This window comes from Bufo gargarizans, chromosome 5, assembly GCF_014858855.1.
Source record: "Bufo gargarizans isolate SCDJY-AF-19 chromosome 5, ASM1485885v1, whole genome shotgun sequence".
Taxonomy (NCBI): Eukaryota; Metazoa; Chordata; class Amphibia; order Anura; family Bufonidae; genus Bufo; species Bufo gargarizans.
In genome coordinates, this window is record NC_058084.1 from 309,419,909 (window position 1) to 309,491,997 (window position 72,089).

Sequence of the window (72,089 nt, forward strand, 5' to 3'; positions counted from 1 at the left end):
GGCTCTCAGGATAAAACAGCATTATACGCATAGGATCTCCTGCTATATGTCACTCAACCCCACATATCTCTCCCCACGATACTAAGTGAATTTGAACATCTAAATAACTTTAATGTTAATTATACAAAGTCTGAAATTCTCAATATCTCCATCCCTCAGACTGAATTTGCTAGACTTCTTGCCTCATTCCCGTTTAGGCACCAATCATCTTAAATTAAATACAAACCGGATTCCAAAAAAGTTGGGACACTAAACATATTGTGAATAAAACTTAATGCAATGATGTGGAGATGGCAAATGTCAATTTTTTTATTTGTAATAGAACGTAGATGACAGATCAAACGTTTAATCCGAGTAAATGTATCATTTTAAAGGAAAAATACGTTGATTCAAATTTTCACGGTGTCAACAAATCCCCAAAAAGTTGGGACAAGTAGCAATAAATTAATAAGTAGCAATTAACACTAATTAAGTCAATTGGCAACATGATTGGGTATAAAAAGAGCTTCTCAGAGTGGCAGTGTCTCTCAGAAGCCAAGATGGGTAGAGGATCACCAATTCCCACAATGTTGCGCAGAAAGATAGTGGAGCAATATCAGAAAGGTGTTACCCAGGGAAAAATTGCAAAGACTTTGCATCTATCATCATCAACTGTGCACATCATCCGAAGATTCAGAGAATCTGGAACAACCTCTGTGCGTAAGGGTCAAGGCCATAAAACCATACTGGATCTCCGGGCCCTTAAACGACACTGCACCACAAAAAGGAATGCTACTGTAAAGGAAATCACAGAATGGGCTTTAGGAATACTTCCAGAAACCATTGTCAGTGAACACAATCTTACCGTGCCATTCGCCGTTGCCAGCTGAAAACTGAAACTCTACAGTGCAAAGAAGAAGCCATTTCTAAGCAAGATCCACAAGCTCAGGCGTTTTCACTGGGCCAGGGATCATTTAAAATGGAGTGTGGCAAAATGGAAGACTGTTCTGTGGTCAGACGAGTCACGATTCAAAGTTCTTTTTGGAAATCCGGGATGCCATGTCATCCGGACCAAAGAGGACAAGGACAACCCAAGTTGTTATCAACGCTCAGTTCAGAAGCCTGCATCTCTGATGGTATGGGGTTGCATGAGTGCATGTGGCATGGGCAGCTTGCATGTCTGGAAAGGCACCATCAATGCAGAAAAATATATTCAGGTTCTAGAACAACATATGCTCCCATCCAGACATCATCTCTTTCAGGGAAGACCCTGCATTTTTCAACAAGATAATGCCAGACCACATTCTGCATCAATCACAACTTCATGGCTGCGTAGGAGAAGGATCCTGGTACTGAAATGGCCAGTCTGCAGTCCAGATCTTTCACCTATAGAGAACATTTGGCGCATCATAAAGAGGAAGGGGCAACAAAGAAGGCCCAAGACGATTGAACAGTTAGAGGCCTGTATTAGACAAGAATGGGAGAGCATTCCAATTTCTAAACTTGAGAAACTGGTCTCATCGGTCCCCAGACGTCTGTTGAGTGTTGTAAGAAGAAGGGGAGATGCCACACAGAGGTGAAAATGGCCTTGTCCCAACTTTTTGGGGATTTGTTGACACCATGAAATTCTGATTCAACATATTTTTATGTTCATTTTCTCAGTTTAAACTTTTGTTCCGTGATTTATGTTCTATTCTGAATAAAATATTAGAAGTTGGCACCTCCACATCATTGCATTCAGTTTTTATTCACGATTTGTATAGTGTCCCAACTTTTTTGGAATCCGGTTTGTATTTGGGGATACAAATTCAAGTGGACCCGGATCATTTATTTAATTTGAATTATCTTCCCTTATTGGAATGTACATTGAGAGACCTTGCTGCCTCTAACAAAAAGGGCTTGTTCTGGTTCGGTCAAGTAAATGTCCTAAAAATGGACATCCTACCCAAATTCCTATATATCTTCCAACTCCACAATTTTCCTTTTTTCAAAGATAAAAAAAACAGCAATTGCCCAATTTGTGTGGGGCTACCTCAGCCCGCGGATAGGCTTTTCTACCTTAACCAGACCTAAATCTTCCGGGTGGGTGTGCCTTCCAGATTTTAAATGATATCATATGGCGGTGGCCCTCATTAGGTTATTGGCAATACCACAGAGCCTCAAAACAGTGGGTAGAGTTGGAACAGATCTTCTATCCTCTTCCTCTTAAACATGCTCCATAGATCGCCCCAGAGGCCCGACCACATGTAGATAAACAGAATGTCTTGCTGCGACAGACTCATAGGGCTCTTTCACACGAGCGGATGCTGTGCGGGTAATCTGCTGCGTGAAAAAGTGCCAAGCCCCGCTCCGGACAGAAGAGACACGGAGCATCAACATGATTGATAATGCTCTGTGTCTCTCTGTGATCTTTACAAAATCACGGTGACAACTTTATCTCACTGTGATTTTGTAGTGAAAAGGTCACAGAGAGGCACAGAGCATTATCAATCATGTTAATGCTCCGTGTCCATGATGTCCAGAGCGGGGCTTGGCTCTCTTTCACGCAGCGGACTACCCGCACGGCATCCACTAGTGTGAAAGAGCCCTTACACTTTGTGATTCTCTGACTCAGAAAGGTCTTTGTTCCAGAAAACTCAGATTTTTCATAATCCGGCCTTCATCACCAGTTTTGGTAGAAATTCCTTGGCATATAGGTTGCGGATGATCCCCATTTCCACCATCTCCTTTTGGGGGCCTCACTGCCTTCTTTTTCTGAGATATCTATGAAACATCCTAATACACGGATTTCATGGCTGGAGTACGAACAGCTGAAGTCTTATGTCTCTTCTGGGGGGAGCTGTGCTCTTTTGGGACCTCTTTATCTGAAACCGAAAAATTGTTCTTACTATCCTCTCAGCCGACGCATTTGGTCTCTCTGCTTTATCGGAACTTAATTGCTGACTCTAATAAAGACACCCCAAGTTTTATCTCGGGGTGGGAGCAGGAATTGGGAACTTCTGGCGTAGAGTGGCTACGGAAATTGAGGGTATCATAGGCAAACGATTGCTGTTGTCTCCTGAATCCGTTTTGCTCTGGCTCCCCAACGAGTCATGGTGCCCGGGCAGGAAGGATCTCGCGACACAGTTAATCCAAGCAGCTAGATTGCTTATTCCTCTTAAATGGATGGATATCAACCCCCCGACACTGGAAATGTGGATTGATAAAGTAGACCAAATCTACAGATTGGAGAAACTTGTGAGTTGGGAACTGCGGAAACACCAGGGGTTTCTGAAGTTCTGGGCTCCCTGGAAAAAATATAGGACTCAAACCCTTCCAGCTTGATTCTATGCTCTTCAATTCCTTTTGCCGATACTTTCAGTTTTTGGTCGCTGCAGCTTGTTCATGTAAATCGGAGTCTTTAGTTCTCTTGTGTTCTATTGATGAACTCTATTAGTGGAATCAGTCACAACCTTCATCCTTTTAGTTCCACCATTACCTCACCTCCCCCCCTCCTCCCTCTCCCCTTTTTCCTGAGTGCTCCCCTCTTCACCTACCTTCCCCTTCTTTTTGACAGCAAATATCTCTGCATGTTCTTCACATTAGAGGATGATGTGCATTCCCTTATTGATATGTACTGTACAGTTACTGTTAGATGTAATGACTTACTGCATGTGTGAACCGATATGTATACCTCATACATTCAGTTTTTTATCACGCGCGTGCAAAACACATTGCACCCGCGCAATAAAAACTGAACAACGGAACGCAATCGCAGTCTAAACTGACTGCAATTGAGTACCTACTCGCGCAGGTTTGCCGCAACGCATCCGGACCTTATTCGGACACGTCTGCAAGGGGCCTAAGCCTTCTAACGTCCAAAAAATAAAATAAAATGACATTTACAAAATGATGCCAAAATAATGCAGATATATGGGAAATGTAAAGTAATAACTATTTTATTAGGCATCACGATCTGCCTTAAAAGCTGAGAAATTCAAGTTTTGAAAATTCTTCTCAGAATGGCATTGATAAGTAAAGGCGTTCCAAAATTATTACCACATGTCAGATTTGCTAAAAAATGGCCTGGGCCTTAGGCCTCTTTTACAGGACCATTTATTTTCCATTTTCCGTATATGGAACCATGAATTTCAATGGCTCCGCAAAAAAAACGGAATTTCCGTTTTTCCGTCCCGTTGAAAGATAGAACGTCCTATTATTGCCCGCAAATCACGTTCCGTGGGTCCATTCAAGTCAATGTGTCCGCAAAAAAAAACGGAACACATACGGCAATGCATCCGTATGTCTCCGTATCCGTTCCGTTTTTGCAGAACCATCCATTGAAAATGTTATGCCCAGCCCAATTTATCTATGTAATTACTGTATACTGTATATGCTATACGGGAAAACGGAACGGAAATGGAAACACAACTGAAACAAAAACGGAACAACGGATCCGTTAAAAACGGGCCGCAAAATACTGAAAAAGCCATACGGTCGTGTGAAAGAGGCCTTAAGGTGAAAAATGGCTGTGTCCTCAAGGGGTTTAAAAAATCCCTCAAATGGCTACATCGTTGGTAAATAGAAGTTATGGCTCTTGGAAGGCGACAAGGAACAATTGAAAATGTTATTTCAAAAATTGCCCAAGTCCTGAAGGGGTTAAATGTCCTTTCAGTTTATGAGCAGTGAAGGAAACTTGCTCAGCTTGTCTTGCAAAGGTATGAAGAAACTGCTTGTTTGCCAAGACAAACATTGAAACATACAGTACCATGAATTTCATGGCACTTTGCCAACAGACATAAGTACAGTATAAAAGTCAGCCCTTTCTTAATGCCTTACCAATTAACTGAGATCCAGCGAGGATACACTAAGATTTTAACTTTTCCATTAAGGTAATTTAACTTTAAAAATATATACTTCCTTCTCACTATATTACCTTTTATTTGTAACGTGGATAAAACGGGTTGATTGAATTCTTAAGAGTGGTTATAACTATTGTGCAGCAGTGTACGCAAACGTGCTCTAAACTATATAGTTAGATATGAATAAAATACGGATGTAGTAGAGTTAACACCTTCAATTGCTTTTTAAAGGCTTTTGTCTCAAGATAATGTGATGAGTTAAGAAATTTGAGTTAAGAGCTTGAGTGCTAACCCTGCTACATGTGTTTGTTACTTATTCTTTATAGAACCGGCCAAGTTGGATCTGGCTGGAAATAATCTTTTTTGCTTATTAAATAGATTTCATAGAAAGTAACCTAACCCCTAAAGGCTCATGTACACGAACGCATTTTCTTTCCGTGTCAGTTTTAATTTATTTTTTAAGACTGTATGCGGAACCATTGTTTTCAACCGGTCCACACAAAAAAAAATAATAATGCAGTTACAACATGTGCATTCCATTTCCATATGTCTGCATATCTGTTCTGCAAAAAAAATAGAACATATCCTATTATCGTCCTCATATTGGACAAAGATAGGACTGTTCTATTAGGGGCCAGCTGTTTCATTCCGCAAAATATGGAATATTTTTTGCGGACCAAAAAATACACATGGTCGTGTGCATGAGCCCTAAGAGAGGTTGGAGCAAAAAGAGCGATTGTCTTTTAGTCATTTTCTAGGCTTAATATTACCTTAGAGTGTTAACAGTAATTGAATGTGTATTTTTTAGGTCCACTTTATAGGTTGATCATGGATGCCTTCAGTAAAGCGGTTTTGAACTTCTCAATGGACCTGTTCAAAGAAATGCAGAAAACTGAACAAAACAAGAACATGTTTTGTTCACCTCTCAGCATTTTTATAGCATTGAAGATGCTCATGTCAGGAGCAGGTGGAAATACAAAGTCTCAAATAGAAAAGGTACTTTTGCTCTGCAATTATTTATTTTTAATTTATGGAATTTTCCAAATGGAGTTGCCTTCTGTCATCATTCAGATTTCACAACCTAATGTTAAAGGGTAATGTTTAGTGATGATTAGTAATGTGCCATTTTTAAAGGAAGTCTGTCAGCATTTTTAACCATGCAAAACTGAAGACAGCACTAGGTTGAGGCTGGGCAGAGCAGGACACACATACCTTTTATGAAGGTTTTATTATAAGAAATAGCATGCATGTCAACTTTATTTTGGCAGGTACTGCTCCAGCAAGTGCCCATGTGGTGGGGCTTCATTGTAAAGTGTGATCTGCATTAATTTGTTTCATAACAACTCGGAAACTGAGAAAAGGCAGGTCTGCAGACAGATAAATGTTGTTGTTTTTTTATGTTTCAGGGGATAAGAGATGATCCCAGGGGTTGTCAGCCCAAAAGCAGTGTAATGGGTAATGGATGTGGACCACTGTTCCAACTAACCAGTTTTGCTTAGGGCAAACTCTAAGTACTTTATTTTGAAAGTCCCCCTGGTATTAACCCTTTTGGTCTTCACTGCAGGGAGCCACTACGCTGCTACCTCTTCAGTTGGCAACTGATCCATGGGGGTTAGAAACACCAGAAAAAAGCATGAGGGGTCAGGCAATATTCATAGTCAGGAAACAGGCTAAAGTCAGGGCATGTGAAATACGAATGTATCCGAGAACAAAGTCCGAGGACAGAGCAGGCAGCAATGGAACAATGTGGGAGACAGACTAAGGTCAGGGCAGGCTGCAGAGAATCAGTCAGATGTCAGGCAGAAGTTTTGTATATGGCAGTCTGATCGAATATTGCACTTAACTAGAGACTAGGAGCCAAAAGATCATACACCGTCCACTGGGGAAAGTGCCTTAAAGGGATTCTGTCAACTGAATTTTAGTAACAGAGCTTTTGATATCTCCACATCAGTCTTATTGATTTGTTTTAAAATATACCAGTATTACTGCCATCTGTCTTGTCATTTTGTTTAAAAAAAAAAAATCCACTTTTATTAATACCCTAATTACCTCAGTAATGTGTCCCTCTGTCCCAGCCATCCCACTCCTAATTATTTACTCCTTTTATCGCCGATGGTGCGCTGTAATCTGGCGCATGTGCCCTGGATCCACTGGTCAGCAGCCTCAGCGAACGAAGAGTGCATGCGCCAGCTGTCTGTGCACTTCGCTTGTAGGAGCTGACCAGTGGTTCCAAGGCGCATGCGCGAGATTACAGTGAGGGATCGAATTATAGTTGACAATACCACCAAGATACAGCGTACTTATTTATCATATTTAGCTAAAGCAGGAGAATCCAGCCGGTGGAATATACCAGGACTCTAGGACTCAGTTCCCTGCAAACTCCCTAGTCAAGTGCACAGAGAGGGAGAGAGCAGAGGACCACACGGGACACCTCGTAAGTCCTTACAGCTCATTGAACATACAGATCACTGAATCTGCTACGTACAGCTGAGTACAAAATATTCGGAGCCAGACTGTACAGCCTTAACCAGCTTGGATTGGTTAATTCTAACCTAGCTGCAAAACAGCAACTTTATTTAACCCTGCTGACGGAAGTTACCTACATTGCAGACACTTATATACTGGAAGACTACTTTTTCTTCTCCAGGTGGATCACACCTCATATTAATAGGGGGACCTCCGAACTTGGACTGAGGTTATAGTTTAGTCCCACTGAGGATTTATACAGCGGGACATATCAGAGTAAATGACAGATGTTATCATATGTAAAGTTTAAATTTTAAGGCTACTTTCACACTAGCGTTTGGGGCTCCGCTTGTGAGTTCCGTTTGAAGGCTCTCACAAGTGGACCCGAATGGATCCGTCCAGCCCTAATGCATTCTGAGTGGATGCGGATCCGCTCAGAATGCATCAGTCTGGCACCGTCTGTCCTCCGCTCCGCTCAGCAGGCGAACACCCGAATGCTACATGCAGCGTTCGGGTATCCGCCTGGCCGTGCGGAGGCAAGCGGATCCGTCCAGAGTTACAATGGAAGCCAATGGGGGCGGATCCGTTCGAAGGTGACACAATATGGTGCATTTTTCAAACAGATCCGTCCCCCATTGACTTTCAATGTAAATTCTGGACGGATCCGTCTGAATACAAATTGTACTTAGACTGTTTTAGTAAAATATAATGCAGACGGTTCGGTCTGAACGGATACCATCGTTTGCATTATAGGAGCGAATCCGTCTGTACAAATACCAGTGTGAAAGTAGCCTAATGCTGCTATTTTTGAAGGACATATCTGCCCATTTTTATTGATTTCTCATCTACGTATCTCCTAGTTTATCCAATCTAGAATAAATATTTTTATGGGACCTACTAAAAGGAATGGCATAATGGAATGCCCATAGACTTTAACAGGAAAGTGGAATGCCCATAGAGAATAATGGACCAGAGTGGAATGCCGATAGAGAATAATGGAAATGTAATATTTGAATTACAGACAAAACCATTTGACATATCTAATAATTATTTAGCAGGCTTACTCTCCAAGTTCAGTGGGATTATTTAATGTTCAGATTAAGTGGAATTATCACTGTTTTCTGCAGAATGACGAGGGTGAATGACACAAAGGAATGCCCATAGACTATAATGGGAAATAAACTATGAGCTCATATGCAGGTAAATCTGTGTTATGTAGGACATTAACCTTTACCGCAAGTGTTCCCTGGGTAGAGTAGCATATTGTAAAATGAAAATGACCTTGGATTATAACCATTTTCTATAGAATGCATAGGTGAGTGACATAATGGAATGCCCATAGACTTTAACAGGAAAGTGGAATGACCATAGAGAATAATGGACCAGAGTGGAATGCCCATAGAGAATAATGGAAATGTAATATTTGAATTAGAGACACAACCATTTTACATATCTAATAATTATTTAGCAGGCTTACTCTCCAAGTTCAGTGGGATTATTTAATGTTCAGATTAAGTCGAATTATCACTGTTTTCTGCAGAATGATGAAGGGGAATGACACAAATGAATGCCCATAGACTATAATGGGAAGTAAAACGTGACTTGGTGCCTGAACTATTCAACATATCAAATAAATCTGTAGCAGGCTTACTCTTCAAGTTCAGTGGGATTATTTAAAATTGAGATTAAGTGGGATTATCGTTGGTTTCTATTAAATGCCAAGGGGAATGACACAAAGGAATGCCAATATACTATAATGGGAAGTAAACTATGAGTTAATTTGCAGGTAAATCTGTGTTATACTAATGCAGCAGTTAAATAAATAATGTCTCTCTGGGTTAATCAACATAAATCAAGATCAAGCAAATAATATAACCCTTAAAATTAATACATTTTATTTCTGTCCTTTAAAATTGGAAAGTTAGGTCAATAAACAAAAAAGACGGTAATCACTGAGGGTCCACTCAGATACAGTCCACAGTAAGCATCTTTAGAACACCAGGGGATGTAGGGAAACTGTCCCTGTTATTTCTCCCTGGTCTATTCCTCAGCCCAGAGACGACCCCCGATGGTGGGGACTCCCTGTCCTCGAACCTGGGCTATTCCAACCCTCACAAGACCCTAATGGGGTGGTGATGGAGGGTATGAATATACGTGATATCCTAAATAGGTGCTTAAAGATGGACAGATGATATACATACAAAAACAACACATACACCCTACCCTATCATATAGGGCCTATTGGTGGACTGTGTACATACTCCTAGTGCTGAGGTCATAAAGCTACCTAGGTACACAGTACACCATTAGATATAAATCATTGAAAATACCCCAACTCGTCTCCCCCACTTTATGGGATCATCAGGGGGTCAGTAGAATTTGGGTGACGGATATCAGTATGGATAGTGAGATATCCGTAGTTATATAAATGATACCCAGAAGATAGAGAATGGGACCATTTGTCAGTGGCTGGAGGGGATCTCAATCACTCGGACTCAGTGCAGACAGTTTAGTAAGACACCAGGACCATTGTATAGCTTAGCTGGAGTTCATTGCAGGCATCTGTGGAAGAAAGAGATACATGGTAGAGGACAAAACGTATCCTACAATTGCCCAAAGCAATAGAAATGAACTCACAGTCTCTGTACATTCACTTTAAACATCATAGGTCCAGTGGTTAATGAATTCCTTCAATGAGCATAGATGACCCATACTGCAAAGAACAGATGCTAATGATCAACACTTGCGGTCAAGTTAGTAAAGACAAAGGGAAAAGAATTCCCCAACTTACAGTCAGGATCTGATCGTCCCAAACTCCTCATTCAGTCCATGTCTGTGTTCACCAGGTGCCCACTATTCATACAGTATGCTCACCACATTCAAAATTGCCACCATGCATCGATGAGACGCGACTACGTCACTTCCGCGATTCCGTCACTTCCAGTCGTCAGATGTATTCATTTCTGGCCGGTGGAACGCAGCTCAGCGCTCAGTTCAGAGCGCTCAGTTCCGGTCACATGCTTCCGCACTATGTAGTGCTCTCCATCCGCAATGTTCGCCAGACTCCTATATAAGCCAAACCTATAGGGACCCAGAATATATAGAGGCCAATGTCTGATCGCAATTAACCCAACAGGGTAAGACACATAGATACCCATTTAGAGCATCAAAGAATGATTACATATCTATGGGTGAAGAAATACATGGTGGGGAGGAGACAAAAATATATTAATCAAAAGTGGTGAATGAAACCTTCACCAAAAACCATCAAACAGCCTAGAAAATATATATAGATGATATTTATATTATCCAACGAAAACATCATATTCATTGGTTCAAATGATATTCAAATTCAGATGCTTCCCGCATCTGGGCAGTTAAAGGATTTATTCAAAATTACATCGGGCCTGGCAGTACATGACAAAGGACATTCCAGAAAAAAGGCACCAATTTATACAACAGTGGCAATTAAAAGGAAACAAGAAAACGTCAATCTCTCATGATCCCGAGGGGGGACTGGGACCGGAACCGATGTATCCATTCAGATTCCTTCTGAAGGATCTTCCTGTCCCAGTCCACCCCCTACCCCCCCCCGGGGGGAGGGCGGCACCAGCTCCAGAATAGAAAACCTCAAGCATCTCGGGTCCCCCCATTGACATGTAATGCCACTGGTGTGACATTCTTTTTAACTACATCATTAATATGTTCACAGATCCTTCTCCTAACCTCACTCACTGTTTTCCCTATATAGTCCATTGGACACGTACACTGGCAGATGTAGATTGCACCTTTACACCTTTACTTCTACAGTTTACAAAGTCTCTGACCTGAAAGGTCTGTTTGGTTACAGAACAGGTAATGGCCTTGGAGGTTGAAATGTATTATTCACACGCCTTACACGAACCACATTTAAAGACACCTATAGGTTTACGGTCAAGCTATGTGCTCGTTTTTGCTGGAGGTGTAAAATGGCTATGGACTAGACTGTCCTTTATACTCTTTCCGCGGCGTTAAGTGACAGTAGGGTAATCAGTAAGAATATTGGACAGATCAGAGTCCATACGCAATATATGCCAATATCTTTTCAAAACAGTCCTTACTTGATGATTGGCTGCATCGAAGGTAGCGATGATCCGCAGGGGTTGATTTTTATCTACAGCCCTGGGTCTCGGGACCAGGAGGTCAGCCCGATTTTATTGTTGGGCATTCTTAAAGGCCTCCTTCAAAACAGTCTGTGGATACCCCCTACCCCTAAATCTGTCTTGTAGTCTCCTAGCTTCACTAAAGGAGGATTCACCCTCTGAACAGTCCCTCCTCACTCTGAGGTATTGACCCCTCAGTATACCACGTTTAAGGGGGATCGGGTGGTGACTATTCCAGTGAAGCAGTGAGTTTGTGGCAGTGGCCTTCCTATATATGTCTGTCATTACTCTGTCATCCTCCTTAGTCATCCGTACATCCAGGAAGGTAATTGTCTTAGGGTCTAGTTCATATGTAAACCGGAGGCCAATCTTATTATTGTTAAGCTCAACAATGAACCTTTTGAGATCCCCTGGCCCACCCTTCCAGACCAGAAATATGTTGTCAATGTAGCGTGTCCAAAATATGATGTTATCAGCACCCTAGATGGGTCAATCAGGGAACACACACGTATCCTCCCACCAGCCCAGGAAGAGGTTGGCATAGGTAAAGGCACAGGGGCTCCCCATTGCTGTCCCCCTGAGCTGGTGGTAGAATCGTGCGTTAAAGAGAAAAAAGTTATGTGAACTCCAATAATTGCATGGGCATTCCTTTGGGTCATTACAATTGGCATTTCATATAAACCAACGATAATTCCACTTAATCTCAATTTTAAATAATCCCACTGAACTTGAAGAGTAAGCCTGCTACAAATTTATTTGATATGTTGAATGGTTCAGGCACCAAGTCACGTTTTACTTCCCATTATAGTCTATGGGCATTCCTTTGTGTCATTCCCCTTTGTCATTCTGCAGAAAACAGTGATAATTCCACTTAATCTGAACATTAAATAATCCCACTGAATTTGGAGAGTAAGCCTGCTAAATAATTATTAGATATGTCAAATGGTTTTGTCTCTAATTCAAATATTACATTTCCATTATTCTCTATGGGCATTCCACTTTCCTGTTAAAGTCTATGGGCATTCCATTATGTCACTCACCTTTGCATTCTATAGAAAACGGTTATAATCCAAAGTAATTTTCATTTTACAATATGCTACTCTACCCAGGGAACACTTGCGGAAAAGGTTAATGTCCTACATAACACAGATTTACCTGCAAATGAGCTCATAGTTTATTTCCTATTATAGTCTATGGACATTCCTTTGTGTCATTCACCCTCGTCATTCTGCAGAAAACAGTGATAATTCCACTTAATCTGAACATTAAATAATCCCACTGAACTTGGAGAGTAAGCCTGCTAAATAATTATTAGATATGTCAAATGGTTTTGTCTGAAATTCAAATATTACATTTCCATTATTCTCTATGGGCATTCCACTTTCCTGTTAAAGTCTATGGGCATTCCATTATGTCACTCACCTTTGCATTCTATCGAAAACGGTTATAATCCAAAGTAATTTTCATTTTACAATATTCTACTCTACCCAGGGAACACTTGCGGAAAAGGTTAATGTCCTACATAACACAGATTTACCTGCAAATGAGCTCATAGTTTATTTCCTATTATAGTCTATGGGCATTCCTTTGTGTCATTCACCCTCGTCATTCTGCAGAAAACAGTAATAATTCCACTTAATCTGAACATTAAATAATCCCACTGAACTTGGAGAGTAAGCCTGCTAAATAATTATTAGATATGTCAAATGGTTTTGTCTGTAATTCAAATATTCCATTTCCATTATTCTCTATGGGCATTCCACTCTGGTCCATTATTCTCTATGGTCATTCCACTTTCCTGTTAAAGTCTATGGGCATTCCATTATGTCACTCACCTTTGCATTCTATAGAAAATGGTTATAATCCAAAGTAATTTTCATTTTACAATATGCTACTCTACCCAGGGAACACTTGCGGAAAAGGTTAATGTCCTACATAACACAGATTTACCTGCAAATGAGCTCATAGTTTATTTCCTATAATAGTCTATAGGCATTCCTTTGTGTCATTCACCCTCGTCATTTTGCAGAAAACTGTGATAATTCCACTTAATCTGAACATTAAATAATCCCACTGAACTTGGAGAGTAAGCCTGCTAAATAATTATAAGATATGTCAAATGGTTTTGTCTGTAATTCAAATATTACATTTCCATTACTCTCTATGGGCATTCCACTCTGGTCCATTATTCTCTATGGGCATTCCACTTTCCTGTTAAAGTCTATGGGCATTCCACTCTGTCATTCCATTTAGTAGGTCCCTATTTTTATGTTTACTTTGCTTTATTATTTTTCAAGCATATTTTCCTTGAGCAATGTTTGCTCCATATTCAGAAAGCAAAATACAATCATAGGATCACGCAGGATCCAAGCATATTGTGAAAAACAATGGGGTACAATTAAATAAAAGGGGTACAAAATACAACAAAATTGAAGGCAAAGTTCCTAGTAGGTCCCTATTTTTATGCTGTCATTGGTTATTACTTTTATTTTGCAGTCTATTAGTTGCCAGATATAAAAGTGCCCCACACCGCCTATTTAATACATATGCCCTTTATTTCGGTACTGGGGGTACCGCGGGGTGTGCACCTGACCATTTTCTGATATTTTGGTCTAGCCACTTACTATTACGGAGCTAATTAGCATATTAATGAAATCGATTTTTTAACAAAATGACAAGACAGATGGCAGTAATACTGGTTCCTTTTATAACAAATCGAGGAGACTGATGTTGTGATGTCAAAATGCAGCACGCAGGGACCGCAGGGGGAATAACTTGTGAGGTGATGGTGTACTGAGGAATAATAACAGTTAGTTCTTTACTCTCCGGGGGCACACTCTATTACAGGGGACACCGGCCAGGTGGTGATCGAGGTGCCCTTGACGGTGATTGAATTTTCTGGGTGCTTGTGCGGCTGGGCCCCTCAATTAGGTAATGTTGTGACGCAAGCACCTTGGTGGTGCAAAATGATGAGAGTGGTTGTAGTATGGAGATGGAAGAATGAGACGGGGTTCGAATCCAACTAAGAACTTTACTGAACACAGGATCTTGACAGCAATTTACATCCAGATATAAACAGTCTCTCATGTATATGGAACTTGATTGTTGTAAATCCAGGTAACAGGCTCTATATCTCAGGCTATGATAGGAGGTTGTGTACTCACTGGTATTTAGCTCTATGCCTTGTTCTAATCTCAGTAACGGTGGTTCAGGTCCTTATCTTCTACCTACAAGTGCTACAACAGATGGCCTGTCTGTCCTTGAAGTAACGGTGAGGCTGCCGGAAGCTAATAAATCCTTCACCTTGATACAAAGACGCCTAAAGCCTAGAATAACGGCTATTGTCCTGAGATGAAAGGAGGGAGTCCTCTCCTTCCCCCTGCTCCTCACTCCAGCTACTCCCACTCCACACCACCAACTAGGCCTGAACTGTGGTATATATATATATATATATATATATATATATACACTATGGTGCTATCCCCATCTAGTGGTGGAATATGAGTAGTGCATCTAACAGCCTGTTAGGCTACTTAGCTAAGTTAGAATTACGGGGCCAAAACTGTCCAAATAACTCAAGTGTGAACTCAGCCTTACAGGTTAGTGTTAGCGCCAGGTATAAAGAACCGTGTAGAGGCCAAGATCCTATTATAACGTGAAAGAGCACACTCCTTTTACACCAATTTACTGATTCCACATAGATTTCCATTAAACGCTTATACAAGTAAAGCCCCCCGACAGAGTGGAGTGGGTGTCAGCAGTAAGTTTTTGTTGATGTCACTGATTATTTTGCCCTCATCTGTCAGAACAATAACCCCAAAAAAACGGATCCTGTCTGTGGCGCTTCCGCCTTCACTTGGTCAGCATTTGATCAGTAATCAATCAGTATTGCTAAAGCCCAAAAAAACAGGAGTGGATCCAAAACAGGGATGACTTGTGAATGGAATATTTGCATGTCTTCTGTGTTTTGTACCCACTCCTGGTTTTGGCTACCAAATCATAAGCCAATTCTGATGCAAAATAGGGACCATGTCATGCAGGCCTTACAGCTGTTACATAGACAGGATCTGTTGTGCATCTCATTTTTCCTTCCTTCTGACAGATCAGAAGAAGGGTCAAATAAATGATGATGTCAGCCAGGCCAAAAAGGGAAAATAGTGGTCGAGTCATGAAGTGGGGAGGGTGGGAAGCAACATGAGGTGACCACAGAGTGGCCCAATGACAGAGTCTGGAGATGGCAGCAGCATCAGACGGAGGCCACAGAGTTGCACAGTGACAGTGTGGAGGTGGCAGCAGCATCAGGAGGCCACAGAGTGGCACACTGACAGTGTGGAGGTGGTGGCAGCAGAAGAATCAGGAGGAGGTGACAAGGTGGCACAATGACAGTGTGAAGGTGGCAGCACCAGCATGAGGAGACCACAGAGTGGCACAATGACAGAGTGTAGAGGTTGTGGCAGTAGCAGCATCAGGAGTTGGCCACAGGGTTGCACAATGACAGTGTGGAGGTAGCAGCAGCAGCATGAGGAGATCACAGAGTGGCACAATGACAGAGTGTGGAGGTGGCGGTAGTAGCATCAGGATGAGGCCACAGGGTGGCACAATGACAGTGTGGAGGTGGAAGCAGCAGCATCAGGAGGCTACAGAGTGGCAAGGTGACATAGTTTGAGGTAGCATCAGTATCAGGAGACCACAGAGTGGCAAGCTGACATAGTATGAAGGTGGCAGCAGCATCAGGAGACCACAGAGTGGCAAGGTGACATAGTGTGGAGGTGGCAGCAGCATCAGGAGACCACAGAGTGACCCGGTGACAGAGTGGGGAGGTGGGTGGCAATACCAGTACCAGCTGAAGATGGTGGGTAAAAGAAGGAGCACTTGGCGTCAGATGTGTGGCATCAGGTAGGTGGCAGCATCAGAATAGTAGCTGAGGCAGGTAACCAGAAGAAATCAGTCTCTTTTGTCAAAGTGTTGGTGTGGCACCATGGATGATCTAGTCTGATGCATCAGGCATTGGTGGGTGGAAATCCTGGCTGATCCACGCCTGCTTCATCTTGACAAAGGTCAGTTTCTCCACATTTTAGGTTGACAGGCGAGTTCTTCTTGGTTTAACTATTGCCTCGCCACACTAAACACCCGCTCTGATGCAACACTACTGGCTGGGAAGGACAGCTTCTCCAGGGCAAACTCGGACAGTTGCGGCCACAAATCCAGTTTGGCTGCCCAGTAATCCAGCAGATCTTCAATGTGGGGTGGCAGGGTACTGTCCAAGTATGGATGCTGGTGAGTAGTTTCTTCATTAGGCGGGTGAAGAAAGCTGCTCATCAGCGACTCTAGACTCAAGTTGCTGCTGATGGAGCTGGAACTGCTCCTACCCCCCACCCTGCTACAGCAACCATGGCAGAGGAACGTGAGTGCAGGGGGCCCACCCGGTCAGACTTGCGAAAGGATGGCGCAGAAAGGCAGCGGCCAACTGACTACATAGGAATTCTCTATAGTAGTTCAGTTTGTCCTCCCTCTCAGCGAGTGTAAAAAAGGCCCCCATTTTGGACCAGTAGCAAGGGTCCAACAAGGTGGAGAGACAGAAGTTATCCCTCTGTCGAATGGTGACAATTCGGCTGTCACTATGCAAGCAAGTGAGCATACATCGGGCCATTTGTGCAAGTGACTCAGAGGAACTCCCTGCCTCCATCTCCACTGCATACAAGCATGGTGTGTCTGGGTCCTCTGCCTCGTCTCCCTTATTGCCCTGCATCTCCTCTGGCTGCTCCTGCTCCTCCTCTCCTGTCACCTATGTAGAAAAACCACCCATTTCGCTACACATTGCTTGTGCTCCAATGTCCTCCTCCTCCTCCAGTTAGCCCCAACAGGCCTCATGTGTAATGACCGGCGTCACGCAAAGGGAGGGAAAAGGGAAGGCCCTGCTCAAGGGAGAGGGAAAGGTGGTGACCCCTGACTCACCTTGCGGCTGGCACCTGACTGCCCTGACGTCCCTAGACGGGTTCCTCACCCGTATGCCGATCACGTGCCTAAACCCTGGCTTTCCCTAAGATGAGCCCTAGGTAGTGAACGGGCCGGCGGGATCACTAGTCCGCCCCACTGACACTAAGAGGAAAACACCAAGGAGAGGACAGACAATACAGACAAAACATATAATCCCAGGTGGGCGACAACAGCAGACAACAAAAGCCCAACAGGGATCCGGAGGGTAACGCTCTGGAACAACAACCAGGGAACGCAGCAACACAGCTCCAGTGGGTCAATATAGAAGTCCAGGCAGGAAGCTCTATATCTGGCAACCAGAGAAGTGGGAGAGGGGAATATAAGGAGGTTGGGAGTGCTGGACAAGGAACAGCCGAGGAGAAGGAGCTACGGATCCTTGAGTGAGCCAAAAAGGGTTGCAAAGCAAACCTAGAAAGCTACCATAAAGAAACAGCCCTACCTTTCTACATAGAGCGCGCAGCCATCCGCTGTGACTTCCTGACCCCGGGTATAACGGAGTCAGGCGTGGTTCTTGACAGCCTCGTGACATCATGTGGCCATGAGATCTAGGCGCCACGTCTCCAGTCTCCTGACCAGCCAGATTTACCAGCATCTGTTCCAGGACATGAAGCAGTGGAATGTCATTGTTCATCCCGTAGTCCTGGCGACTGACAAATAACGTGGCCTCCTCAAAGGGCCTGAGCACACGGCAGGTGGTATGAGCTGCCACTGGCTAACATCGAAGTTACACAGGGGACTACTGTCCGCTTGGATCATCAAGAAATTGTTTATGGCCTTTCTTTGTTCTTATAGGCGGTCCAACATATGGAGGTGGAATTCCAACAGGGGGAAACGTCGCATATCAGTCTATGATGGGGGATACCGTTCTGCCGCTGCAGCTCAAGGAGGGTGTGCTTTGCGGTGTACGAGTGGCTGAAGTGCATGCAAAGTTTCCTGGCCATTTTTAGGATGTCTTGCAGATGGCTGGAAGACTTCAGGAACCGCTTGACAACCAGATTGAACACGTGTGCCATGCAGGGCGCATGGCCTAGCCCTCCTTGGAGCAGCGCTGACACCATGTTCTTCCTGTTGTCGTTCACTATGGTTCCGATTTTGAGTTGTTGAGGACTCGATTTCTTGAAGAAGGACGCAGAGCAGTTCCTCCCCTGTGTGACTCCGTTAGCCCAGGCAAACGAGGTGCAGAACAGCATGACACAGCCGTGCCCTACACATGTTGTATGCTGGAGGGGCACTGTGAATTGTCCCTGCAGTGGAGCATCACCTGGCCAAGTTGCAGGTTTGGATGTGCAGGAACCACATTTACTCAGTGGGCCGTAAAGGACATGTATTCTCCCTGACCGTAGTTACAGCTCCACAAATCGGCACTGCCGTGCACTTTGGCAGACAACGACAGGCTCAAGGTCTGGCCCACCTTCTGTTCTACATACGTGTGCAGGGCTGGTACTGCCTTTTTGACAAATAAATGACAGCTTGGGACTCTCCACCTTGGCTCTGGACAAACCATCAGTTCTCTGAAAAGGCAGAGTCCACCACTTGGAAAGGGAAGGACTGCAGCACCAGCAACTTGGCCAGGAACGCATTCAGTTTCTGGGCCGTTGGATGAGTGCACGCATACTGTTGTCTCTTGGCAATCACTTTGGTGATCAATTGCTGACAAAATGACTGACAAGGAGGAGGAGCAGGAGCATCAGGATCAGCAGATGATGGGAAGGGTGGACAGCTCCCTTCGGCTGAGGTGGTGGAGCCTTGAATGCCTGAAATCGGGTGCATGCCACTGGGTGATGCAGCAGTTGCTGCGGCAGGCTGGACCAACACATTGGAGCCACGGTTCTCCTAGGCCACTTTATGGTGACGATGCATATGTTGATGCAGGCCTGTGGTGCCAACATTGGCACCCTGGCCACGCTACACCTTCTGCCCACAGATTCTACAAATGGCCATGTTCACTTCCCCCAGCGGCGTAACAAAAAAATGCCACACCGCCGAGTAGGTGATTTTACCTTCAACACTCCTCACAGACTGACTGCTACTTCTGTGAACCCCTGCACCACTGCTCTGCGGTCAGGTAGGCTCCTGCGAAGTGTGTGGTCTACCCCAGGCACGTTTGGCTCCTGACCTCCCACTGCTGCCACCCTGCTGACTCCCGGCCACGCTAGCAACTTGCCTCACTGGCAAGCTGCCACCCTCTTCTCCCGATGATGATGAAGCCCCTAATTCAACCGTCTTCCAAGTGTGATCAGCTACATCATCGAGTACTGTCGGCACCTCACTGATATCCTCTTCAACGGTCTCTGGCTCTGGAGCCTGCTCAGGAGCCAGCTCCCATTCCACTCTCCTCATCACTACTTGTCCGCCTACCGGTGGAAGCAGTCGATGTCTCCTCCACATTTTGGCTGGCCAGTAGCTGCTGACTATCCTCTAGTAGCTCGTCCTCGCTGTATAGTGGAGCTGAGCCCACAGCATTTAATACTTGTCTGGATGAGGGAACAGAAAAGGACAGAGGCAAATTGAGGACAGGTGAGGGCACAGGGCCTGCTCCTGAGCCATGTCAACTAAGGGTTGTGTATGATGAACCCATCGACTCTTGGCTGGGGGTATCTGATGTCACTTGGTACAAAGTGGATGACCGAGTCAACCATTCAAGAACCGCTGGGTAGGCTGGTCAAGACACGACCTCTAGATGACACCGGGAGCTCAGGCCTCTCACTGCGACTCCTGCTGCCACGCCCCCTTACTCTGCTGCGACCTGTGTCTGCGCCAGAAACATTTAGGCCTCTGCCACTCTGCCACTCTCCTTGGCACTTCTCTGTCTGACATACTGTTAGATCAAATAAATAAGTAAAAAGGAAATTAAAACACCTAAAAAAAGTCTGTAATTTTCTTACTTCACCACACAATGGCTAATAGGCCATTCCCCCCCCCCCCCCCCCCCCCAATACATGCCAAAGAAGTCTTTAGAATATATAACTGCACTGCTGAATGGCAAATAATAAATATTTTTTTTGCCACTAATACACGCCAAAAAGGGCTTTAGAACATAAAACTAGTGATGAATGAACATCGGCCAGGACGTTTCCCGAATGCGAACACGTGTTCGCAATCAATTGTTCGCGAACCGCACATTCGATGCGGGCAACCGCACATTCGAGGCGGGCCCTATTCACTTTAGTGGCAGACGACCCTTAAAAACCTTCAGGTCATATTTGCAGCCACCAAATAATTTCTAGAACTGCACTAATAGTCTTACAACATGGACAGTGACACACCAGAGGGGGATCAATGGCAAAAATTCCCACTAAAAATATGTATTTTAATCAGGGGGGATTTTTATGCATCTTAAATGGAAATTTTTTATTTTAGGCCACCTGAGTACGGGCCCCAAAAATTAGGCATTCACCTGACAGAAAAGAACAAGTGATTTTGTGGCTGGAGGTATATCAGTCTACTTTCACACTCAAGTTTTGGCTTTCTGTTTGTGAGATCCGTTCAGGCCTTTTACAAACGGTCCAAAATGGATCAGTTTGCATTCTAATGCATTCTGAATGGAAAAAGATTACCTCATAATGCATCAGTTTGCATCAGTTCAAACTCCATTCTGCTTTGGAGATGGACACCAAAAGGCTGCTTCACCCAGTGGGCAGTAAATGTTATGTACCTTCCATGCCCATGTTTGCAAGACCAAGTGTCTGTGGTCAGATGTATCTTGGCACCGACACTGTGTGCCAGAGATATATTCAATTGCCGCTGAACGTGGCCATATACGTAGCTCTGTGATGCCCTTCTGGGAGAAATATTTCCTTCCAGGGACCTTCCATTGCAGTGTGCCAATGGCCACAAATTTTATAAAGGCCTCCAAGTCCACCAGTTTATATGGAAGTAGTTGGCGGGCTAGCAGTTCCGACAAGCCAGAGGTCAGCCATTGGGCAGGAGGGTTATCCGGCGTCATCAACTTTTCACGCTCGAACATTTGGGCCACGGAAGCCTGCCTTCTGCCAGATGAACGCGATGACGGCACGGTGGAAGGTGGAGGACAAATGGGAGGAGAGAGAAGAAGGAGACGAGGCAGGACATGGAGCGCTGGGAGTGTGGCTTTGTGGGTTCTGACGGTGTTGCTCCCACTGGGCTCAGTGATGGGAGGGCAGGTGCCTTCTTAAGGCGTCGTCCCTAGGTGTTGGGCTTACTGCGACTTATGCATTGACAGCACAGGCTGCAGATGGCAACACTATTGTCAGCAGCTGACATGTTAAGAAAACCCCACACTGCGGAGCCATGTACCAGCGTCCTGGGAGCACAAGATGTGACCGTGCATGGTGGACGGCTTCATCCAGATACATTTGCAGTCTGCTTTTTGCCTCTTGTGCACTGCAAGTTTTGCCTGCTTCTCCTCCTTCTCCTCCCTATCTGCTGCTCCGTCTCTCCCTCTGAACTTCCCTCTTCTTCCTCTCTTGTGGGCACCCACGTGATGTCCATCGACACATCATCATCGTCACCTTCACCACCACTGACATTAGAGATCTCTGAGTAGGCAGCAACAGCGGGGTCCACCCTCCATGGGCTGATCTGGGTTCTGTTTGAATTTAAGGATACAATAAGTGTCAGTGGCTCACCTGCATGTACTGCCGTGAGATGGTGCTCACTCCAAGGGCAACACTCCAAGCCCGTAAAATGTATAGAACAAATAAAAATGAAAAATTGGAGGGCACTCAATTATCAGGAAGTCAAATAGAGATTTTGCATATTTATACAACTTTGTTTATTAGAATAAAAAACCATATTTATTAGCATAAAAATAATAATAAAAAATAATAAAAAAAAGAATGGGAAGAACTATGTGGTCTTTATAAAACACTAAACTGTGGTCTCAATAGTACGTATACCTTAATTCAGGGAGATCCTTCTGTGGATCCCTGTGTAGATGGTCCACGCGGATATCAGTGCTCCCCCCTTGATATGGGGTGGGATCGTAATTCTACAATGAGCACTATCTCCACCTGGAGCATCACCCCAGTGATAATCGCAGAGGATAATTGGATTGCAATAAATTAACACTAGTATACAATATAACACAAATGAAAATAAACAAAAAATATGAAAATAAGAATACAATAATATGATAATAATAGTAATTTGCAGAATAAAGAATGCAGCAGAATAAAAATCAAATGTCTATTCAGGATTCCTCCAAATTATCATGTGGATGACAAGTCCCACTGCAATGCGATATAAAAATTCTCCAAAATGTAAATACAATTAAAAATAGAATTAAAAATGGAATCCTCCAAAAATGCAGTACATTAGTCCCCTTCAATGAGGGTAGATTAATACCTCTTAATCCACTATATTTTCAGGGATATGCATGTACTGTCCAGACCTCTCTTGCGGTCTCTGTGTGTTGCCGCAGTTAAATTCTGTAATTAAAATATAACTGCACTGCTGAACGGCAAATAAGCCCGTATTTTTTCCACTTATGCAAGCCATAAAAGGCTTTGGAACGTATAACTGCACCGCTGAACGGCAAATAGATATTTTTTGCCACTAATACACGCCAAAAAGGGCTTTAGAACATATAACTGCACCACTGAACGGCAAATAGATTTTTTGCCTTTAATACACGGCAAAAAGAGCTTTAGAACATATAACTGCACTGCTGAACGGCAAATAGACACTTATTTTTTTCCACTTATACACGCCACAAAAGGTTTTAGAACATACAGTATATCTGCACTGCTGAACAGCAAATATAGGTGAAACTCTAAAAATGTGAATATCGTGCAAAGTTCATTTATTTCAGTAATGCAACTTAAAAGGTGAAACTAATATATGATATAGACTCATTACATGCAAAGCGAGATATTTCAAGCCTTTATTTGTTATCATTTGGATGATTATGGCTTATAGCTTATGAAACCCTAAAGTCACAATTTTGAGGTACCCTTTGCTCAGGGGGTATGGATTAATTAGCTGACTAGAGTGTGACACTTTGAGCCTAGAATATTGAACCTTTTCACAAAATTCTAATTTTAAGCTGCATTAATGCAATTCCTTTTAATTTGCATTACTGAAATAAATGGACCTTTGCACGATATTCAAATTTTTTGAGTTTCACTTATACATATTCTTTTGCCACTAATACATGCCAAAAAGGGCTTTAGAACATATAACTAATACCGCTGAACATCAAATACTTTTTTTGTGCCACTAATACACGCCAAAAAGGCTTTAGAACATATAACTGCACCGCTGAATGGCAAATATATATATTTTTTTGCCAATAATACACGCCAAAAAGGGCTTTAGAACATATAACTGCATCTCTGAACGGCCATTATACAGCTCTGTAATTCCAGAAATCTGTTCCTGTTATTGGGGTGCAAGTGCTGTTTGATACAGCCATTAACAGGGTTTATTACAAGGAAATAGTTCTACGTCTTAGGGTACTTTCACATTAGCAGCAGGGGATTCCGGCAGGCTATTCCGGCGGGTGAACAGCCTATAGGATCCGTCCTGCTGCTAGTTCACGTGTGCCTCCGGACTGCAGCTCCGTCCCCATTGACTATAATGGGGGGCGAAGTTCCAGCGGCAGCACGGCTGCGCATGGCGAGAGGCAGCCGGACTAAAAGTACGACATGCAGTACTTTTAGTCCAGCTGCCTCTCGCTGTGCGCTTCTGTGCTGCCGCTGGAACTCCTCCCCCGTCCCCATTATAGTCAATAGGGACGGAGCGGCAGTCCGGAGTCACACGTGAACTAGCAGCAGGACGGATCCGATAGGCTGTTCACCCGCCGGAACAGCCTGCCGGAATCCCCTGCCGCTAATGTGAAAGTACCCTAAGACGTAGAAATATTTCCTTGTAATAAACGCTGTTAATGGCTGTAACAAACAGCAATTGCACCCCAATAACAGGAACGTTTTTCTGGAATTACAGAGCTGTATAATGGCAATTTGGATCTTCAGTCAGTGCAGCAAGGTGTAATAGGATTGTTCCTATTACCCAGGCTGTAAACTCCCCTACTGTACCCTGTTCTGCTTCAATACTGTGGAATGATTCCTCGCTATCCTTTCCCTGAACTGTTATACAGCAAAATAAAAGTTTTAAAGTCTTTCCTAGCACTTTCCCTAGCGCCTTCTGACGTCTCTCCCTGCACTAAGTACACTGGAAAATGACCGAATCCAAGAAGGCTGAGGCTATTTATAGGGCTGTGACATCACAGGGCTGGCTAATTGCTCATTGGCTGCATGCATGGAATTGTGGGTGATCCCTCGTTTCCACAGTTCCTTGCTCCATGGCCTAACACATGCAGCAGCCATTTTAGGAAAAATATGTGATTCGTTACCAGGAAGCATGTGGAAATTTGGTGCAAATCAAATTCCACTTTGTAAACCTCGATTCACTCATCTATAGCAACAATGTACTAGCAGTGGAATCCACCTTACCAGTTCAGACGTTCCCATATTTTCCTAGGCGGCAGATGTGCCAAATTTATTCAGGGCACCTGATTAAATATCCCTGAGTATGCCCGCCAGCGTGTATCAGCCAATAAATGGCCTGGTGGGTGCGGTCTGGTGGCTATATGTAAATTTGTCATGCGCCCTAGCCTCTGCAGTGATGGCTAACCTCTGGCACTCCAGCTGTGGTGAAACTACGACTCCCAGCATGCTCTACTCATTTCTATGCAGTTCTGAGAACATCCAAGCAAGTGTGCATCTTAGGAATTGTAGTTTTACCACAGCTGGAGAGCCAGAGGTTAACAATTTGGAAAACAGTTTGCTGCTCACTGAGCAAGCACTCTATGGGGAAGTTGAGGGGGAGGGTGAAAGCGAGGAGGCTGAAGAAAGTTAGGTAGCTAGCTGAATAACAGTTAGAAAGCGGGGTAGAGGGAATAGTGCCAGGGAGGCTAGCCCTGATCTGTCACACCCCAACAAGTTTGAACGTTTGGCAGATGAGGGGGATGTCGGTTCAGGGACAGCACTGCTGCAGCCGGACACTTCCTCTGCCAGTCAGGGGAATGTCAGCTCCAGTAAGCAGGGGACCAGGAGATCAGGGCAGCCCAGACAGGTGCTGGTAGTGGGAGACTCTATTATTAGGGGTACAGAAAGGGCAATCTGCCACAAAGACCGTGATTGCCGAACAGTGTGTTGTCTTCCTGGCGCTAGAGTTCGACACATCGCGGATTGGGTTGACAGATTACTGGGAGGGGCTGGAGAAGACCCAGTGGTCCTGGTCCATATTGGAACCAATGACAAAGTTAGAGGAAGGTGGAGAGTCCTTAAAAATTATTTTAGGGATTTAGGTCAAAAGCTTAGGGCAAGGACCTCAAAGGTAGTGTTTTCCCAAATACCACAAGCCACACAAGAAAGGCAGTGGGAGATTAGGGAGGTTAACAAGTGACTCAAGAACTGGTGTAGGAAGGAGGGGTTTGGGTTCCTGGAGAACTGGGCCGACTTCTCTGTCAGCTACATGCTCTATCGTAGGGATGGGCTGCACCTCAATGGGGAAGGGGCAGCTGTGTTGGGGGGAAAGATGGCTAGAAGGTTGGAGGAGTGTTTAAACTAGGGATTTGGGGGAGGGTAATTGCGTTATAGGATGGGAAGATAGTGCAGATAGAGACCAGGGGCAAGGTAGTGGGACTGGGGGAGGAATAGAAGGAGGGACTAGAACAGTTCAGAAGGAAAGGTGCAGGGTAAAAATATACATAAACCTCTTAATTGGATGTATACTAATGCCAGAAGCCTGACTAATAAAACTGGTGAAGTGGAATTAGTGATGTGTGAGGAGGACTATGACATAGTGGGAATAACTGAGACATGGCTGGATGATAGCTATGACTGGGAAGTTAATGTACAAGGTTACAGTCTGTTTAGAAAGGATTATCAAAACCAGAGAGGGGGAGGGGTCTGCCTTTATGTAAAGACCTGTCTAAAGCCCACAGTCCGAGAAGATATAAGTGAGGGACATGAACATGTGGAGTCAGTGTGGGTAGAAATACATGGAGGCAAAAATAACAATAAATTACTAATAGGATTTTTTTATAAACCACCTAGTCCAGAGTCCACAGAAAATCTGCTACTAAACGAGATAGACAAGGCAGCAAATCATAATGAGGTGGTTATTATGGGGGACTTCAACTACCCAGATATAGACTGGGAAACTGAAAGCTGTACATCTCATAAAGGAAACAGGTTCTTGGCAATAACCAAAGACAATTACCTTTCCCAACTAGAGGGACGGCCATACTGGACTTAGTATTAACCAATAGACCTGACAGAACAACAGACGTGCAGGTTGGGGGACACCTGGGAAATAGTGACCATAAAGTAATATGTTCCAATTATCCTTCAAATGAGCGTTTCTACAGGGAAGAATAAAAATACCAAACTTCAAAAAAGCAAACTTTAGCCAACTAAGAGAGGCCATAGGCCTAACTAAGAGAGGCCATAGGCCTAAGTAACTGGGACAAAGGCCTCCAAAAAAAAAATACAGACATAAAATTGGATATTTTTAAAAGCATCCTAAAATCTAATTGTGAGCGGTACATACTTTATGGGAATAAGAGGTTAAGGAACAAGAAGAAACCAATGTGGATAAATGGAACTGTAAAGATGGCAATAAATGACAAAAAGAAAGCATTTAAATCACTAAAACAGGAGGGTAGCGAAGAAGCACTAAAAAACTATAAGGAAAAAAATAGAATATGTAAAAAAACTAATAAAAGCCATCAAACTAGAGACCGAGAGATTAATTGCCAAAGAGAGCAAAACTAACCCTAAAATGTTCTTCAATTATATAAATGGTAAAAGGTATAAATCTGAAGGTGTCGGCCCTATACAGAGCAATGAGGGGGGAGTTGCAGAGAGCGATGAGGAGAAAGCAAAGCTGTTAAAAAAAAAAATCTCCACTGTATTCACTGAGGAAAATAAACTGTCAGATGAAATGCAGAATGTAAAATTAAATTCCCCATTAAAAGTGCCCTGTCTGACCCAGGAAGAAGTACAACAGCCACTTAAAAAGATTAAAATAGACAAATCGCCAGGACCGGATGGTATACACCCCCGTATCCTAAGGGAATTAAGTAATGTCATAGCCAGACCCTTATTTCTGATATTTAAAGACTCTATACTGACAGGGAGTGTTCCACAGGATTGGCGCATAGCAAATGTGGTGCCAATATTCAAAAAGGGTGCAAAAACAGACCCCGGAAACTATAGCATGGTAAGTTTAACATCTGTTGTGGGTAAACTGTTTTAAGGTTTTCTAAGAGATGCTATCTTGGAGGATCTCAATGAAAATAAGCATCATATCAGCATGGCTTCATGAGGGATCGGTCATGTCAAACTAATTTAATTAGTTTCTATGAGGAGGTAAGTTCTAGACTTGACAGCGGCAAATCAATGGATGTCTTATATCTGCACTTCTCCAAAGCATTTTACACTGTACCACATAAAAGGTTAGTATATAAAATGAGAATGCTCGGACTGGGAGAAAACGTCTGTATGTGGGTAAGTAACTGGCTCAATGATAGAAAACAGAGGGAGGTTATTAACGGTACACACTCAGATTGGGTCACTGTCACTAGCGGAGTACCTCAGGGGTCAGTAATGGGCCCTATTCTCTTCAATATATTTATTAATGATCTTGTTGAAGGCTTGCACAGTAAAATATCAAGATATTATGCAGATTACACTAAACTGTGTAAAGTAATTAACACTGAAGAGGACACTATACAGCTACAGATGGATCTGAATAGTTTAGAGGCTTGGGCAGAGAAGTGGCAGATGAGATTTAACACTGACAAATGTAAGGTTATGCACATGGGAAGGAATAATGCAAGTTACCAGTACATACTAAATGGTAAAACACTCGGTAACACTGACATGGAAAAGGATCTAGGAATTTTAATAAACAGCAAACTAAGCTGTAAAAACCAGTGTCAGGCAGCTGCTTCCAAGGCCAATAAGATAATGGGTAGTATCAAAAGGGGCATAGATGCCCGTGATGAGAACATAGTCCTACCACTTTACAGATCACTAGTCAGACCACTCACGGAGTACTGTGTAAAGTTCTGGGCTCCTGTGAACAAGGCAGACATAGCAGAGCTGGAGAGGGTTCAGAGGAGGGCAATTAAAGTAATAAGTGGAATGGGGCAACTACAGTACCCTGAAAGATTATCAACATTAGGGTTATTCACTTTAGAAAAAAGACAACTGAGGGGAGATCTAATTACTATGTATAAATACATCAGGGGGAAGTACAGAGATCTCTCCCATCATCTATTTATCCCCAGGACTGTGACTGTGACGAGGGGACATGCTCTGCGTCTGGAGGAAAGAAGGTTTGTACACAAACATAGAAAAGGATTCTTTACGGTAAGAGCAGTGAGACTATGGAACTCTCTGCCTGAGGAGGTGGTGATGGTGAGTACAATAAAAGAATTCAAGAGGGGCCTGGATAAATTTCTGGAGTGTAATAATATTACAGGATATAGCTACTAGAGAGGGGTTGCTGATCCAGGGAGTTATTCTGATTGCCTGGTTGGAGTCGGGAAGGAATTTCCCCCCCTTAAGTGGGAAAAATTGGCTTCTACCTCACAGTTTTTTTTTTTTTTTTTTTTTTTGCCTTCCTCTGGATCAACTTTAAGGATAACAGGCTGAACTGGATGGACAAATGTCTTTTTTTGGCCTTATATACTATGTTACTATGTAAATTCTTCACCATTTTCTATATTTCATAAAGACTTTATTAGAAGGTGCCATATAATCATTCTACAAACACATAGGTTAACAGTAACTAGGAAGTGGCCAGCTACAGATCTTAAATTCTTAATTTTCCTGACATTATTGGGGCTTTCCCTTAAGCTTCAAACCTCATCTGACCTCATCCTATCGATTAAGCTGTAACCTTATTTAGTCAGTCTTTTTGTCTAATTTCAGATCTACACTCAACAAGGAAATCGGCCTAAAACCCTTTACTGCAGTGTGGTCTTTTGCATGTTTAGGAATGCCTGTTATAACAACTTCCCTAAACATCCTTACACATTATCTTGCCTCCTATAATATGTCAAATAGCTACTATAAAAATAACCTAAGTAGACTACACAAATACATAGTAGGAATTTCAGATAATAAGCTTGTCCATGCCGTTTTTAAGGTTACCAAACTCACAGGACTATTGTATCATATATATATATACTGTATAAATACACTACGTGCAGAATTATTAGGCAAATGAGTATTTTGACCACATCATCCTCTTTATGCATGTTGTCTTACTCCAAGCTGTATAGGCTCGAAAGCCTACTACCAATTAAGCATATTAGGTGATGTGCATCTCTGTAATGAGAAGGGGTGTGGTCTAATGACATCAACACCCTATATCAGGTGTGCATAATTATTAGGCAACTTCCTTTCCTTTGGCAAAATGGGTCAAAAGAAGGACTTGACAGGCTCAGAAAAGTCAAAAATAGTGAGATATCTTGCAGAGGGATGCAGCACTCTTAAAATTGCAAAGCTTCTGAAGCGTGATCATCGAACAATCAAGCGTTTCATTCAAAATAGTCAACAGGGTCGCAAGAAGCGTGTGGAAAAACCAAGGCGCAAAATAACTGCCCATGAACTGAGAAAAGTCAAGCGTGCAGCTGCCAAGATGCCACTTGCCACCAGTTTGGCCATATTTCAGAGCTGCAACATCACTGGAGTGCCCAAAAGCACAAGGTGTGCAATACTCAGAGACATGGCCAAGGTAAGAAAGGCTGAAAGACGACCACCACTGAACAAGACACACAAGCTGAAACGTCAAGACTGGGCCAAGAAATATCTCAAGACTGATTTTTCTAAGGTTTTATGGACTGATGAAATAAGAGTGAGTCTTGATGGGCCAGATGGCTGGATTGGTAAAGGGCAGAGAGCTCCAGTCCGACTCAGACGCCAGCAAGGTGGAGGTGGAGTACTGGTTTGGGCTGGTATCATCAAAGATGAGCTTGTGGGGCCTTTTTGGGTTGAGGATGGAGTCAAGCTCAACTCCCAGTCCTACTGCCAGTTTCTGGAAGACACCTTCTTCAAGCAGTGGTACAGGATAAAGGCTGCAAGGTAAGAAAAACATGATTTTCATGCAGGACAATGCTCCATCACACGCGTCCAAGTACTCCACAACGTGGCTGGCAAGAAAGGGTATAAAAGAAGAAAATCTAATGACATGGCCTCCTTGTTCACCTGATCTGAACCCCATTGAGAACCTGTGGTCCATCATCAAATGTGAGATTTACAAGGAGGGAAAACAGTACACCTCTCTGAACAGTGTCTGGGAGGCTGTGGTTGCTGCTGCACGCAATGTTGATGGTGAACAGATCAAAACACTGACAGAATCCATGGATGGCAGGCTTTTGAGTGTCCTTGCAAAGAAAGGTGGCTATATTGGTCACTGATTTGTTTTTGTTTTGTTTTTGAATGTCAGAAATGTATATTTGTGAATGTTGAGATATTATATTGGTTTCACTGGTAAAAATAAATAATTGAAATGGGTATATATTTGTTTTTTGTTAAGTTGCCTAATAATTATGTACAGTAATAGTCACCTGCACACACAGATATCCCCCTAAAATAGCTAAAACTAAAAACAAACTAAAAACTACTTCCAAAAATATTCAGCTTTGATATTAATGAGTTTTTTGGGTTCATTGAGAACATGGTTGTTGATCAATAATAAAATTAATCCTCAAAAATACAACTTGCCTAATAATTCTGCACTCCCTGTATATATATATATATATATATATATATATACACAAAACAATTATTCATGTCTTTTCCATTCCAGGTTCTTCATGCTTCGGAAGAAGGTTCAAGTTCAAAAAGTTCAAAACAGGTACAAATTCATCTTACATCACCATGTCATGCAATTAAAGTGGTTGTGCAGTGCTACTATATTGATGACCTATTCTCACTAAGTGTTAACAGTGCCCCCAATAGTAATAATGCCATAGTGCCTATACTAGTAATCATGTTCCCATAGTCCCCTAGTAGTAATAAAGCCCACTATAATGCCCCCCCCCCCCCCCCGTAGTAATAATAACCCTTATAATGTGTGCCACTCCCTTGCAATGTGTGGCAGTACAAAAATACCCCTTATAATGTATGCTAGTACAAAAATGCCCCTTCTGTGTGCCAGTACAAAAATGGCCCTTATGTGCTAGTACATAAACCACCCCTTTTAGTGTCCCCAGTAGAACCAATGTCCTCATAGTGCCCTGCTTATAATGTGTGCCAGTCTTGCCTCTATGTGGCTGTCAGAATGCGGTGCAGACACAGGCATTTTCCTATCTGTGTCCTAAACTGCATACTGCCTGGCTCATGCGGCTATGTTATCATTGTGCGATACAGTTGAGTATGGAAGAGGAAGCCTTATACAATTGAAGAGCTCATTGCCCACGGCCCTGCATTGTTGGCAGGGTGCGCTTGACTAGCAGAATAAAATGTGGTTCACCTCATGGTACAGATACAGATTTTTTTATATGTCTCGTGGTTGCCATTCCATCCAAGACTATTCCTCATCTTGGAACCAGGAATTAGCACTAGGGCAAAATACACACAAGTGGTCTCCAGGACTCACTGTTTCTAGATTTGGTCTCCAAAATCAGAATTAATTAACTGCTCAGTCCAGTTCGCCATATTTGTCATGTATGGTATATTTTAAAGTAAATATAAAATGATTGTGCTCAGATTTTTTTTTTCTTTTAACATACATAAAAAGTAATGCAGAGTGCTTTCTTTCTCATGACTTTTATCACTTCTACGATATAATGATGTATACATCTGAAAATACTTTACCCATTATCTAAATATCACTTATAGTGTGAAGAAGCACAACAATCAAGTATTGAAGAACTTTTGAGTATCCAGACAGGCAAAAATGACAAATTATCGATTGCAAATGGAGCATTTATAAAACAATTATTTCCACTTGAAGAAGTAAGTTGCAAAATTAAAGTTATTGTTTAATATTGTTCTCTAATTTTATTAGCACATATGTACAGTATAATATGTGTTGTGCAGTTCCTCATGTAAGATGAATGGATTAATAATGGTATTGCCATTTACCATCTAAACCAATACTAATGTATCTTCACCTAAAATCTGTTTAAAAAACGAACGCAAAATGACACAACTAGGGTTCTTAACTTTTTTTGACTTACTCATGCCCAAGGTGCATTGTTTTGTGGCAAAATTGCACCACAATTCTGAAATACAATTCTCTCTCAAACCAATCCATCCAATAATTGGTACAGGATTAGATAAAAGTGTCTATCCATGCACCAGATTTATCATCCAGACACTGTGATAGTGCAACGGGCGCCTCGCTCTAGTGCCCTCTCTGTAATGCAACCAATAAAGGTTAGACCAATAAAGACAGTAGCAGGGTGCAGAAGTGGTAACACCACTCTGGGGTGTTACACTCCCTCTTGCTTAAAACCAAGACGCCCTCGGCTTGTGCTTAGGATGTGCTCTAAGTGTAACCAAGGAAGGTTGGAGTGCTGCTTTAGACTATAGACTATTATGTCATACATATACTAACATAGAGACGGCTACCACTAGGTTTCTGCCCGTATGTGTAGAGTGTCTATTCACAGGTCGCCCTCTCGGTATAACCAGTGAACCAAAAAAGTCTGCACTAAGCGTTCAAATACTCCACACAGGACTGGGCCAGAGTCGTATATGGAGCGTGGAGGTGTCATGTACTATAATACCTACACAATACTATGAGACGTCCGCAAATAGAAGGGTGGCTTCGTCCTCTATTCCGTTCCTAGCACCAAGGTCTATAAAAAGCTTTTCACACGGTCACCTTGATGACTAAACAGGTAGCTAAACATACATAACCATAAAGCTGCGCACTAAGCCTTAGGACACACCAAAGTAGGAGGAGGAGCGGGTTCTCTCCAAGAATTCCCACAAAGGTTAATCCCTCTAAACACACATTTTAGCAGTGGGGTTACCCTTGACGGTGTTAGATCTGCTTGGTTACATAACCCGTCGTCCTCAGAGGCAGTCCATATGAGCTAAAGTAATGATGCTAACTATCTGGCCAACAAGCTTAAGTCCAAAGTCGATTTAAAAGTGCATACTTGGTCACATTGCGGTACCTGTAAAATAATACATGCAATTGGCAAAATACTTTAACATTGCATAACCTGTAAAAAATGTTGTGCAAAAAGACAGTGCAAATATATAAGGCAATAGCATAGTGCAAATAAATTCACATGAAAGTCTTTTTCTTCAATGCTGGCGGATCAAGTACACCAAACTGGAACAAGCTTTGCAAAAGTCCTTTGTAATCCATAGGAAATACAGTGGGATGAGAAAGTTTGGGCAACCTTGTTAATTGTCATGATTTTCCTGTATAAATCGTTGGTTGTTACGATAAAAAATGTCAGTTAAATATATCATATAGGAGACACACACAGTGATATTTGAGAAGTGAAATGAAGTTTATTGGATTTACAGAAAGTGTGCTATAATTGTTTAAACAAAATTAGGCAGGTGCATAAATTTGGGCACTGTTGTCCTTTTATTGATTCCAAAACCTTTAGAACTAATTATTGGAACTCAAATTGGCTTGGTAAGCTCAGTGACCCCTGACCTACGTACACAGGCGAATCCAATTATGAGAAAGAGTATTTAAGAGGGTCAATTGTAAGTTTCCCTCCTCTTTTAATTTTCTCTGAAGAGTAGCAACATGGGGGTCTCAAAACAACTCTCAAATGACCTGAAGACAAAGATTGTTCACCATCATGGTTTAGGGGAAGGATACAGAAAGCTGTCTCAGAGATTTCAGCTGTCTGTTTCCACAGTTAGGAACATATTGAGGAAATGGAAGACCACAGGCTCAGTTCAAGTTAAGGCTCGAAGTGGCAGACCAAGAAAAATCTCGGATAGACAGAAGCGACGAATGGTGAGAACAGTCAGAGTCACAGACCAGCACCAAAGACCTACAACATCATCTTGCTGCAGATGGAGTCACTGTGCATCGTTCAACCATTCGGTGCACTTTACACAAGGAAATTCTGTATGCGAGAGTGATGCAGAGGAAGCCTTTTCTCCGCCCACAGCACAAAAAGTGCCACTTGAGGTGGGCTAAAGCACATTTGGACAAGCCAGCTTCATTTTGCAAAGAGGTGCTGTGGACTGATGAAACAAAAATTTAGTTATTTGGCCATAACAAGGGGCGTTATGCATGGAGGAAAAAGAACACAGCATTCCAAGAAAAACACCTGCTGCCTACAGTAAAATATGGTGGTTCCATCATGCTGTGGGGCTGTGTGGCCAGTGCAGGGACTGGGAATCTTGTCAAGGTTGAGGGACGCATGGATTCCACTCAGTATCAGCAGATTCTGGAGACCAATGTCCAGGAATCAGTGACAAAGCTGAAGCTGCATCGGGGCTGGATCTTTCAACAAGACAACGACCCTAAACACTGCTTAAAATCCACTAAGGCATTTATGCAGAGGAACAAGTACAATGTTCTGGAATGGCCATCTCAGTCCCCAGACCTGAATATAATTGAAAATCTGTGGTGTGACTTGAATGAACTAAAGATGTTTTGTAAAGAGGAATGGTCCAAAATACCTTCAACCAGAATCCAGACTCTCATTAGAACCTAAATAATGGAAGTGGGGCACACTCTAAAAGTATAGGGATCTTTATTAACACAATAGATGACAATACAATAAGATATTAGCAAGTGTAATAAAATATCAGCAATATAATAAAATATCGGTAAGTATAAAATTGAATGAATGTCGACAAATCAAAGAAAAAATAGAACGCAGCAGGTATGATAATGCTGACAATAAGATAGATTCTAAATTATGACTGACCATAAAACGAAACATATAAATATACTACTAAGACACTATGTTCGGTGTGTACATGGATCCCAATATAGACTTGAAACAAATGTCCGATCAAACAGTGTAAAATAAATCGCTGGTTGTGCTTGATATAATGTTCCATACAAAGTTTATATGGGAGTATGAATCATCTTCTCCTGCAAACAATCCTTATTCGCCTATGTTGGCAGTGATCAAAAGCGTATGTAGCCTGAAATTTTGATTATACAGTAGTCAGGCTATCCATGCGCACAGCGGCGTCCCGCTGTATTTAATGTGCAGAGCGATCGCTTATCGAAGATATGTAGAGGCTAACCCGAGGTTCTCTTGATGCTGGATGGTGAGCTCTCGACTCGGCATGTCTGTCTTAACTCCGGTCTCAAGAGCTGATGCCCAGATTCGAATTTTGGCGCCAGTGAACTTTGTTTGCTGCACGTGGTATGACAATAGCAGTAGTATGGCAGTAATTCACTTCGGCAATTCGCTGGTTAAAGTAGCAGTTATCCAGACTTCCTCGGTCTTGTAAGGTCTCTCTACTTCATAGGGGGATGGATACCAGACGCGTTTCGGGGATTTACAAAAAAGACCCCTTCCTCAGTGGTTAGTTTCCCCCTACTCGTATCCCACTTTTATAGTGGATAAGGTATATCAAAAGCAATGGTTCGGAATCCAGGATTTTTTCGGATTGGGATCCATGCATTCTGTTTCTGGCTTTGAACATGTATTCAAGTAATATTCTTATTGTCAACTTATCTCATCATGGCAATATAGCAACGGCTTGCATAAGTGGTTAAAATGTACTACTTTAAAAAGACAAGTTCCGAATACATAGATGTATAAAATATAAATATATAAAAATATATATATATGGATATAAAGAGGAAATATATATCAGAAGTCAATAAAAGAGCATCTATTTTCAGCACCGATACGAGGGCATCAGGAGGTAGATAGCAGATTTCTCCTGGTACGGGTTTACTAAAACTATTCAATATTTTCATTTTTTCTACTGCTATTGTCATACCACGTGCAGCAAACAAAGTTCACTGGCGCCAAAATTCGAATCTGGGCATCAGCTCTTGAGACCGGAGTTAAGACAGACATGCCGAGTCGAGAGCTCACCATCCAGCATCAAGAGAACCTCGGGTTAGCCTCTACATATCTTCGATAAGCGATCGCTCTGCACATTAAATACAGCGGGACGCCGCTGTGCGCATGGATAGCCTGACTACTGTATAATCAAAATTTCAGGCTGCATACGCTTTTGATCACTGCCAACATAGGCGAATAAGGATTGTTTGCAGGAGAAGATGATTCATACTCCCATATAAACTTTGTATGGAACATTATATCAAGCACAACCAGCGATTTATTTTACACTGTTTGATCGGACATTTGTTTCAAGTCTATATTGGGATCCATGTACACACCGAACATAGTGTCTTAGTAGTATATTTATATGTTTCGTTTTATGGTCAGTCATAATTTAGAATCTATCTTATTGTCAGCATTATCATACCTGCTGCGTTCTATTTTTTCTTTGATTTGTCGACATTCATTCAATTTTATACTTACCGATATTTTATTATATTGCTGATATTTTATTACACTTGCTAATATCTTATTGTATTGTCATCTATTGTGTTAATAAAGATCCCTATACTTTTAGAGTGTGCCCCACTTCCATTATTTATATTCCTTATTACCTTCAGACTGGGTGTTGTCTGTTTAGTGGGTGCACCTCTGTGCGGTTCTCCACCCCATTTTAGTGCGACATTACGTGTTTTATTAATTCTCATTAGAACCTACAGTAAGCGTTTAGAGGCTGTAATTTCTGCAAAAGGAGGATCTACTAAATATTGATTTCATTTCTTTTTTGTGGTGCCCAAATGTATGCACCTGCCTAATTTTGTTTAAACAATTATAACACACTTTCTGTAAATCCAATAAACTTTATTTCACTTCTCAAATATCACTGTGTGATATATTTGACTGACATTTTTTATCGTAACAACCAACAATTTATACAGGAAACTTTCGCATCCCACTGTAGTAATGTCAATATTTATAATCCATATGAGATACTAATGTCATTTGTAATCCACATGAAGTATAGGATAAAATAGCAGCAATGGCAAATGAGAACCCTTTTTGCAAAAGGTGGCTCCCACTTAGTCTGAGAAGGGGGGAAAAAAGGAAATTGGCGCAGACGTGCGCAACTGGGAGGTATTATCTGTAGATGGGGGAGGCCCTGACAAACCATGCTCCTCTGGGGGAGACTCAACCTACGCTGGGCAACAGAACATAAAAACAGGCCAACTCGCTCTCTCTTGTCATAAGCAGTCCATGTTGAGGCTCCAGTAGTTCAATGGAGGGTTACCAGAAGGGCTATAAGTCTCTACCTGGATCCAATACTTGACCGTGCAAAAGTCCTTCTTTAAGCTGCGAGACATCCTCATTGCTGTCACTGCCAGCTCTTGTGCTCTCCAGTAAAAGCTTCATCTGTGATCTCCTGGTGGCCTTCTGTGGCATAATGTTTAATTGGAGGATCACCCTCTTCAGGAGGATCCTCTGCAAGCCTTGGCTTTTTCCTTGTAGGTGACAGATTCTCCGGACAGCAATAAAGGATAGACCTTTGGTCTTTCATAGCAAGAAGCTCTGCATTTGGTGGTGGTTCTGGAATGCATGGAGAAGTATCAGTGGACTTTTCACTGGTGAATAGATCACTTTCAGTGATTGGAGGATCTGGTAGTGTCATACCAGGTTCTCTATCTTCAGCAGGCAGCTAAAAGGAAGTCTTGGAGGCTTCATGCAATTCTCTGAGTGAATGAGGTTCTCCTGATTAATGTAGAAGCCAAGGTTCTCCAAAGTAGTAAGGCATAGTAAGAGGCATGATGTAGGTGGCTGCAGCTGCTGCTGGTGGATAAGTGCAGTCCAAGTGGGTGCCATCTTCGCTGTCAGACATGGCCTTTGATACCCTATACAAGACTAGAGGGGTCAATGTAAGCTTGATTGCAATTTAAGTGCACGTTTCTATGGGCAACAGCGGCAGAATTGGTGTGTGGCTTCTTTAAGAGTCACTGCAACTGCTCCTGATGAAGGGGACCCACTAAGAGGCCCCGAAACGCGTTGGAGCTGCTCACTCCCCCAACCCTGGCTTTTGGAATAAAAGAATAAAAGAAAGAACAAGGACTCCTGAGTGATCTTTGTTTGTTTCTGAGACTCTACTGGCGATCCAGGCGCAGGAGGTGTGATGTGGGTGTCTTGAGTTTTATCCCACATTACCCTCCTGGGTGAAGTATGTCACTGAGATTTTGATTTTATATCTTGATTTTATATTTGCGATTTTATTTGCAATTTATATTTGCAATTTACCATTGCATTTACTATTTGTCTACCATATATTAACTGATCCTAATAACAACAACCCCTGCGGAGTGTGCAAGTACTGCCACTCCACTTACACTCACCTAAAGAATTATTAGGAACACCTCTTCTATTTCTCATTAATGCGATTATCTACTCAACCAATCACATGGCAGTTGCTTCAATGCATGTAGGGTTGTGGTCCTGGTCAAGACAATATCCTGAACTCCAAACTGAATGTCAGAATGGGAAAGAAAGGTGATTTAAGCAATTTTGAGCGTGGCATGGTTGTTGGTGCCAGATAGGCCGGTCTGAGTATTTCACAATCTGCTCAGTTACTGGGATTTTCACGCACAACCATTTCTAGGGTTTACAAAGAATGGTGTGAAAAGGGAAAAACGTCCAGTATTCGTCAGTCCTGTTTGGCGAAAATGCCTTGTTGATGCTAGAGGTCAGAGGAGAATGGGCTGACTGATTCAAGCTGATAGAAGAGCAACGTTGACTGAAATAACCACTCGTTACAACCGAGGTATGCAGCAAAGCATTTGTGAAGCCACAACACGCACAACCTTGAGGTGGATGGGCTACAACAGCAGAAGACCCCACTGGGTACCACTCATTTCCACTACAAATAGGAAAAAGAGGCTACAATTTGCACGAGCTCACTAAAATTGGACTGTTGAAGACTGGAAAAATGTTGCCTGGTCTGATGAGTCTCGATTTCTGTTGAGACATTGAAATGGTAGAGTCCGAATTTGGCGTAAACAGAATGAGAACATGTATCCATCATGCCTTGTTACCACTGTGCAGGCTGGTGGTGGTGGTGTAATGGTATGGGGGATGTTTTCTGGGCACACTTTAGGCCCTTAGTGCCAATTGGCCATCATTTAAATACCACAGGCTACCTGAGCATTGTTTCTGACCATGTCCACCCCTTCATGACCACCATGTATCAATCCTCTGATGGCTACTTCCAGCAGGATAATGCACCATGTCACAAAGCTCGAATCATTTCAAATTGGTTTCTTGAACATGACAATAAGTTCACTGTACTAAAATGGCCCCCACAGTCACCATATCTCAACCCAATAGAGCATGTTTGGGATGTGGTGGAACGGGAGCTTCGTGCCCTGGATGTGCATCCCTCAAATCTCCGTCAACTGCAAGATGCTATCCTATCAATATGGGCCAACATTTCTAAAGAATGCTATCAGCACCTTGTTGAATCAATGCCACGTAGAATTAAGGCAGTTCTGAAGGAAAAAGGGGGTCCAATATTAGTATGGTGTTCCTAATAATTCTTTAGGTGAGTGTATTTATACCTAACAACATAAGCTGCTACCTCTGGGTTATATACCACCACAATCCTAGATACTAGGGATTCTGGCGCCTCTCTGTGGTCCTTTTTAGCGTCCCCGCGCTACCCCACCTGCTGGTGAACCAGGCACATTACATGAAATAAACAGTTGCAAACAAAATAGGAATGCACATTGTGGAGGACCTGGAATAAATACACAAGATGACATTCAGATTAGACCAATAAAGAAAGTAGCAGGATGCAGAAGTGGTAACACCACTCTGGGGGGTTACAATAGATCTGGTATAGTTCTAGACAGCATGTCTAAATTTACATCTATATGATTAGTACATCTGGGCCATTGGGTAGTTATCCTCCCCAAATGCCAGTTTCATGGCTTAAAAAAGTCGCAAACTCTGGTTTGTGATATTTCTTTTTACCGGTACTGTGACTAAATTTATATGTAGTTGGCGTTTCTACATCAGCACTTTCTGAAAAGGGTGTGTGATGTGTGTGGGTTCATCAGCCCCTGCACATTTATCATCATTAACCCCACTTTTTGGGTTAAATGATGACTAAAATATACGTTTACTATGAGCTGGATTTCAATCTAGGAACACAGACTGCCAGAGGATGCACTTAAATGTATGATGAGGAATGCCACCATCATAAACAAGAGCCCCCTTGCAGCACAAGGCATAGAAAATGCCGGACTTTATAAATCTCCACCATTCTGTCTTCCCACTCATTCTAATGCAGTCTAATCCGTGCTGACAGTGTAAGAGTTTGAAGGGAAAACACCGAATTGGTAATGTCGAGGTAAATTCCAGGAAGAAATATAGTGAAACTTCACAATGCAGAGTTCTAATTAAAGGTGCTCTTTTATAGTTATTTTAGGCAAAATAAAAACATTTACTAAAACTGGTAGGAGAGCTGGCAGGTTGTCTTCAATGAGTAAACACAGCCTTACCACAGACTTACACATTAGTATAATTTGCCTTGTACTGTTTGTTAACTATTTCTGATTGAAATTCTTTATTTCAGAAATTTTTACAAATTTTAAAAAAATGCTACAGGGCAGAGGTCAATAGTGTGGACTTCAAGACTAATCCAGAAGCAGAAAGACAAAAAATAAACGAATGGGTAGAAAGCAAAACCGAACGTAAGTAATGTTTACCACTTACCTTATATTGTGCACAGCTGCACTGTTCTATAACTTTCATGGACCGTTCTTTCTTAAAGGGGTTGGACACTTTCTGGTTAATGTTGACCAATGTGTATGTAAGATGATTATATGACACTAACTAATATAGCCTTTGGTGATTTTCTGTGACGAGTGCTATATTTCATAGGTCCCCTTGTTGCGCAAATCTTCTGTGCTATCCACACAGGAGATCTGTCCATAAGATGGCTGCTGGTGGAGGGTCATGTGACCAGGTAAAAATAACTTCAGACACATCACTCAGCCTTCTCCAATCTCCACTCAAATACATCACATCCGCCATCTGCACTTGAAATATGGAGAGTTTAGTGAAGGTGTAGAGTATTTTAATAGAGGAGACTGAGTGATTTGCTTGGGCACATCACCCTCTATCTGCAGCCATTTTATGGGCAGGACCGCTGTGTGGACAGCACAAAGGACTTGGCCAACAAGTGAAAATACCTTATGAAATATAGAAAATGGTGCAGAATATAAACAAATACTATATTAGTAAATGCCATATAGATATCTTACAAACACATCGATCAACAGTAGCCAGAAAGTGGCCAACCCTTTTAACGTTTGTAGTATTGCAGAGAAAGCCATGTTTACTATATACTAGAGATGGGCAAACCTTTTGAGATTAAGTTTGTTTCAGGTTCACCAAATTTTTTGAAAAAGTTTGTCTCAGACCCGAATTGATTCTACCTGAACCAAAATTGCTCCGATTGCCCTGAAAATTTGTAAATAACACCCTCTAGTCTTCTAGGACTAATAACTTCTAGGAATAGATGTTATCCCTTTTCATTCATTTTTTATAAATTTTTGCTTTTTCTCGCCCTCCCTCCCTAAGCTCTTGAATAGTGATGGCCTTGCGGTTCGCCCGGCGGTCGGTTTGCGGTGAACTTTGCTCATTCACGATTCGCCAAACATGCAAACATATGGCGATATTCTTTTACATTGTGAAGAACTTTGACCCATGACACATCCATCAGGTGGTACAGGACAGCCAATTGAGACGTTTCAGCACATGAAAATACCCCCTACCTTATAAATAGACCCGATCTGGCCGCTATTTCACATTCAGTCTTCTGTTAGTGTAGGGAAAGGCTGCTGTGTGGAGCAAGGACAGACTGTTAGGGACAAAAACACTATCAAATAGGTCCACAAAAGTCAGTTTAAGGACTGGTATAGGTGTGCTATTGATAGGTGTGCAGTACAGAGGGGTGTAATACACTTATAATATACTTTCTAATATAGAAAGCATATTATAGTGGTTTTGTATTGTGCAGCAGTGGGGAATGGTTCTGCAGCGATACTGCAGCAACACAGAGTGACAAATGCAATTAGAAAAAATAATTATAACTGGTGTGATATACCAGTTGCCCCCCAAAAAAACTGATTGAAGCAGGGTGTTATATACCAATAATATACTTTCTATATAGTGCATTTGGGTACTGCAGCATTTGTTTGTGGTTTTGCTGCGTTGCCTCTGCTACACACAGTGACAAACGGTATTGGAAAAAATAATTATAACTGGTGTGATATACCAGTCGCCCTCCAAAAAAACTGATAGAAGCTGGGTGTTATATACCAATAATATAGTTTCTTTATAGTGCATTTGGGTACTGCAGCATTTGTTTGCGGTTTTGCTGCGTTCCCTCTGCTACACATAGTGACAAACGGTATTGGAAGAAATAATTATAACTGGTGTGCACATGCGCGTACGCGAAAATTCTATTGACGATATTTTGCATTGAAAAAATTTGAATAATACACCTGGTATGCCACTGTCCATGTTGTGGGACTATTTGTACACTTCTAGTAATTATTTCTTTGCTGCAAATATGAGCTGAAGGTTTTTCAGGTTCGCCTACTATTAAAATGAATGGGACCCGCCACGAACTTGCGGTTCGCGAACATTTGATCGTGTTCGCGAACCGTCCCGGCAGATGTTCGTCCATCACTACTCTTGAACGCAAAGGCATCAATAGCAAATGATGTCAGACTAACACCCCCATATATAGCTATGGGTAGACGCATGTTTGATGGCGTTAATGAACACCAGGGGTCATTTACATGCCAGTCTTAATAACCCATATAGTTGGCGGTGGATCTGCAGACCTCTACATAACTTCAGCGTATCCAGTGCCAGTCTAAGTGTAAGCCAGGTTCTTTGCTGGATTACATTTAGACCATTTTTTACGCCTAAACCAGGTGTAGAAAATGATGAATGAGATGGGCCCGCTGGCCTGTCCCCTTCCGCACTCACACCTCGCCCACTTGGGATCCCCTGGCGTGAGTGGGGAAGTAACCTTTGACCCGTAATATGTGTCAGAAATACGTCTAATATAGGCTTATTTCCGTATAGTAAATGACCCCTAGCATATTTAAAAACACACCACTCCATTGCATGTGTTATTCTTTTTCATATTCCAAAGCTTCCAAAAATGGGCAGAAGGTATTTAAACACACACAGTGTTATGGGAAATAAAACTGTGTCTTGCTTGGGGACCATGCATTCATAAATTATCCCTTCATTATGGTAGATGCCTGCCCATATAACAAGCACAAGTGTTACTTGTCAAAAGAAAGACCTGCTTGTTGGGACAAGGCCTCCAAAACTTATGCATTAACAGAGGCAGAATGCTTGTCCGTATTTCTACACGCACAAGTGATAATTGACAAAATAAACTCTCCTCAATGAGAGTTTCTGCTTATGGGTGCCCAACAGCTACATGGCAGACAGCAAGATGCATTATCTGTTCTTCTTCCACCATCATCTCTTGCTTCATCTGCTCTAAGATAAATATGAGGAGGGTGAGATAAATTATACTGCAGTATTCCCTACTTCCGCAATCCAAAGACAATTTCAAGGAGCAGCCCACATTCTCTGCCACGTGAGAGTACAAAGCAGGGGTGGCTTTATTTAAGAAATAATTACGGCTAGGTATCTTCCAATGAGGCTGAGCACACGCCCTGAAAGTAGCAGACTCTACTAAATGTTACAGCAGCAACTGCACCGCCAACATGGCCAAGTGGAAATTAAGCTTGCGCACCATCAGATTGCTGGGCATGTAAAATTGTTTCCTGGCCACGCATTCCGTTATCGATGGCTGACAATGGAGCTGAGGAGGAAGAGGAGTCTGAGCAGTAACTGATGATGACAATGACCAGGACACCACACTGCATGTGGATGCTGACTGGTCGGGAGAAGGGAAAAAACTCTTGTTGTGTTAGCTGGCAGCCATCTCTGTTTTCCCACTGGATCGGGTGATGCCGCTTCATGTGGTTCCTATGTTTGTGTATGACTGCCCAAGGCTTATTTTGCAGATCTTGCACAGGGCATTGCTGTTGCCTTACAGCAGCGAGGAGAAAAAATGCAGACGAGAGATAATAATGAAGAACCAGAGGCAGCCAAGCTTGGCTTAACTCTGGCACTTTTTGAGACTGCTGCACCCACAGTATCAGCGGCATCACTTTGCTCTTTAATGCTGACACTGCCATTACCCTCCTCATCAGATGTTACCTCCTCCTCAGCACCCTGAACCAGCCTGTTACTGGGAAAAAAGAAGAAGCCCCACTAGGAAGGGTCAGTGAAGACAGGAAGGACAGCACTGAAAAGCTTCTCTGGGGCTTCAAGGAGGAGGAGCAGAAGGAATGCTGTGACCCCTGGCTCCAAGGCATGGTGTCGGACTCAGAAGTGACCTCCACGTCATCCTGCTGTGACTGAGAGGAAGAGTGAGCCATCCAATCTATAATCTCATCCTCCTTCTTCTAAATGATAATGTTGCACCTTTCCAAAGCCAGGGAGAACTGTGGCTTATTACTACTACTGCATGGATAGCTGATGCTGCTACTACCCACATTCTGACTCTGGGAGGACAAGACCTGGGTCTTTCATTTTGAACCCTTCCATTTTACAGACATATTATTATGAGGCCTAATGTAAACTCACAATTTTCATAAATGAAAAGTCACCAGTTTGGTAAATAGACCGGTTATAGCAAAATAGCAAATTAGTTTTCTTTAGCTTAAAGACAGAGATGCAATTAAATGTCCCTCCCCTGTCCTTCTACAAACTTTGATGCTGCTATTATTTACTGTGAGAAAAATGCAGTATTGGCACTGGTAAGATTTGTCTACTATAAAATTTGCATTTGATAATGCAGTTTCTAAAAAGACTTTTCTCTAATGTAAAACACACATTTTTAATCTGTAATGCCCTTATCACTGCCTCCAACAACACCAATATAACCATGCAAGAAAGGCTGGTGTAAGATTGTATATTGTTATTTCTGTGTCACAACACTAAGGGGTTCATTTATTAACTGATATACGCCAGCTTTTTTGTCTATATCTGTCACAGATTGCAATGCAAAAGTTATTTGTGCCGCAATCTGTGACTTTTTCCTGGTCATGCCAGGTCTAAAAAAAGGAGTGTGGCATGGGCGGGCCATCTGGCCCTTCTCATTTACCAGTTTCTATGACTGTTTTAGGCATAGGAAATGTTCTAACTCTATGCCAGCAAGGAAGCTAACGTTGATTTAGACCGGTGGTGGATGCACCAAAGTTATGTAGAGGCCGGCTCAACATAGACTGATATGCTCACTCTGCACAGGCAGCTCCTGCCTGCTGCAGCCCCTGATTGGCTCAGAGGTGACAAAAGCCTCAGCAGCCAATCAGGACAAACCCCCCCCCCCCCCACTTCCTCCCAAGGTCATATGAGCATCCCTATTCTTCCTCCCTTGTGTTTTTTCCTGCTGACATATGCAGTAAAATGGTGCTGCATGCCATTTCACTGGATTGATCCAAAATGAACCTGAAAAGATTTGGGTTCTTTTGGTAGATACATTTTTGTGAAATTCGTAACAAACCCAGTTCGTTAACAATTGATTTGCTCATACTTACTATATACTTTTTATACCTTTTATCTAAATCACTCTTAAAGGGTTTCTATCATTAGAAATTCTGTTATGCAGCCTACGTCACAGTGAGGAAGCCGGCACCAGGAGCGTGTTCTTTACTCACTGCGCCTGCGCCGAATCCAGAAGTGGATGGCGCAGGCACGGGATTTCTTCAGCAATCCAGCTAACTCGGACGTCACTCAAGAGCGGGACGGGCTAAACAGAGGACCTGTGTGGGATAAATGGTTAGTGGACCGAGCCTCTAGGTGCTGAATCAACGCCCTCATAGCACCTAGAGGCTCATTTGCATATTTTAAAAGTGTGTTTTTTAGGAGAACGGCAGCAGAACAAAAGTATAAAGAACACTGATATGTTCTGCTGACATTAGCACATCGCTAATGTCAGTGAGCTACATAACAGGATTTCTGATGATAGAAACCCTTTAAATAATGCTGGTGTTCTTGTAAATCAATATAGCCATGATCACAGAAGTATAAGAAAACGTATACTTATCTATATAAAAGTATAGATGAATCGAAGTTCCATAAAGTTTTAACTAAAAGATCAGGTCCAAAGAAGGTTAAGGCCAAGATGTTCCTTTATAGTGATGGACGAACATCGGCCGGGATGTTTCGCGAACGCATGTTCGCGATCAAATGTTCGCTAACCGTGCGTTCCCGGCAGGCCCCATTCAATTTATTGGCAGGTGAACCTGAAAAACCTTTAGGTCATATTTGCAGCCATTAAATACTTACTAGAAGTGCACAAATGATTAATTCGGCATTGCGACTTCCTCATCTATCAGCTCCTGCATCTCGATGGCTTGATCAATGACACGACACAATGCACGCTCCAGAAAGAAGGCATAAGGTACAATGTCACTGATGATGCCCTGGCTGCGACTGACCAGTTTGGTGATCTCATCAAATAGCCGCAGAAGTCTGCATGCGTCGTGCAAAAAACCAAAACCAGACTCCCCAGAACCTGTCCTGCTTCAGAGTTCGTACAGGTAGTCGTTAACGGCACGTTGCTGCTGGAGCAGCCTATCAAGCATATACAAGGTGGAGTTCCAGTGCATCGGGCTTTCACAAATCAGACGTCTGATGGGCAGGTGGTGTCGCCACTGAATGTCAGCAAGGCGAGCCATGGCCGTGTAAGATCTTCTAAAATGGCCAACGATTTTAATGGCCTAACGCAAGACGTCTTGGACCCCAGGGTATTTGGGAACGAATCGCTGCACGACTAAGTTCAGGACATGTGCCATGCACGGCACGTGTGTCATTTTGCCCTGTTTCAGCACACTCAGCAGAATGGCACAGTTGTTGCACACTACTTTACCAACTGTCAAATTGAGCGGGGTTAGCCACTGATCGGCCTGTGACCGCAGAGCTGAGTGTGGCACTTGGCTTCCATGCACAACAGCCGCAGCACAGCATGGCAACATCTCACCTGGCACGTCGAATGGTTTCTGGGGTTTTTGGGGGTGCAGTGGAATAGGTGGTAGCAGTAGAAAAGGAGGCGTAAGCCGAGGAGGAGACTGAGGATGGAGTAGGAGGAGAAGAGGCAGGCCTGCATGCAATCCACACCAAATCCACACGGGTGCCACGGGTTACATGCTTGACGGCCATCAGAAGGTCTACCCAGTGGGCAGTAAAAGTTATGTACCTTCCCTGCCTGTGTTTGCTAGACCACGGGTCTGTGGTCAGATGTATCTTGGCACTAACACTGTGTACCAGAGATATATTCAATTGCCGCTGAAAGTGGCCATATACAGTGCTGCCCATAATTATTCATACCCCTGGCAAATTTTGACTTAAAGTTACTTTTATTCAACCAGCAAGTAATGTTTTGACGGGAAATTACATTACAATAGGTGTCTCCCAAAAGATAATAAGATGATGTACAAGAGGGATTATTGTGGGAAAGAAAAAAATTCTTAGCTTTTATTTACATTTGAGCAAAAAGTGTCCTGTCCAAAATTATTCATACCCGTCTCAATAATCAATAGAAAAGCCTTTATTGGCTATTACAGCAATCAAATGCTTCATTAATTGCAGACCAGCTTTTTGCATGTCTCCACAGGTATTTTTGCCCATTCATGTTTAGCAATGAGCTCCAAATCTTTCAGGTTGGAGGGTCTTCCAGAGGTTAAAGGGGAATCCATTAACTGGGTTTCGTACAGAATACAATGCACTTTTGATTTAAGGAAAAAATCTGAGTATACTTGATGATAAAACATTTACCTTTTTAAGTGCAGACACCTTGGTTACCCCTATCATCCACGCTCTTCCTAAAATGCACAAGAAAATCATTCCCCCACCACTTAGACCCATAGTATCCGGTATAGGATCGCTTCTTGAGAGGATAGGTGCATGGTTGGATGGCATATTACAACCTCTTGTGAAAATGCTGCCTGGGTATCTAAAAGATACCACTGATGTCCTTAATGCAATGTCACATAGGAGATGGGATAAACAATACATGTGGCTTACTATGGATGTTATCACTTTATATTCCTCCATACCTCATGACATAGCGTTGCAATCCCTTGAGTACCATCTACACAGATATAGTAGTCAATCGCCAGATTCAATAGACTACATATTAGACATCACTCAATTTCTCCTAACACATAACTATTTCAGTTTTGACCAGGTGTTCTTTTTGCAAATCCGTGAAGTTTCTATGGGGGCCAAATTTTCTCCTTCTTTGGCTAACCTGACGATGGGTTACTGGGAGGAACGTTGTTTGTTTTCCAATACGAATACTTTTTGCTTTGACATCGTCTGGTATTGCAGATACATCGATGATCTGCTCCTTATATGGAGCGGCGATGTGTCTGCCATAACGGACTTTGTCGAGTATTTAAATACCAATTCATACAACCTACGTTTCACCCACTCCATAGATTCTCATAGCATTTCCTTCCTAGATTTGACTCTCATAGGCATTTCTGATAAATTTGTATATACAGAAACGTATCACAAAGAGATCACAGGTAACACTATTTTGCAAGCAAGCAAACCATACCATTAAAGCCATCCCAGTAGGTGAATTCATCAGAGCTAAAAGAAATTGTAGTACCCAAGTGGGTTTTGATAAAGAAGCAGATTATATTTGGAACAGGTTGAAATAAAGAGGTTACCCTAGTTGGATGCTAAAAAGAGCCAAAAATATAGCTGCCAATTAAAAATAGAGATGAATTACTTTCTAAACCAGGTAAATATGCACATAAAGCTACAACCAGACGTTCCAAACCCACCATGGTACTTACATACAGTCGACAATTCAGCTCCATTAAACAGGCGGTTTACAAATGCCTCCCTATCCTATATGAGGATAGTATCTTGTATGATACACTCAAGGATGGGTGCAGAATTGTCCCCCGACGGTCCTGCACATTGGCTAACATGCTGTCTCCCTCATTTTTCACTAAAACTGATTTTATCACAAGCTCCTGTCTAAAATATCAGGGCTTCACTAAATGTGGAAGACATCCATGTAAGACCTGCAATTTTGTACACTGCACTACTACGTTTGAAAATGCAACACATATGGAAAATTTTAACATGAAAAGTTACATTCATTGCAATTCAACTGGTGTAATTTATATCATCAAATGCATATGTTGTGATCTTCGTTATGTAGGCCTTACTACTAGACAACTAAAAACACAAATACGAGAACATCTCAATTATGTGGCCAATCCCCAAGCTTTGGGGATTTCTAGCGCAGCGAAACATTTGATCAATATGCATAATAGAAGTGTCAGCTACTAACGGATATTTGCTATTGAGAAAGTAACTCTTCCCTTTAGAGGTGGTAATCTGAAGAAATAAATCCTCCTAAGGGAGGCTTATTGGATCTTCAGGTTAGGTACAAGGTACCCTGCAGGTCTCAATCTTAAAAAATAATTAATGCTGTTATATCACTAATGGCCAATTTCTCCCTTAGATTTATTATTTATGATAGTATTGTCATTCAGAGTCAGGAGCAGTTTTAACATCCACACCTATTTCACACTCGTAATACAGACATCCAATTTTGGTATTGGTGACTTTTCACACCTAGCGGTTTTTCAGCAGGTACCAATGTTGCAGGATTTTGTTAGGAGTTGTGCTCTGACATGGTTTTATGTATCCACTTTTTATGTCCCATGTATCACTTGGCATTCCTAATACCACACTAGCAGCGGTGGTCTGTCTTTTTATGGTTTTGTAGTATATGTTTTGTCATGTTTAAAGGTGTTGGATTTGATGCGTGGCAACCCAGGGGTTAAGTGGCTGTGTATTCAGCAGTTTTCCTTCCCTCCCCCACCCCTTTCCCACCACTCCTCCCCCTGCTGATCGTACCTACTTAACCTCAGGTGCTGGGTCCACATCACTAGGTTATGATTAAGAACTTCCAAGTTTGAAACATGTTAACCTGTGGTGGAGGGTGGTGAAGATTGAAGCATGTACTGTTATGCCGAATCTACAATAAAGATGACTAATACTGACGGATGCTGGAGATTTTTCCTTTATTTCTCTTCTTGCCATCACCCTGATCTTTAGCTCCCTCCACAGATTCCCACTCCAAAATGTTAATGTTGTTGTCTGCTAAACATTTCTTCACCACTTTTGCTGTGTGTTTTAGGTCATTGTCAATCTTAAATGTCCACTGGTGCCCAAGGCCAAGTTTCACTGCAGATTGCCTGAGGTTGTCATTGAGAATCCTCATGTATTGTTCTTTTTTCATGGTGCCGTTTACTGTGATTTGGTTCCCTGGTCCATTGACTAAAAAACACCCCTAAAGCATTAGGTTCCCACCACCAGGGGGATGGTGTTCTTTGGGTTGAAGGCTTCTCCTTTTTTACGCCAAATGAAGGAAACATCATTGTGACCAAACAATTCAATTTTTGTTTCATCTGACCATAACACAGAAGACCAGAAGTCTTCTTCTTTGTCCAGATGAGCTTTTGCAAAGGCCAAGCAAGCTTTTGTGTGCCTTATCTGGAAAAGTGGCATCTTTCTTGGTCTGCATAGTGCAGTGTCCATTAGATTGTTTGCCTTGAGACATTGCCACCAATTGCCTTCAGCAGAGCCCAGATTCACCAGGATGGCCTTGGTGGTGATCCTTGGATTCTTTTTCACATCTCTAACTATCCTCCTGGCCAGCACAAGTCTCACTTTTGGCTTCCGACCACGTCCTCTGAGATTTTCCACAGTGCGGAACATCTTGTTTTTTTGCTCAAATGTAAATAAAAGCTGAGAAATGTTTTTTTTCCCACAATAATGCCTCTTGTACATCGTCTTATTATCTTTTGGGAGACACCTTTCATTTCCCGGCAAAAAATTACTTGCTGGTTAAATAAAAGTAACTTTAAGTCAAAATTTGCCTGGGGTATGAATAATTATGGGCAGCACTGCAGCTCCGGGATGCCTTTCAAGGACCTTCCATTTCGGTGTGCCAATGGCCACAAATTTTCTAAAGGCCTCCAAGTCCACCAGTTTATATGGTAGTAGTTTGTGGGCTTGCAGTTCCGACAAGCCAGCAGTCAGCCGTTGGGCAAGAGGTTTATCCGGCACCATCAACTTTTTACGCTCGAACATTTGGGCCACGGAAGCCTGCCTTCTGCCAGATGAAGGTGACAACGGCACGGTGTAAGGTGGAGTGGAGGACAAATGGGAGGAGAAGGAGAAGAGGCAGGATGTGGAGTGCCAGGAGTGTGGATTTATGGATTCTGATGGCGTTGCTCCAACTGGGCTCGGTGATGGGAGTCCAGGGGCCTTCTTAAGGCGGTCGTCCCTAGGCGAGTGTTGGGCTTACCGCAACTTATGTGTTGACAGCACAGGCTGCAGATGGCAACACTATTGTCAGCAGCTGACACGTTAAGAAAAGCCCACACTGCGGAGACATGTGCCGGCATCCTGGGAGTGCAAGACCGTGCATGGTGGAGGGCTCGCTACAATAGCAATCTGCTTTTTGCCTCCTGTGCACTGCGAGATCTGCTGCTTCTCCTCCCTATCTGCTGCTCCGTCTCTCCCTCTGAACTCCCCTCCTCTTCCTCTCTTGTGGACACCCACGTGACATCCATCGACACGTCATCATCATCACCTTCACCACCACTGACATTAGAGATCTCTGAGTAGACAGCAACAGCGGGGACCACCCTCCTTGGGCTGATCTGGGTTCTGTTGTCAAACCACTGGGTGGTGGCCGTTGGTAACTCCTCTTCCTCATCTGATGCCAAGAATAGCTGTGCATTAGTAAGGTCTGGGAATGGATGGGAAAAAAATTCCTCTGACTCAAGTGGAGGGGCTATGGCGGTGGTGGTGGTAATGGTGTCTTTGGGGTTCACACAGCAGAGAGTGAGGAGGGTGAAAATACAGAGGAGGAGGAGGGTGCAGAAGCGGAAGGGTGAGTGAGCCACTCAACCAACTCCGGTGTGTCCTTTGACATAATCACATGCACCTTCTCCAACTTTGCACTTAGGTCAACTGGTCTAGTGCACCTACCCGACCCCTACCACCCCTGCAGAATGGCCTGCCTCTTCCTCTGCCTGTTATTTTTAAAATGACCCTGGGCCAAAGTCCCTAGAGAAGAGCAGTATTTGTGGAAGCAGGTATATCGCAGGCCTCAATCAGTATTTGGTGGAAGCCGGTATCTCGCACTCTCAATTAGTATTTTGTGGAAGCAGGTATATAGAACCCCTTAATCAGTATTTTGTAGAAGCAGGCATATCTCACCCCTCAATAAGTATTTTGTGGAAAACATTTATATAGAACCCCTGAATCAATATTTGGTGTAAGCCGGTCTATCACAGGCCTCAATTAATATTTGGTAGAAGCAGGTATATCGCACCCCTCAATCAGTATTTTGTGGAAGCCGATGTATCGTGGGCCTCAATCAATATTTGGTGGAAGCATGTATATTGCATTCCTCAATCAGTATTTTGTGGAAGCAGGTATATTGCATCCCTCAATTAGTATTTTGTGGAAGCAGGTATATAAAACACCTTAATCAATATTTTGTAGAAGCAGGTATATCACACCCCTCAATCAGTATTTTGTGAAAGCAAGTATATCGCACCCGTCAATCAGTATTTTGTGGAAGCAGCTATATAAAACCCCTTAATCAATATTTTGTAGAAGCAGGTATATCACACCCCTCAATCAGTGTTTTGTAGAATCAGTTATATCGCACTGCTTAATCTGAATTTTGTGGAAACGGGAATATAGAATACCCGAATCAATATTTGGTGGAAGTGGGTATATCACACCCCTTACTCAGAATTTTGTGGAAGCAGGTATATCGCACCCCTCAATCAGTTTATTTGGGGGGCAATAGGTATATCACACCTGTTGCAACTAATTGTTTCAATAACGCTTCTCCCTCTATATACCTGCGGTATCGCAGCAGAACCGCACACAACTGCTGCAAATACAAATGCACTATAATATACTTTCTATGTTAGAAAGTATATTATAGATATATCACACCCCTCAATCATTTTTTTTTGGGGGGGCAACAGGTATATCACACCAGTTGCAACTAATTATTACAATATTTTGTAGAAGCAGGTATATCACACCCCTCAATCAGTATTTTGTGGAAGCAGGTATATCACACCCCCCAATCAGTATTTTGTAGAGGGAGTCATATAGAACCCCTTAGTCAGTATTTTGCAGAAGCAGGTATATCGCACCCCATAATCAGTATTTTGTGGAAGCAGGTATATAGAACCCTTTAATCAGTATTTTGTAGAAGCAGGTATATAGAACCTCTGAATCAATATTTGGTGGAAGCAGGTATATTGCAGGCCTCAATCAATATTTGGTGGAAGCAGGTATATCGCACCCCTCAATCAGTATTTTGTAGAATCAGTTATATCTCACCCCTTAATCAGAATTTTGTGAAAATAGGAATATAGAACCCTGAATCAATATTTGGTGGAAGAAGGTATATCACACCCCTCACTCAGTATTTTGTGGAAGCAGGTATATCGCATTTTGGGGGTAATAGGCATATCAGACCTGTTCCAACTAGTTATTCCATTAACGCTTGTCCCTATATACCTGCGATATCGCAGCAGAACCGCACACAACTGCTGCACAATAGAAATGCACTATAATATACTTTCTATGTTAGAAAGTATATTATAGGTATATCACACCCCTTAATAATTTTTGGGCGGGGAGCAACAGGTATATCACACCAGTTGCAATTAGTTATTCCAGTAGCGTTTGTCCCTCTATATAGCCTACGGTATCGAAGCAGAACCGCACACAACTGCTGCACAATACAAATGCACTATAATATACTTTCTATGTTAGAAAGTATATTATAAGTATATCGTACCCCTCAATATATAACACCTATCGATAGCACACCTATACCAGTCCTTAAAAGAACTTTTGTGGCCGTATTAGCTAGCGTTTGGTGTCCCTAACAGTCTGTCCCTGCTCCACAAAGCAACCTCTCCCTACACTGGCAAAACACAGAATGTAAAATGGCTTCTGTTATAGGGTGGGGGATGTCTATGTGCTGAAACATTTTTAATTGGCTGTCCTGTCCTACCTGATGGATGTGTCATGGGTCAAAGTTCAGCACAATGCAAAAGAATATGGCGAATGTGAACATCGCCATATGTTCGCATGTTCGGCGAATCACAAACGAGCAAAGTTTGTTGTGAAACCACAGCCGGGCGAACCGCAAGGCCATCTTTATTCCTTCAATGCATAAAGCCTTGAATGGATGAGCTGGGCTGAAACTGATTGCAAATAAGAACTTATCATACCTCAATTGTCAGTTTTTGCTAATATATGTTTCCTTCTGTGTCTGTTTTGTCATGCCAGGTAAAATAAGGGAACTGTTTGCTCAAGGATCAGTTAATAATTCATCAGTTTTGGTCTTGGTAAATGCAGTTTACTTTAAGGGAACATGGGCAAACAAGTTTGATGAAAAAAATACAAAAGAAGGAACATTCCACATGAATAAGGTAGATCTTCTAGATCATCTATATATGTATGTATTAAAAAAAGGTTGGCATATCTCATACATTGATGGCATATCATTAGGATATGCCACTAATATCAGATAAGCGTGGGTCTTACCTCTGGAACCAGTTCACTTCTATGGGAGTTATGAAAATTGCTGGCTTGGCTATTTCCATCAGTCCCACAGAAGTGAATAGAGAGGTGGCCGTGCATGCATGGCGTGCTCTCCATTCACTTCTATGAATGGCTATTTTTGGACATCTGATAAAAGTTAACATAGGGTGGCTACGCTTGCACAGTTTGTGCTTAATAACTTTGGGGGCCCTGTTCTACAGATAGGTATGGGTCCTAGATGTGGGACCTGCACCTATTTGACACTGGTGGCATATCTTAGCAATACGCCACCAATGTATGAAAAAGGCCAACCCATTTAAATAAAAATAGTAATTTTCCAGCTCAGTTCAGAGATGTCACTTGTAGGTTTTTCAACATGTTACTCCCAGCTTGACATTGAATGTGTATCCACATGGACTCATATGTATGTACAAAAGGCTATCCCCCTGACCCGCCTTGTACAACTTCCTAATCTAGACAGAGAAATGATTTGAGACAGGAGCGATAAGCATCTAGAATTCACCTGAATCCACATAAATCCACCTAGCCATGCTCCACTGTCCCAGTGTCCTAGTGTAAATCTGGCTGAAAGAAGTAAAATCTGGCTATAACATCAAAGGGCCTATCTGATGGGCAAAGAAATGGTGTTTGCTGTAGTTTCACTGTCTCCAAATTGAAGTAACCTACATTGTGCTGACTACGTCTGTGAAGATGTATCTAGCTTCAGTAACAAAAACAACTGCCCTTTATTAGATACTGTAGTGAAGGGGCCATGGCGCTCCAGTAAACACAAACACCCCTTCTTCTCTGATAATCAATAGGGTTAGACCCCCAGAGAGCACACAGTGATATAACAAAGCTAATTGTCTCAAAACAATTTGATATATTTTATACGCACATTAAAGCGTATATTTGGTTCTGGGGTACACAAGCTTCTATATTAGGCAGTCTTCAATTTCATTATATATTTTGAGCAAATTGATAGTAGTTTTGAATTTCCTTGGGTTGCCAGATATACCGTAGTTCAGCTCTAGTCATGAGGACTACAAATCCAAATAAATCTACTATGTGCTAAATTTCTTTGCATGGAAATGGCATCAATCAGCTACTGTAATAGTGGCTTACCTTTTCATCCTCCCAAGACTACTATGAATTCTGTTTTTGTACTAGAATCTTTAGCTGCCAATGAAAGGGTGAAAAGTGGCTAAGAAACTAAAGCATTTTGGAAATACTGCTAATTATATGTAAAAACGTACCAAAAGTGTAGTTGGAAGCTCTACAACAGGTAAAAAATAAATAAATAAGAAATGGATATACATTTTGCTTTTTCTAGACTGAAACAAAGAAAGTTCAGATGATGTCTAAAAGTGGGAAGTTCAAATATGCTGATCTGCCAGAAATAAAGAGCAAGGCTCTAATGATGCCATATGAGTCTGGAATAAGCATGATCATTGTGTTGCCAAATGAAATTGATGGACTGAAGGTAATGTTAAATGTCAAGTTTAAACATAAAAATAAGGGCGTGTGCACACCACCTTATTTTTTCTTCAGATAGCATAATGATCCATACTATTAAATGGGACCATGTACACAAATGTGTTGTCATGAATCAATATGCCCGATCTGCAAAATGGATGAAAACTAGCCATTTCTATTGATAGCAATAGAAAAAAAACACACAGAATGTACATGAAGACTATTGTTTTCAAGGATATGGTTGTGTGCATGAGGCCTAACAGAGAAACATTGTGATTTGTAAGAACACTTGGAGAGGATGTCTTATCAAGAAAACTTGTACTTGCTTTATAGTAGGTACCCAAAATATTAATGTTCTTTATTAGAAAGGATATCACACAAGACTAAGCTATTTTGGCTATTACAGAGTAGCAGAAACCTTACCCTAATGCCATTGTCACATTGTGTTCATTCAGTCCATTAAATCCAAGACCTACCAAAAATGACCCATCAGTGTACAATAAAAATGTACCAGTTTTCTTAATATATTATTTCTATGCGGAGATGTGTCCATTTACCTGTAATTGGAAATATTAAGAGATGACCACTTCCAATTTCTGTCAGATGCAGTGTTGCCATGAAGTCCTAGTGTGGACACAAATCACTAAATGAACGCCACACATATACACTATCCAAGGCATTATGGATTTAGATTTTAATATAATTGGTGATTTTATTTCGGGTGGGTCCAAGATCTCATAAGAACATTACACCCAATAAAAATCTGGTGCAAACATGTTGTCATTAGCCTCGTGTTTTAGGGCAGAGAATGAATTTATTAAAAACTGTTTTACATTTTTTAGGCATTTCTTTAATTTAGTTTTCCTTTAAAGAGAGTCTGTCACTAGGCAATTAATTATTAAACCAGACATAATGCCTTGCAGAGCTAATTTAGCTGAATGTGATAACACCTTTCACTAAGTGATCCATTGCTATGCTCCATAATTAGCAGTTAAGTGCACTGAGGGTGGGCCCAAGTCACTCTGTCCACCCTTACTCCTCCTCTTTCCTCTGCCAGCCCCTCCCTCTCCTCGATTAATAGGGCCAAACAGAAAGATTATACAGGACCTTGACTCTGTCAATGGAGATGGAGAATTGGGAGCTGGTAGAGGAAGCAGGAGGCAGAAGAATGTTCAGAATGACTTGGGCTTGCCCTCTGTGCACTTAACTGCTCATTTGCATATGGATGAAAAGTACTTTGTCTATTTAATGAAACAATCGATTGCTAAGTTGTCTGGTTTAACAGTGAATTTCTTGGTGACAGGCTCCCTTTAATAAAAAACCAACATGTATATATAAATTCTACGAGGAGACATAATTCTGCATAGGACCTGCATAAACAATAGGATCTTTTTATAAAGATTGTTTGTGTTTTTTTATTTTAGATGCCTTGTAGCAAGAACAAAGGGGGAGATTTATTAAGATCAGTGATTGAGACACCAGTCTTAGCTCCTCTGCGCTGCCAGTGGATGCGCCAAAGTTATGTGGAGGCGCAGGTCTCCACATAACTTTGGCTCTTCCTCCAGCAGATCATGTAACATACTAAAATCTACGCCAGCTCTCTTACTGGTGTAGATTTAAGTAATTTTCCATGTCAAAAATTTGAATGTAAAAAGCTAAATGAGATGGTCCTGTCAGCCCGCCCTCTTACCACCCATATTGCCCCTTTTCTTGGCACCCAGGAAAAGTGGTGTAAGCGGCAAAAAGTCACAGATTTTGATGCAAAAAACTATTGCAACAAAAACTGTGACATTTATAAGCCAAAAAGTGGCGTATAATTCATAATAGATGTCCCCCAAATTATTTGTAATGTATGGATGGCTTTTAAGCCAAGTTAGTTTTAATTAACATTGCTTCCTTTTTTATTACTCTTTTAGGTTATGAAAAATGCAACGGCTGACCTAATCATCAACTGGCTCGAAAAACAAAAACTAACAGAGACAGAGGTTGATCTGACAATGCCAAAATTCACAATGGAAGCAGGCTATGATCTAATACCAATGCTAAAGTCAATGGGAATGAACGATGTGTTCAAAGAAAATGCTGATTTGTCAGGAATATCGAAGACAAAGGGCTTATATGTGTCATCTGTAGTCCACAAATCAGCTATACAAGTGAATGAAGAGGGCACTGAAGCAGCTGCAGCCACTGGTGTTGGAATAAGTGTTACAAGTTTACCTATGCGGGAAAAATTCAATGTAGACCATCCCTTCATAATTTTCCTGATAAAGAACAAATTGATTTTATTTCAAGGAGTTATAGTCTCTCCATGAATACTGTGTGCATTATTATCACTTTGAGAAAATTACATAAATGAATTGATATGTCTACATAAGTACCAAGATCTATACAATAAAGTATACAGCAACATGTTTTTTTTTCCTATAATTTTCATTAAAGATATAAACAGACACGGAAGAAAACAGATTACAAGATATAGTACAGTATCAGAGCACAGCATAAATATAACTAAATAGCTATGAAAATTATCCCCATATAGAAGGTACTAAATGCAGCAGGCGCCTGGGGGAGGCGGTGTGGAGGATGGGAGTGGTAGTGCGAATGTGAGTTGTAATGGTCACGGTGTCCTACCTCAGACCGTAGCTCCCTGGGGTCAGTTGCAGTGAAGGTGATGGAGTAAACTGTACAGTGGCGCTGCATGATAACGAGAATGGTTCTAGTGTCAAAGATCCACAGTACTTTACTGAACCAGGTGATCGACACAAGCACTATTCACATGAAATGCAGTGTTTACAGTGAACTCAAGTAAGTTCCAGAGGTTGTATATGGAGGCTAGCTTCTCCCTCTCACAATCAGACTGGTCAATCTCTGCTTCCCCCGGCCTAAAGGGATGCACTTTCTCTATCATCAGATATCTATAAGTATATGATATTCACAGTATCCCCAGGGGAATACAGTGTCCGAACAGGGACACCTTCCTATCCTTTGGTTATGGTGTGTAGTTTGTAGCTTATAGTGTGACCACCACATGCAGAGAAGGCTATCGCCAGATTGGCGGCAATTACCTTCCTAGCCAATGTCGTCTGCATTTCCTTTGTGGTAGCTAAACCTGTAGATTTCCTCCCTGTTCTAAGGGCTGGTACATAAACTGCTTGTAGTCTTTAGGGGACTGGAATCTCCCTACAGGATCTGCTCTCTGCTGCTCTGAGGTATTCTCTCCTCAACAAGGTTGCCAACCAGAACTTTTCTTTTTTCTGAATAATTTATCACAAATAGTGTTTGTTTGTTTTTATTCCATTTTATTTTGTTTTCTTCATGATACAAAACAACACATATTATAATAGAAAAAACAGCCAATACAGGTTAGCCACTATAAAACAATAGCCAACTATTCTATAACATACCACAAAATCCTACAAAGATTATAAATTGGACAGTAGATTCACAATTAATACACACAATGAGACTATAACCACCCACCCCTTCCCCCCCCAATTGGCTGTCGTCACTACAACTCTAATAAATACCGACATAATTACACTAGTAACTATGTCTGCACAGTCACACGTGTCGCTCTCTGTTTCTTTTTCATATCCTCTTAAACTTGAATTTTTTGAAGGTATAGGATCCATTCATTTAACGAGGGTGGGGAGACAGATCCCCAATATCTAACTAAAATAACTTTCGCCACCATCAGACCCCTTATACAGATCTGTCTGACCTGGGCCGGAACTTCCATATCTAGAGCATAATCTCCCATCACTGTCACCATCCCAGGGCTATATGTCGAAGAGGACTCCTTTTGTAGGGCTACAAAAACCGGTTCCCAATACCTTTTTATTTTACTACATTCCCAAAGTAAGTGCCTAAAATCCTTCGATCGCATATTCACATTTAGGACAGCAACAGTCTCGGCCTTTATTTTGGGGAAATTTCGCTCGGGTTTTTGGCGTATAGTACAACAGATGGAGGATCTTAAATTGAATTAATCTATGGGCATTAAAAATTGTAGCCTTTCTTACGTTTCTATATATACTAGACCATTGTAATGGTGGGCAATGCAACTCTTGCTCCCATTTGCTTGAGCTTTTAAATAGAGTTACAGTTGCCAGTGCTGTTCGAAATTTTCTGTATAGACTAGCTATCTTAACCCTCTCATCTGTCTGGGCATAACAATAATCAAAAAATACATTCTCCCGTGGACAAATAGAACCTTTATTCCTAGAAGCCTCATATACGTGTTTTAAACGTGAATACATAAACACATCTAATAATGTACTATTAGTGAAATTATAGTCCAAAAAGAATTTAAAATGTCCAAAAACAAAAATATGGCACACATTAACCACCCCCTACGTAACCGATAAACAAAATCTGTGATTTTGAAGAATTCCATTAGATTCCTATTCTCCCACAAAGGGGTGAAAGCAAAAGAGTAGGAGACAGCCTCTCTAAAGAATGGGAGAGCATTCCTATTTCTAAACTTGAGAAACTGGTCCCCTCGGTCCCCAGACGTCTGTTGAGTGTTGTAAGAAGAAGGGGAGATGCCACACAGTGGTGAAAATGGCCTTGTCCCAACTTTTGGGGGATTTGTTGACACCATAAAATTCTGATTCAACATATTTTTCCCTTAAAATGGTACATTTTCTCAGTTTAAACTGTTCAATCGTCTTGGGCCTTCTTTGTTGCACCTTCCTCTTTATGATGCGCCAAATGTTCTCTATAGGTGAAAGATCTGGACTGCAGACTGGCCATTTCAGTACCCGGATCCTTCTCCTACGCAGCCATGATGTTGTGATTGATGCAGAATGAGGTCTGGCATTATCTTGTTGAAAAATGCAGGGTCTTCCCTGAAAGAGATGACGTCTGGATGGGAGCATATGTTGTTCTAGAACCTGAATATATTTTTCTGCATTGATGGTGCCTTTCCAGACATGCAAGCTGCCCATGCCACACGCACTCATGCAACCCCATATCATCAGAGATGCAGGCTTCTGAACTGAGCATTGATAACAACTTGGGTTGTCCTTGTCCTCTTTGGTCCGGATGACATGGCGTCCCAGATTTCCAAAAAGAACTTCGAATCGTGACTCGTCTGACCACAGAACAGTCTTCCATTTTGCCACACTCCATTTTAAATGATCCCTGGCCCAGTGAAAACGCCTGAGCTTGTGGATCTTGCTTAGAAATGGCTTCTTCTTTGCACTGTAGAGTTTCAGCTGGCAATGGCGGATGGCACGGTGGATTGTGTTAACTGACAATGGTTTCTGGAAGTATTCCTGAGCCCATTCTGTGATTTCCTTTACAGTAGCATTCCTGTTTGTGGTGCAGTGTTGTTTAAGGGCCCGGAGATCACGGGCATCCAGTATGGTTTTACGGCCTTGACCCTTACGCACAGAGATTGTTCCAGATTCTCTGAATCTTCGGATGATGTTATGCACAGTTGATGATGATAGATGCAAAGTCTTTGCAATTTTTCGCTGGGTAACACCTTTCTGATATTGCTCCACTATCTTTCTGCGCAACATTGTGGGAATTGTTGATCCTCTACCCATCTTGGCTTCTGAGAGACACTGCCACTCTGAGAAGCTCTTTTTATACCCAATCATGTTGCCAAATTGACCTAATTAGTGTTAATTGGTCTTCCAGCTCTTCGTTATGCTCAAATTAACTTTTTCCAGCCTCTTATTGCTACTTGTCCCAACTTTTTTGGGATTTGTTGACACCGTGAAAATTTGAAACAACGTATTTTTCCTTCAAAATGATACATTTACTCGGATTAAATGTTTAATCTGTCATCTACGTTCTATTACAAATAAAATATTGACATTTGCCATCTCCACATCATTGCATTCAGTTTTTATTCCCAACTTTTTGGGAATCCGGTTTGTACATAAAATAAAAAAAATCATAATAAAGTCTCTTAATAGTTTATTAGAAATAATGCAGACAATTTAAAAAATCCCCATCAATTCCAATACAAAGCAAGTACAAAGCTCAGAACTAAATTATTTCAGGATGTCGTAATGGTTCGTTAATTCGACAATGGTTAATCAATTCGACACACGTCCCCGGATAGGGGACATAACAGGGATTAAACTGATAGGAATAGTACTAGTTAAGACACCACTCATTTAGGGTGTCACAGCACATTGCTCCGTGCACGGGCAGTGCCCCAACTTGGGAGTAAGAGGACCGACCAAGCTGCTTTTTCCATCTCCCGGTTCCTAAAATCAATTCAGTTTGGTGTATCAGAGTTTGTTCTGTCACTGTGAAGGCAGTCGAAGGTACCCAGCCTAAATTTTTTTTCACAAAAGGCAATCCCTGATATGGGATGTAACAGGGATTAAACTGATGCGAAGAGAACTACAGAAAACACCACTCATATCGGGTGTGACAGTAAATTGCACGGCGCAGACGCAGTAACCGTGGATTCAAACAAAGGGGAGGGAGCCAGCATTTTTTTTTTAACCATCTCCTCGTTCGAAAAATCAATTTAAAGGGAACCTGTCACTGGGATTTTGGGTATAGAGCTGAGGACATGGGTTGCTAGATGGCCGCTAGCACATCCGCAATATCCAGTCCCCATAGCTCTGTGTGCTTTTATTGTGTATAAAAACCGATTTGATACATATGCAAATGAACCTGAGAGGAGTCAGAGCTTGAAAATATGACTCTTCTCTGCTCACAAAAGCAAGATATGACTCTTTTATGTTAATTTGCATATGTAACAAATCGGGGTTTTTTAAACAATAAAAGCACACAGAGCTATGGGGACTGGGTATTGCGGATGTGCTAGTGGCCATCTAGCAACCCATGTCCTCAGCTCTATACCCAAAATCCTGGTGACAGGTTCCCTTTAATAAATGGACCCCAGATTGGGGACGTAACAGGGATTAAACTGATGAGAATAGTACTACAGAAAATACCACTCATATCGGGTGTGACAGTAAATTGCACGGCGCAGACGCAGTGACCGTGGATTCAAACAAAGGGGAGGGAGCCATCTCCCCATTCGAAAAATCAATTCAATTCACCTTTCGGGGACCCTTGGTTTTGTATGTGGCTGGGTGGAGGAAGAAACCTTCAATGACATCAACGGGACATGGCTAGCTTGGTATCCAACCTTGGGCAAATGGACTGTTTGCGGTGCATTAAAAGGGGAGTTTGGTCTGTCAATGTCTGTGAAGCGGACATAACCCTTACACTACCTGATCGATACAACATCATACCTGATTGTATACACACACTGGATGTTTTAAACCACGTTGTTCAAAACAATTTAGGATTGTTAGGTGATTTATGCCCTTTATGGATTAAAACCCAACTCTGCGTCAACTATGTAATTTTCCATGGGAAATTTGCGCGAGCCGTTCGCGAACAGAAAATTTTATGTTCGCGACATCTCTATTTAACAATGTGATTAACAAATGCTTGCGCCAACGTCTTAGCATTGGGTAACCCAGGAAAGGGAATGAAATGTGCCATTTTGCTAAAACGGTCCACTACCACCAGAATCACAGTCTTCCCCGAGGAACGAGGCAGTTCCGTAATGAAGTCCATGGACAGATGCGTCCAAGGACGGGAAGGAATGGGTAACGGGAGGAGAAAACCCGATGGCCGTGAATGAGGGACCTTGGCACGTGGTCTCGCAGGCTGCCACAAAACCCTCAACTGTCTTACGAAGAGCCAGCCACCAGAATTTCCGAGCAATGAGATCTACTGTGGCTCTACTTCCCAGATGCCCAGCAAGGACAGCATCGTGGTGCTCCTTAAAAACCTTGTGTCGTAAAGCGAGAGGCACAAACAACCTGCATGAACCTCTGCCTCCAAATCAGGATAAAGAGCAGAGACAACCACCCCTTCGGCCAAAATGGGATCCAGGTCTTCAAAGTTCCCCCCTCCCAGAAAAGGCATCCGCCTTCACATTTTTAACCCCAGGGCGGAACGTGACAACAAAATTAAACCTAGAATAGAACAAAGACCATCTGGCCTGTCTCGGGTTCAGACGCTTGGCTGATTACAAGTATGGTCGGTAAACACGGTAATAGGGTGTCTGGCTCCCTCTAGCCAATGGCACCATTCCTCAAAAGCTAATTTGATGGCCAACAACTCCCTATCTCCCACATCGTAATTTCTCTCTGCAGAGGAGAGTTTCCTTGAGAAAAAGGCACACGGTCGCCATTTGGCAGGAGAGGGACCCTGAGATAAGACCGCACCCACATCCACCTCAACAATAAAAGGTAGAGAGACATCAGGTTGTACCAAAATAGGAGCGGAAGCAAAACTTTGATACTAGAAAAGGCCTTAAGCGCATCTAGATACACCAGTACAAATTTCCCCATTAAATGATAAAAAATGCTGTTCACAAAATGTTGGAAGACGGCCGGAGCATTCACCAAACCAAAGGGCATAACCAAATTCTCGAAATGACCCTCAGGGGTATTGAAGGCTTTTTTCCATTCGTCCCCTTCCCTGACCCTGACTAGGTTGTATGCCCCTCTTAAATCCAACTTAGAAAAAACTTTAGCCCCAACAATCTGGTTAAACAGGTCCGGGATCAGAGGAAACGGAAATTCTCTCAGCAAAAGTCACTCCAACCATTTATTTGCCTTGCTTGACAATCAATGGTGGGGTTATGTTTAGTGAGCCAGGGTAGCCCCAACACTAGAGGAGTAGGTAATCCGCTTAGGATGAAACATGACATATCCTCAACATGAGCATCACCCACAGTCAAACGGATATTGTGAACTACGCCCTTTAACAATCTTTGTTAGTGTAGCGGAATCGATGGCGAAAACAGGTATATCCTTTTCCAAAGTGCATACCTGGAAACCATGTGTTATAGCAAATTGATTATCAATGAGATTGACAGCTGCTCCACTATCTACAAAAATCTCACAAACAATGTTCTTGCTGTCTAGCGCCACCCTGGCAGGTAGGAGAAAACGGGAACTACAAGCAAACGGAAAACCTTCAATTTCCGCATCAACCTTGCCAATAGTAGCAAATGGAAAGTTTTTTGAGGGGTTTTTCTTTTTGTTTCTTTTTTTTTTACCCTCGGAAAACTCCATGAATCTCCTAGAGGGGCAAACATTAGCCAAATGATTTATACCCCCACAACAGAAACAAACCCTCCTCTGAGAGCTGAATCCTCTACTATGAGGGGCAAGCAAACCCAGCTGCATGGCCTCCTGCTCAGAGGGGATTTAGAGAGACTGCGACCCCTGCGTACTGAATGAGACAGCCCCACTGTCCTTGGGCTGAATATGACAGGAAGGAGTGGTCTCTGCTCTCTCGTTAAAGACTCCAAAAAGCAAATGTATCTTTTAATCCCTCTGAAAGATCATGGCAAAATTGACTTTGGAGTGCAGCATCGTTCCAGCCAGTATCAGCTGCCCATCTCTGAAATTCAGAACAATGTTTCTCTGTGGACTGTTTACCCTGGCATAAAAGACGCAGTTTAGATTCAGGCAGAGCTATACAATCCGGGTTATCATATATCTGCCCCAGGGCTACAAAAAATTCATCCACCGATCGGAGGGGCCGTGCCCCCACCGGCAGCGGAAAGGTCCAAGACTGAGCGTTATCCCTGAGCAGCGAGATGATGATCCCCACCCTTTGCTTCTCATCATCAGAGGAATGGGGAAGTAGGCGAAAATGGAGTTTGCAAGCCTCTCTAAAGCGAATAAAATTCTCACTACCCCTGGAGAACAAATCCGGAAGCGAGATCTTAGGCTCGGAACAAACTCCATGAACGCAAGCAGAATTGGTCACCTGAAACTGAGACACAGTTTTACGGAGATCTGCTACCTCCAGTGAAAGACCTTGCATGCGGTCAATCAAGGCTGAAACCGGATCCATGCTTAAGACGGTAAAGGCGGTTTATAATGTCACGGATGATGTTGCAGATAGCTGGAAGTTATGAATAATTGGCTTGATCCCACACTAAGGACCTTATAGGTGAGCCCTATAAAATCCTAAGAGCTCACCCTGACTGCTAAGCACATACAAGGATCTCAAAGGTAGACAATTGTATGCCCATGTACCTAAGACTGTGTGACACCTGAAAACCCTATAATAGTGAGGGGACACGACCACCGGTTCCCTGTGCAGTAAGCCAGATTGGGACTAATGCACACTGGTGCAATAATATGCACTGACTTGGTCAGGGGTAGGTATAGTTAATAGTTTTTGTTCGTGACGCCATTGCAGAGTGCGCAGGTTATAATCTCGGGCCCTTTAAGGTGTTGCAACTCACGTACCAGGTGAGGAATGCCAGAGGGGGACAATGTCTCTGTGTAATGTCAACGGTGTCTCCTACCTTGGTACGGCTGGACTCCTGGATCCTGGCTCATTTGCAATAAATTGAGTGTTGCTAGTAGGAGTAATTGAGGAACTTTGTAGCAGTAAATAAGATCCAGACGGGTAATATATTCCAACTTGTCTTTACTGAATGTAGCATAAATCCATATGAGTTACAGCATAAGTCTTGGGTCCCAGCAGGTATTGGCAATATGTGGCAGGGATCAATATCTCTTCTGCTTCCTATCATATGCCTGGAGAATCTGGCAGGTATCTATCTTCTGCTCTGTCTATTTTCTGCTTGGTATGGGCCTGACTAGCTGAGGAGGAATTTGGCTTCTCCTGGTCTCTGGATATGTATTTACAGCTTGGCTCACAGGAAATGCTTCTTCCTGGAGGCTGGAGGTGCTGCTTGCTTGTCAACCAGCTGAGGCTGATGACTCAGGCTGGGAAGGTTCTCTGGTCTCAACTGAGACATGGTTCTGATTTGGGATCCCTATTTTCTGGGAGCTCCTACTAACACAACCTTCCCCAAGCAGGGGTGGCTGGTACACTCACTAGAACTTCCTTCTCCTCCCCATGAGACAGGACATGGGACCGGTCCACTTCTGCTCACAGAGGGAGGGGAGCTAAACTGGAATGTACTATTCCAGTCTAGCAATACTAAACTGACTAAGGACCTGCTACATACTGCTGCCACCTGCTGGTGCACATGGAAATTGCAGCATAATGCATAAAACAGGCCCAGAAAATGCATATAATGACAATAATGACAATATAATTACACTTAACATGTGGAAGCAGGGAAAAAGAGTTTGGTAACATAACTCCGGGATGTTACATTCCCCTTTACTTTAAGTTGAGCCGCCCTCGGCTTACGTTTAGGAGGGTAAGAAGGAACCAGCTCTGGGTACTCAACAAATACAAAGTGCTGCATGAATTAAATATAATGACATACATAGACAAAACACATAACGGCTTTCCCCAGGTTCCTGCCCGCTAGAGTAAGGTGTCCAACACCCAGTTTCCTTCTCTTGGCATAACCAGGTAACCTAAATACTGCACAAAGCAAAACATCACTGAATGACTTTGTATGTTCTGGCCCTAAAACACCAAAGAAAGCATGGGGTGTCTTTACTCCGTAATCCCGCCATTGTGTAATGAAATGCCCGCAAATGGAAGGGTGGCTTTATCCTGTATTCCCTTCCCTGCACCATAGCCTGAGAAATTTGGCTTGCAGCACGATCACTATGATGACTGAGGGGAAGCTAAAATATGGCTCTAAGGCTTGAGGCGCCTTACCTTAGGCAAAAGGCTCAGAAGGGGAGGTATTTATCATCTCCGTATACTTCTGGCAATGTCACAGGAGGAGGGTATGATAATCCCTTCACGCTCCTGGAAATGAGACACCTCAGGATGGGAACAATACTGAACATAAAACAAGCGGGAAGGAGCAGTCTAGGACTTCTAACGATTCCCGAATCAGCGGGGGTACCTGTGTAGTTACTGGATCTGCCTGGACTTACCACTTGGTTCTACCCTGGGTACCTATGGGTATATATCACCGGGTGTAGGCCATTAGTATACAACGTCCGTATGAAGACAGTCCGTATAAAGAAGGAAGAGAACAAGAGCTGTTAAGGCACACTTAAGTAAATTGCTACTTTTTTAAGTGCAACGGTAAGTGCAATCATGATAAACAGTGTATAAATTCACATTGTGGCACCTAGAAGGAGAATACACACAATAGGCAAGTTATCTTAAACGTTGCATAACATGTAAACTGGTACAATAAGTGCAATAGTGTTAAATAGCATGAAAATCACAAAGAGCTCAGGTATCATTTGACCTTGGGTGCAAGCTTTTATGTTGCAATAAAACATTTTTTATAAAAGTAGTACACATTTTACTGCAAGATGAGGCTCAACAATAACTTGAGTCCCTTTTCCTGGAAGTGTTGTAGAATCCTCTGGAGACTGATAAAAGTCCATTGTAATCCACAGGGATAAAAGCTAATTGTAATCCAAAGGGTTAAAATGTTTAAGAGCACAAGGTTATCAAGTAACCTGAGAAAGGGGATAAAACACTGAACTTGGACATGAGGGGGTTAAGTGCTGATGGGGGGAGTCCTAACAGAGCATGACAATCAGGGTGAGGACTAACTAGGCAACCTGAAACAGAAAACGTTAAAAACACACAAGGCCAACAGGTCCTCACCCGTCAGGAATAGTCCCCGACGTGGCTCCCAAATGTCGCTGTTTTTATTTAGAAAGGACACACTTTAGAGGAGGGCATCCATGTCCTCCTTGCTACTTGAGCTGCTGAAGTGCATCAGGGGACGCTCCTGCCTCTGGTAACTCATAGTAGCTGCTGTGGTAGTGTGCCACTGACCTCTAGTGGTAGCTGGTTGAATTGGCTGCGCTGACAACCTGGAAAACGCAGCTGTAACCTGTTGTAATCCGGAATCCCTGGCCTGTACAGAGGGGCTCGGAACCTCTGGCTGAAGGGGCTCTAGCAGGCATGCAGCCTCCCACGTTCCCTGCTGCATTGAAAACCCTCTCTTAGATGACACTGGAGGCTAGGCAAGAAAGAAGAAAAATGGCATACGGTGCCAGTTCAGGCCACTGTTCCAGTCTGTTTGACCAGAAATCAATAGGGTCAGGGAACAGGGTATGCGCCGGTGACAGACCAGAGTGTAGGTACATACAGATGCAGCCAAGCTAAACTTGATTTTTAACACAAGTAAAAAATGGCACAAAAAAGTTAACTAACTCTTTAAATGTATTTCAATGGCTTTTGTCACAAGAGGGAGATAACACTGTGATGTTTTATCAGAGTAAATTTTAGCTCGGCTACATCTGCAGGCATATACCTGGGTGATGAGACGGGAGGTGTCAGCTTTCTGATTGGCCTCAGCCTGGCGCAGCATATAAAAAAACATCTATGTTGAGATGCAGGAGGGGGTTGACTCTGGGGAGAGGGGGGAGAGGGTGGAGAGGTGCCTCCCTTTCAGACATGCTGGTGGCAGGCGTCTGCTCCCTGAAAGCTGTGGCAAGCTGTGTACACATTGTTTCCTGGTTAGAACTAGAAATGAGCAAAGTATTGAAAAATTTGATTCAGCTGCTTTGGCCAATTTTACCCAAAAATGTGCTTTGTGAGGAATTACACTACTACTAATACTACTCCTGGCTAGATAGCTGGTACTGCTACTACCCACATTCTGGAACTACAGTAGGCAAATAATGCAGTATCAGCGCCAATAACAGATTTTGACTTGATGTATTTTGTGTGTTGAAATATGTAGATTCTGAAAAAAATGAAATTCTAGTGTAAAACACAAGTTGTCAATCTACTATGCAATTATTTACCCCCCCCCCCCCCCAGCACACCAAGTAAACAATCTGCTACCCTGTATATTGTAAGACTCACTAATATGCTATTTCAACCCCAAAAAAGTAATTCAATTGTGTGGAGAAGCACTGACACGGATTTTGGCCTAGTATTTCACATTATCACTTAGCTATGTAAACCATCTGCTACTCTGTGTATTGTAGGAAACACTAATATGCTATTCTCCCCCCCCAAAAAAAATTGTTTATTTTTATTTCAACCGCTATCAGAGATATAATCATCTGCTACCCTATGTATTGTATGACACACATACTGTATGCTATTTTACCAAACTTCAACCGAAAACAATCAAATTTAAAGTAAACCAAAAAACCCTTGCCCAGCGCAATACAGCAAGGGAGAGCATCGGCGCATGAAATGCGCCCATGTTCATATCAGGGGTGGCCGGAGGGGACTTGGTCACATGACACAGCTAAGGATCAGAAGGGAGGCTATAGCTCACAAATACAGTCACTGGTAAGAAGTTTACCTTCACTAGAGTTCACATCATGGACCTTTCTAATAGATCAGAGAATAAGAATTTTTGTGGGAGTGCTACTTTAAGTGTAGCAGTATTTGCATTGCATGGGGACAAGCAATCATTAATACGATGGTTTATCCCTATATTGATTGCATTTGTTGGTAGTACATTCACTGTTTACACAAGGAGATGTGATTACAACAAATGATCATCAGCAAGTGTTTGCTCATTTTCAGCTGATTAGCGGAGATATTTACAGAGGGCAATAATCGGGAACAGACTTTCATTTGTCCAATCAATGGCCAATAATTTTATTTTGTGCTAAATAGTTTTTATGGAGAGATAACATTGGTCAGAGTCTATAACTTAAGGGCCCTTTACACAGGCCATGAATCCGCTAGATAATTGCTAACGAGCGTTGATAGGAACCCTCGTTGGCTAGTATCTGGTGGTATAAAAGTGCCCCTAAAGAACAAGTGAAAGACTTGTTCGTCAGGTTAATGAATCGTTTGTGAAGGCACCTAAATTGCCGGCAGCAGATCTGACTGTCTAATCAAGCTCTGCTGCTGGAAAATGAGTCTGTATGGAAAAGAGTGATGGCATTAGTGATCACTCTTCCACATACTGTTGATAAGATTGCTGAATGCAAATACAGCGGTCTCCTCCACTGATGAGCAGGCGCTTGCGGTTCCTTCCTGACACTCCCCTGCTGAATGGACAATTGAGCAGAGGATTGTCAAAGAAACCGTTCCTCACCAGCAAGTGCCTGCTTGTCAGTGAAGGAGACTACTGCATTTACATGTAGCGATCTTCTTCACAGTATGGGGAGCAGTAATCACTAATGCCATTGCTTGACCCATAATCGTTGTTTGCGTGCTGAAATATTGGTTTCTTTTCTCTAAAACTCCTGAACAGAAGACTTAAACCAGAGGTCTTTATTCAGAAAGTGAAGTATGGAGTAAGAAAAAAGTTATGCTTGTTTCCTGTCTCTGCCAATTTCACTATAAAATCTACAAAATAAAAAGATATCAGAGTCAGTTGCCTTAAGTCTAAATCACTACCAGGGCCCAGAACAAAAACAAAATTTTTACATTAATTTTTAAGGGTAACAGTGAAGAAATACTTAATGTAGTAGGGTTTTCCAGTTTCAGGAACAAGCCAGAAAACAGATGGGATCATCCTGCAAAAAAAGAACTGAACATTACTTACCTGGCAGATCCTATGCCACCACTCTGGTTTCCACTTACCTGGCTGTAGCGGTGATGCCATGG

General features: G+C 42.4%; 1 protein-coding gene across 1 annotated transcript; it reads left to right on the plus strand.

Annotated features, from left to right (window-relative positions):
- Window positions 1–4,710: 4,710 nt before the first annotated feature.
- Window positions 4,711–59,053, plus strand: LOC122939212 (serpin B4-like). The gene is made up of 8 exons (XM_044295249.1): window positions 4,711–4,850; window positions 5,629–5,816; window positions 31,235–31,282; window positions 32,269–32,385; window positions 41,011–41,128; window positions 54,912–55,054; window positions 56,500–56,649; window positions 58,559–59,053. Exons 2-8 carry the CDS (start codon window positions 5,649–5,651, stop codon window positions 58,952–58,954), a joined length of 1,140 nt encoding a protein of 379 aa, XP_044151184.1. The 5' UTR covers window positions 4,711–4,850; window positions 5,629–5,648; the 3' UTR covers window positions 58,955–59,053.
- The last annotated feature ends 13,036 nt before the right edge of the window (window positions 59,054–72,089 follow it).

Bases quoted from the DNA above. Each gene is read 5' to 3' on its own strand.
- LOC122939212 (XM_044295249.1), top strand. From the start codon at position 5,649: ATGGATGCCTTCAGTAAAGCGGTTTTGAACTTCTCAATGGACCTGTTC. The intron at 32,386-41,010 runs GTAAGTTGCAAA...TCTTTATTTCAG, and splicing joins AATTATTTCCACTTGAAGAA to AAATTTTTACAAATTTTAAA. The intron at 41,129-54,911 runs GTAAGTAATGTT...TTGTCATGCCAG, and splicing joins GGTAGAAAGCAAAACCGAAC to GTAAAATAAGGGAACTGTTT.